Here is a 72,089-nt window from a genome sequence, read left to right on the forward strand (position 1 = left end):
ATAAAACTTAGATCCAAAGCTATTAGGGTTGTATGTGCACCATAGGAGTGTTACAGTACACAAAACCCAACAATGGAATCAGAGCCATGGGTAGTTTTTGTTGGATAAGGTGCCTAAGTCCATAACTATATTTGGTATGTACTTGACCCGACCCGACATGGCATCATGTATTTGGATAAACTAAAATGAGAGAAATAACACTTATGGTTTAATAATATATTATAAGTTTAATATATTAATAATATTATTTAATTAGTATTGATCATGAATTAATCTAGAATTAATTAAGTGATCAAAAGGAGACTAATTAAATGTTGGGTTTTGAGCATTCTAACACTCCTATGGTGTACATGCAACCCTATAAACCTTGGATCTATGTTTTCTCTATTATACATGCAAATAAGAACTTCCCAAGGCTTTAATCCTAACTAGTATATTATGAAGCTCTTATACCGCAAAGTACTAGTTAGATGACATACCTTTTGATGTAGCTTGATGTCTTCAAGTATTAAGAGCTTAGCCCCAATAGTGTGGAAGCCTCAAGTGGAATCACAAATCACCATAACACCTTGGAAGACTTTAGAGAATATGGATACTTGGTTCTCTCTAGTGAAATCGGCTAGCCCTCTTAGTGTACCCACACTAGTGCCAATTTCACCAACCAATGACATCTTTATATAGTATGGAGACTAGGGTTAAACCCATGACCTTTCATTTCATATGATCCATGGGTTAAACACTCCATGGACTATCCATGAAAGCTTAGCCCAACCTAAATGAACTTGGCCCATTCCATATATATAAGAGTCCATATTTAATTAGTTCATTTTGATCACTTAATTAATTATAAATTAATTCTTGATCAATACTAATTAAATAATATGATTATATATTAATATATTAGAACTTATAATATATTAATATAAATCATAAATATACTATTCTCAAAAGACTATCCATATAAATTGTGCAGGTGAAGTGCAACCCAAATGGACCATGCCGGGTCGGGTCAAGTACATACCAAATGTAACAGCCCGAATTTCCAGGTATCTTTATTGTTTATGATTTTGGTGTTTTGAGAGGGGACTCGGCGAGTTGGAGCTCAGACTCGCCGAGTAGGGATGCGATTCTGGACGCGGGATTCGCCTGGACTCGGCGAGTCCAGGATATGGACTCGGCGAGTCCGCGCTGTTTAATGAAACCCTAATTTCTCGGGTTTGGGACCTATTTAAAGGGCCTTATGGCCGTCATTTGTGCTCAACAGTCCATAGAGAGAAACCCTAGAGTGCTTGTATGTTTTGAGAGAGAAAGGAAGCATTTCTTGACCTTTGTGTGTTGTTTAGCAAAGGAGAGGGAGGTTCTAGCCAAGAGGAAGCAAAGGAGGTTGCTATACTGTGGATTTGAAGCTTAGATCATCGATCTAAAGGTATGATTTCGGCTCATCTTTTGTTTTGTGAAGTATATTTGGATTTAGGGCTTCTTGTGGCCTTTGTTGGGTTGATTTGATGGTCAAATAGTCCCTTGCTAGTGATGAGGCTTTGGATATGGATCCATAGAGGTCCAGAGAGCCTCATTCATCAAGCTTTATGAAGAACAATGGAGGTTATGACCTTGAGTTGTGATATTTGTTGATAATTCTTCATATATGGACATTTAGAGGTTGTATGTACACCAAGTTTGGGGCTTTACGTGATGAATCAGTCTAGGAAGGCCAGATCTATGAATTGTTGGAGCAGATCTGACCTTAGAAGCGAGTTTGAGTGATTGCATGGTATGGACTCGCCGAGTCCGATGAGCAGACTCGGCGAGTAGCTTGAAGATTGCCTTGAGTTCGCTCAGTGAGTGGTCCAGACGAGTCATAGGTTGACTCAGTGAGTCAAGGTGAGTTAGAGAGGGTTGACAGGTGGATTGAGTCGAGCTGGGACTCGCCGAGTTGTTCTTGAGACTCGGCGAGTTGAGTCGGGGTGGCCCCGCGATTCTTCCAGGTGGAACTCGTCGAGTCAAGTCTAGACTCGACGTGTAAGAAGGGAATCCTAGAGAGTTGGTGAAAACGTCTAGACTCGCCGAGTTGCCCTTGTGCACTCGCCGAGTCCGGTCAAAGTTGACCGTTGACCAGAGTTGACATGTGTTGACTTCTTAGGGATAGTCAACCTTAGAGATAAAAAGTGTTAATAAGAGATGTATGATGTTATAGGGAGATTGTAGCTCGGAGGATCGAGCACGAGTGATTTCGGGATTTGCTAGCTATCGATATCCACGAGGTGAGTCTTCTCACTATACTGTACCCGGAAGGGTTTGATTGGGTGACCGGAAGGTCGGATATGATATGCGACATATGTGTTATATGTGATAAGTTAATTGTTATATGTGCTATGTATGATATGTTTAATGTGGGCCGGAAGGCGAATATGTTATGGGCCGGAAGGCGTTGTAATGTGGACCAAAGGGTCGGCGTGGGTAGGACCGGAAGGTTTACCCAGCAGGGACGGAAGTCCCCTGAGACACATGGACCGGAAGGTCAGGGCCTGGAAAGGCGTATGTGCGTAAGTTGTATTTTGGGGAACTCACTAAGCGTTTATGCTTACAGTTGTTGTGTATGTGTTTCAGGTACTAGCGAGGACCGTGGGGAGGCGCCGGCGTGATCTATACACACTGATAGATGATTTATGATCTTGGGATTCATATGATTTGTATTATGATATGACACGTTGAATGTCCATGCCTTGTTTTGGATGAAAATACTTCCTTTTGAAATGAAAAAAATTTGTTTAAAAATTTCCGTTGTTACAAATTGGTATCAGAGCCTAGGTTTGAGGGATTCGGGTACACCTTCAGGCGTAACTGAACTCAAACCGAGGACTTGAGGAAAACTTTTAAAATAAAGGCATAAAATCTTTATAAAGTATTTGTGGTAAACAAGAATGAAGCAGTGTGTACGATCAGCCAGCGCCTGAACGGTAAAGATCCCCAAAATACTCTTACAATGTTGTGTTAAGAGATATGGTATGATATGAATTGTTATGCATGCTAGAAGACTAGGTATTCATGATAGGACTAGAGTGGCCTAATTTGTGATGCCTTAGTCTAGGGAAGTCTGTTGCTATGAGATGCTGCGATAGCGAGCGGGTAGTTAGTGCATAACAAGAGTAGAGTACTCACGATTCGGGGTTTGGGGAGGAGAACTTGGGATGAATGCTGATGCAGTGTGGTCGGTAGTATTGGGCCCGTACTACCGAAGACACCGGGTCAATGGGCAACCCAAGTAGGAATCCCTAGGTATCGGAGACTGGGTAGGGTTGCGTTATCGAGTACGATTATGCTCGATAGAGTCTCTGATAAGTTCTATGTTGTATTTTAGAGGCATCATGGTTGGACCGTGCCACAGACCGAGTACGAGCAGTGTGAGTGACGAGGAGATTCGTCAGATGATTCATGAGGAGGTGGCTGCGGTGATCCGGGCCGAGATTCCGGAGATGTTTGGGTCTATTAAGACCACTTTGATGGAGACCTTTGATGAGCGGTACGCCGCGTTGACTGAGGCTGCAGCCGCTGCAGCTACCGCAGCTGTGGCCGCTGCCAGGCCACAGGGAGGTGACTCGTTGTTGTTTCGGGAGTTCAGCAACACGAAGCCACCTGAGTTTGACGGGACGCAGGATCCGATCGCTGCTATGAGGTGGATTGCTGATATCGAGGGATGCTTCTACACTTGTTCATGTCCGGAGCATCTGAGGGTACGGTTCGCCTTGAACCAGCTCCGTCTGGGAGCGAAGGATTGGTGGAAGTTCATGACGGCGAACTTCACTTTGGCAGAGATTTCAGCTGTGACGTGGGAGAGGTTTACCTCTATGTTCAGAGACGAGTACGTTCCACCGGTGGAGAGGGAACGGTTGGTTCAGGAGTTCTTGACCCTCAAGCAGGGTACTGATTCGGTTACGGTGATTACGCGGAAGTTTCATGAGAGGGCGATGTTCTGCCCCGAGCAGGTGTCCACAGAGCAGGCTCGGATGAGCCGGTATTTGGGTGTGTTGAGGAGGGATATCCGGGAGTTCGTGTCGAACTCCACATATCATACCTTTGCTGAGCTTCAGGCGAATGCCAGGAAGCGCGAGATCGAGTTGGAGACCCAGGCCAGGGAGGAGGCCGAGTCTCAACGGGTGGATCGGCGGCCGGCTCAGTCTCAGCCGGCAACCAAGCGGACTAAGTCCGCCGATTCAGGGACGGGAGGTCCGAAGGGCCGCACTTGCGGAAAGTGCGGCAAGGGTCACGAGGGGACATGTCGGTCTGGTGCTTGCTACAAGTGTGGCAATGAGGGGCACATCGTTAGGGATTGCCCCAAGGGGTTTATGGTTTGCTTTCATTGCAACCAGACCGGCCATCGGAAGGCCGAGTGCCCTCAGCTTCTTCAGGGATCTGCACCTGCTGCCAGGGCTACTGAGACTCGACCAGTGAAGGCCGAGGCCCTGAGGGCTCGTGGGAGAGCCTTTCAGCTGACTGCGGAGGAGGTCCGCGCTGCGCCCGATGTTGTGGCAGGTATGCTTTATTTCATGTATTTATTTTGATGTTGAGATATTATGCTTATGCTATGATATGCGTAGGTACTTTCCTTGTGAACTCTGTACCTGCTTTAGTGTTATTTGACTCGGGTGCGAGTCGGTCTTTCGTGTCTTTGGCCTTTAGTCAGCAGATCGGTGTTAGTCGTGAGCCGTTGAGTCGGCCTCTGAGAGTTTCTATAGCAGATGAGAGAGTGATATGTGCCACGGAGGTTCTCCAGAGATGTGTGTTAGAGATTTTCGGGGTTGAGTTTCCGATTGATCTGATTCCTATTGCGATGGGTGATGTCTGTGTCATTGTGGGCATGGACTGGTTGAGCCGATTTGGTGCAGTCATCGACTATGAGCGTCAGCTGGTGACCATACGAGACCCTAGTGGGGGAGTTCTTTCAGTGTACGGCAAGGGTACACGTTCTAGATCAGCTTTTTGTTCGGCCGCTAGGGCGTGGCAGTGTCTACAGCAGGGGTGTAAGGGTTTTGTGGCGTATGTGATGGATACGCGGGTGGCTTCCGAGAGACCGAGTTCAGTTGAGGAGGTTCCGGTGGTGCGTGAGTTTCTAGATGTTTTTCCCGAGGAGTTGCCGGGTGTACCTCCTGTGAGGCAAGTGGAGTTTGGTATTGATTTGGTTCCGGGGGCCGCGCCTATCGCTAAGGTGCCTTATCGTCTTGCACCTCCAGAGATGCAAGAGTTATCCTCGCAGCTTCAGGAGTTGCTGGGGAAGGGATTCATTCGGCCGAGCAGCTCGCCGTGGGGAGCACCTATTCTGTTCGTCAAAAAGAAGGATGGTTCACACCGGATGTGCATTGATTACCGGGAGTTGAACAAGCTGACGGTCAAGAACCGTTACCCGTTACCGAGGATCGACGATTTATTTGATCAGTTGCAGGGAGCATCTTGGTTTTCCAAGATCGATTTGAGGTCGGGATATCATCAGGTGAGAGTGCGGGATGAGGACGTCCAAAAGACAGCGTTCAGGACGCGATATGGGCATTATGAGTTTGTGGTGATACCTTTTGGGCTCACCAATGCCCCGGCTGTGTTCATGGATCTCATGAACAGGATATGCAGGCCGATGTTGGATCGGTCGGTGATTGTATTTATCGATGATATTATGGTGTATTCGAGATCTAGAGAGCAGTATGTGGAGCATTTGAGGGAGGTCCTTGGGGTTTTGAGATCGGAGAAGCTTTATGCAAAGTTCTCCAAGTGTGATTTCTGGTTGCGGGAGGTTCAGTTCCTAGGACATCTCGTTAACCAGGAAGGGATTCTGGTCGATCCGGCCAAGGTTGAGGCAGTGATGAGTTGGGAGGTGCTGAAGTCACCATCTGAGATCAGGAGCTTCCTTGGGTTGGCAGGGTATTATCGGAGATTTATCAAGGATTTCTCCAAGATCGCAGTGCCGCTCACCAGATTGACTCGGAAGGGTGTTGCATTCTCGTGGGGTCCCGAGCAGCAGACCTCCTTTGAGACACTTCGCCAAAGGTTGTGCGAAGCCCCGATATTAGCTCTCCTGGAAGGGATGGATGATTTTGTAGTATATTGTGATGCATCGATTTTGGGGCTGGGTGTGGTGTTGATGCAGAGGGGACATGTGATAACATATGCATCGAGGCAGCTGAAGCCTCATGAGACGAGATATCCCACGCATGATCTAGAGTTGGGGGCAGTAGTGTTCGCCCTCAAGATTTGGCGTCACTACTTGTATGGGGTTCGGTGTACGATATACACGGACCATAAGAGTTTGAAGTACTTGATGGATCAGCCCAACCTAAATATGCGTCAGAGGAGGTGGTTGGATGTGGTCAAGGATTATGATTGTGAGATCCTGTACCACCCAGGCAAGGCTAATGTGGTAGCCGATGCGTTGAGCCGCAGGGCGGAGAGCACTCCACTGCGAGATGTATGTTTGAGATTGACCGTGATAGCACCGGTACTGGATGCCATTCGGGGGGCACAGGCCGGGGCTGTGCAACCGGAGATGCAGAAGAAGGAGTGGGTCGTTGGTTTGGTTTCGGAGTTCGTTACGGATGGGCGAGGGCTTATGACCTTTCAGGGTCGGATTTGGGTACCGTTTGTGGGCGGTACCGGTATTACTTTGATGGAAGAGGCTCATCGATCGAAATTTTCGATCCATCCGGGGGCCACGAAGATGTATTTGGATTTGAGGAAAGAGTATTGGTGGCCCTGTATGAAGAGGGACGTCGCCTAGTTTGTTGAGAGGTGCTTGACCTGCCGTAGGGTCAAGGCCGAGAACCAGAGACCGCATGGCAAGTTGCAGCCATTGGAGGTTCCCGAGTGGAAGTGGGAACAGATCACCATGGATTTCATCACCAAATTGCCGAGGACTGCCAGAGGAGTTGATGCAATTTGGGTGATTGTGGATAGGTTGACGAAGAGCGCTCACTTCCTTGCCATCAGTGAGAGTTCTTCAGCGGAGAAGTTGGCGGAGATATATGTGAGGGAAGTGGTATCTCGGCATGGGGTGCCGATCTCGATTGTTTCGGACCGTGATGTGCATTTCATTTCCAGATTCTGGAAGAAATTTCATGAGGAGTTGGGTACTAGATTGCATTTTAGTACCGCGTATCATCCCCAGACAGACGGCCAGAGCGAGCGGACGATTCAGATGCTTGAGGACATGCTTCGAGCGTGTGTATTAGATTTCGGGGGTAGCTGGGATGCGTATTTACCCTTGGCAGAGTTTTCCTACAACAACAGCCATCATTCGAGCATTGGTATGCCACCCTTTGAGCTGTTGTATGGTAGGAGGTGTCGGACCCCCATTTGTTGGGGAGAGGTTGGGCAGTACAGAGATCGTGCTTCAGAAGACAGAGCAGATTCAGCAGGTCAGACAGAGGTTATTGACCGCCCAGAGCCGACAGAAGTGTTATGCAGACAGACGCCGGTCCGAGCTTGAGTTTCAGGTCGGCGACTTCGTTCTCCTGAAGGTCTCTCCTTGGAAAGGAGTGATTCAATTCAGGAAGAGGGGCAAGTTGGGGCCCCGGTATATTGGGCCATTTCGTGTGATTGCGAAGGTAGGCCGGGTAGCCTATCGTTTGGAGTTGCCAGCAGAGTTGGGGCAGATCCACGACACTTTTCATGTGTCGCAATTGAGGAAGTGTATAGCCGATGAGTCGGCAGTGGTTCCATTAGAGGATATTCAGGTGGATGCGAGCCTGAATTATGCCGAGAGGCCAGTGGCCATCAGGGATCGGAAGATCAAGGTTCTGGGGAACAAGGAGGTACCTCTGGTGTTGGTTCAGTGGCAACACCGGAAGGGATCGGAGATGACCTGGGAGCCGGAGCGCGAGATGCGGGAGCAGCATCCGAAGCTGTTTTCAGAGCGAGACTTCGAGGGCGAAGTCTAGTTCTAGTGGGGGAGAATTGTAACAGCCCGAATTTCCAGGTATCTTTATTGTTTATGATTTTGGTGTTTTGAGAGGGGACTCGGCGAGTTGGAGCTCAGACTCGCCGAGTAGGGACGCGATTCTGGACTCGGGATTCGCCTGGACTCGGCGAGTCCAGGATATGGACTCGGCGAGTCCGCGCTGTTTAATGAAACCCTAATTTCTCGGGTTTGGGACCTATTTAAAGGGCCTTATGGCCGTCATTTGTGCTCAACAGTCCATAGAGAGAAACCCTAGAGTGCTTGTACGTTTTGAGAGAGAAAGGAAGCATTTCTTGACCTTTGTGTGTTGTTTAGCAAAGGAGAGGGAGGTTCTAGCCAAGAGGAAGCAAAGGAGGTTGCTATACTGTGGATTTGAAGCTTAGATCATCGATCTAAAGGTATGATTTCGGCTCATCTTTTGTTTTGTGAAGTATATTTGGATTTAGGGCTTCTTGTGGCCTTTGTTGGGTTGATTTGATGGTCAAATAGTCCCTTGCTAGTGATGAGGCTTTGGATCTGGATCCATAGAGGTCCAGAGAGCCTCATTCATCAAGCTTTATGAAGAACAATGGAGGTTATGACCTTGAGTTGTGATATTTGTTGATAATTCTTCATATATGGACATTTAGAGGTTGTATGTACACCAAGTTTGGGGCTTTACGTGATGAATCAGTCTAGGAAGGCCAAATCTATGAATTGTTGGAGCAGATCTGACCTTAGAAGCGAGTTTGAGTGATTGCATGGTATGGACTCGCCGAGTCCGATGAGCAGACTCGGCGAGTAGCTTGAAGATTGCCTTGAGTTCGCTCAATGAGTGGTCCAGACGAGTCATAGGTTGACTCAGTGAGTCAGGGTAAGTTAGAGAGGGTTGACAGGTGGATTGAGTCGAGCTGGGACTCGCCGAGTTGTTCTTGAGACTCGGCGAGTTGAGTCGGGGTGGCCCCGCGATTCTTCCAGGTGGAACTCGTCGAGTCAAGGGGAGTACTCGACGTGTAAGAAGGGAATCCTAGAGAGTTGGTGAAAACGTCTAGACTCGCCGAGTTGCCCTTGTGCACTCGCCGAGTCCGGTCAAAGTTGACCGTTGACCAGAGTTGACCTGTGTTGACTTCTTAGGGATAGTCAACCTTAGAGATAAAAAGTGTTAATAAGAGATGTATGATGTTATAGGGAGATTGTAGCTCGGAGGATCGAGCACGAGTGATTTCGGGATTTGCTAGCTATCGATATTCACGAGGTGAGTCTTCTCACTATACTGTACCCGGAAGGGTTTGATTGGGTGACCGGAAGGTCGGATATGATATGCGACATATGTGTTATATGTGATAAGTTAATTGTTATATGTGCTATGTATGATATGTTTAATGTGGGCCGGAAGGCATTATGTTATGGGTCGGAAGGCGAATATGTTATGGGCCGGAAGGCGTTGTAATGTGGACCGAAGGGTCGGCGTGGGTAGGACCGGAAGGTTTACCCAGCAGGGACGGAAGTCCCCTGAGACACATGGACCGGAAGGCCAGGGCCTGGAAAGGCGTATGTGCGTAAGTTGTATTTTGGGGAACTCACTAAGCGTTTATGCTTACAGTTGTTGTGTATGTGTTTCAGGTACTAACGAGGACCGTGGGAAGGCGCCGGTGTGATCTGTACACACTGATAGATGATTTATGATCTTGGGATTCATATGATTTGTATTATGATATGACACGTTGAATGTCCATGCCTTGTTTTGAATGAAAATACTTCCTTTTGAAATGAAAAAAATTTGTTTAAAAATTTCCGTTGTTACAAATATAGTTATGGACTTAGACATTAATCCAACAGTCTCCCACTTGGATAAGTCTAAAACTATTATTGAGTATGACTTCAAAACCCAAATGGCAATCATAGCTCTTAAAGCCGCTGTCGAACTCTGATCGTTGTCAATGACTTGTCCATTAGATAAGGGATCATATATTCCTCCATTCTAGATATCATATGGAATGAGACATGGATTATAATCATTCTCTCAGTCCATTTGTTGTTTCCCGATTTCCGATTCATGACGACTGACTGATTGAACAGATCAAATCAGTCCTGGCTTGGCCAAGCACTCACATGTGTCATCATTAAATCATCGAGGGCCCCACAGATATCGCTTTTATCCCGAAGGTAAAAGGCATGGGTAAACTTCGAATCATATGGCTTGTTCTGCTACTTGTTGAATCATATACAAAGGCACGTTTTATAACATCGAGTTACCAATGCGTTTTCGTGCAATCAATGTACTATCAACTCATAGTAACAACTCATATCTCTAGGTTTGAAGAATATAAGATATTATCGTCTCATGATCACTCGTGATAAAATCCATGAAGTGATTCAAATGAGCGCGGGTTGAATCCAATACTCAAAACTTATGAGCACTCATGAGTGTTGTAGCACAACTTTGTCCACCAACTTGGACCTCTACAAGCCAAACCATGACAGTCTTGATTCATATCTACTTCCAACATATGACCGACTGTGGATGGTTTGAACAACTTTGTCATTCCGAAAGAATAACCTAGTTATTATAGAAGTCAAAACATGCAAAGTGAAACACAGGAATAAATGAATCTAATATGGTATCAAAACCTATGAATATAAATAGAACACTTTCTATTTATCACCATACTGATTACTCATTATTCATTGTTTCGGTTTTATCAACTTTATACTTGAATTAAAACACTAGTTATCGCATGCTCCAAGCATGTACACTATGTTTTCTAAACAATAGTTTTGCCATACACCAAGTATGCACTCTATGTTTGTCTATGATCCTTACTTTTGTGAAATAAACCAATTGACCAAACTTTCAATGATTCTAATTTCACACTCCAAAATCAAAATATGTTAGAATTTAAACTTAAATGCACTACCCTCTTGCAATGAATGTGTACAAAGTCACAAAAACTTGTCAACAACCATTACATGGTATTCCAATGAAGACCTACTCCACGGACACAAAGCCTTATGTTCAAAGTATGCATTGCTTTAAACATGCTTCTTGCACTAAGTTTTTTCTAATCTTACACAGATTGCTTCCATTTATGGAGACAACTCTATATTTCCATTTTGACTACCACTTCTGAACAAGAGTTGCCTCTTTTCAGACTATGTCAATATGGTCCTTCCAGTATTAACAGTATACTTCTAACTGTCCTTGAGCAACCAATCTTTGGTAAACCTTAGATTGTTCTCGGCAATTGCTTAATCACTTTAGTCATATCCAATTCTAGAAATTTTCCTCCTTAATTCCCCAAGGCATTTGGAAAATTCAGAAAGGATAAATATTATAGCACATGTAATCGATCTTGTATCCGAAGCATATGGGACACGATTCATGATGTCTCACATAAAGACTAAACCAGTCTTTTGCTATAATATTTCCATTTCTATTTGCCAAGTTCTCATAATTCAGATTATGAAAAGGGATGTCGTAATCATAATCGAATTTTAGAACGCAAATAATGAACCCATATATAGAATTTCCTTATGTTGAGCCATTCCAACATGAAATTCATATATATTCTTGACTAAATACGATTAAAACCTCAATCTAGGCTTTTAGATTTGAGATGCAGTATAATTTCCTCTCCCTTAATTATAGAAAAACAACTTTTTCCCAATTGAGACCTTTCGTTTTCTATAATTAACATTGCTAACTTGCAACCTTTATCATAATTATCATGCTCCCACTAACATGATGATTATTAGCATAACACTTATGCTCCCACTAGCTTTGACATGTATCCAGAAATTACAGGACTTCTAGAAATCTATACTTTATTGACTTTCTTACCAGAGTTTAGATTTCTAATACTAGATTGCTTTGATAAGACTTAATCAAAATCACACACCTCTCTTAGATAACTTACAGGTGTGTCAAAACAATTATAAAGAGGGATGCCGTAATCATAATGTTTAGACCTTTTGTCATTCCCACAATTGCTATCTACTCAAAATTTACTTAGTGAAAGAGTTTCCTTACCATCATTTTCATGAATCGAAGAGAAACCTTATGACACTTAGATTTTATGGTGTAAGTGTTCCTATCCATGTGAGTTTGTCAAAACCATAACCACATGACTAGGTTAGTGACAAATCCTAACTCATATGGATTGAACTTGTGTAATCTTAACTTCTTGCCACCTAGCAGCTCAAGGGCCTGTCATTGCTTCCAAGTAGTTATGCAAACAATTGAGAACATGTAGAACTCAAATGTATAGCCAACTTAACTGGAATGGGCACAAAAGTGTCAACACGATAGATTATAAACCTCTAGTTGCGTGCTAGTGATGAAATACATGTTTTATGCTTGATTACTTCTTGAGACCCTTTCAGGATCTTTTAGACTCCCACTGTCTCCTTGACATATAAGACTATCTTGCCAAATATTCAAGAGAAAGTGCAGATTCTTTATCAAGAGAAACACTTAGCACAATTAGCCTTAGTTGGTCTTTGTTTTATCCAAAGCATCACAACTTACCAATTTCAAATGTACAAGAGTAGAAAACTTTTACTCTTACATTTGACAAGTGTTTTAAACCTTTCTTTAAGATATGTCACTCAACTTACAGTCTTGGAGTATGACTCTAAGAATTGTTTTGAAACGAAGTATGACTCATCTTCTTGATTTGACCACTTCAACAATTCATAGCTCCTCTTCTTAGCTATCAGAATACACTTAGAGGATGAATTGTGATAAGGTCTCTTAATCATTAAGATGATCATATAACATGATACTAAAGTACTCTCTCATCTTTTCAGATTTGAGAAACTTTTATCCTTCTGCCTAATTTGATTATTCTTATTCGTTCTGTCATACATCAAAAAAATTTCAATGCTTCAGAATTATACTTAAGCCTGTAAGTATAACCATATTTACTAAACTTTAGTAAATCATGACGTATAGTCTTATCAATCTTTTGTGGTGGACTTAATCAGTGCACAAGAATGTGTACTCGATCCCTTAGTCCTCTACTTGACTCACAAATCCATGTGAACAAGTAATTAGTCTTAATTTTCCAATGCTTGAAAGTTCTCATTCATCATACTATACAACTTGCATGATTCTAAGTTTCTGTCCAATTGAAACTTGGGTGATGAGAAACTTTCCTTAATTTGTAAATTTAGACACTACCACAAATGAAAGAATCAAATTCATATTTCCAATATTGCTATAAACATACAAACATCAAGTTTTCATGAATGTCATTGTAAGGAGATAAAAAATAAAGTAAAACAAAATTTTATTTATTTTTAAAATGCAGAACAAACTTTTTCCTTACAATGTAACTTGAAATGAAAACTATTTTATTACATGTTTCCTAGCAATCCATCATAACTCCTAAGAAGTGGCTCAAGAATCTGATCTTCAATCAAGCGATAAAAATCCATCTTCGCGGTCAGATTCAGCATACTCTTTGTTTAAGTTTCCTTCATTTTTCCTTTGATTCTTAAAACATCAACATGTGACCCAACCACATCATGTAATAAGAATCTCATAATAGAAACTTAATAGAGTTTGATAGTAGACTTTACCTGAGTAGAGTCAAACTTATTGACTTTAACATCCTTATGATTTCAGGTAAATTTGGCAGCTTCGCAACCAATGCCCTTTCCTTTTGGTAATAGAACCATATGGATCCTTTGGGAATGGTACATGGGATAATCTCAGACCTAGCCTTTCTCTTTACCATTTGGTCAACCGAGTTGACTATGGCCGATCCCTTTCCATTGGGAAGAGAATGCTTTCTCTGGATTTCCAGTGTCACCATTTTCAATGTCCATAAAGTTTTGGGGAGTCGATCTTCTAATCAAATTTGCTTTACTAGCCTTTCAAATCATTGTTGATTCAGCAACACCAAGCAAATAGATAAGATCATTAAGGGTCTTGTCATAGTCTGTTTCATAGGAGTCCCAAGGAACTCACTATGTGACTTAGAAAGTGATTGAACCTCTAACTTTCTCAAGACTTTGACACCCAACTCTCCCGGCTTGTCAATATGTGACTTCATCTCTAAGATGTGATCACACCTAGACCTTGCCTTGCCAATACGGCTTGAGTGACCTTGAACTTGTGGGTTAGGGAGAATAATTGTAGGAGGTGGAGGGATTAAAGTTCCAAGAGATTTGGGAAGATCATAGATGTCTGAACTAGACATCTTTAGGGAGATATTCAAGATAGTTGATTTAAAGTCCTTAATATAACACCCAATATGAAATATTAAGGCTAGGATCCAACAAACTATTTTATAACTTGGAAGAGGGATGCCGTAATCCAAGCTATAGAATATTTGAAGGTAGGTGAATGACGATTCACCAATTTTCACCATGAAAAACGAAATAAATTATTAGGTTTTAATTGGTTTTTGAAACTCCTAGATCTTTGAGATTCATTGAACTTTCAATGACATGTTTCAATCTCGAGTGTGCCCTTCAGGTTTTATGACTGGGATGCCGAGGATCACAAAAGAAGGTGTGAAGTAACCATGCAAATTACTTGGTACCCTAAAGTGTTTTCCCCTCAATCGATGTGTTGGTTAACCACACACGCTCCATCGATACTATGATAAACATTAAGTTACCCTTTGCCTACCTTGTTAAATACGAGTTAGTGTGTCGGTTAACCACACACGCTCCACTAACTGACTTAAACAAAGTGCAAAGTGTAATTTCATGGATTAGCACCTTATTCACATTTTCCTAAGTAACTAAGATTGGGTATTTATAAAAGGTTTAGTTACTTAGTATTTATCATTAATACATTTAATGAAGGGAGAATTTATAGTCTTTGTCCTACCCGTTTGGCTAACGACCCTCCACCAGTCAAGGAAGCGGTGGGAGAGAGTGGACACCCATTAAACTGCCATTTTATAGGCAGTAACCTTATACCCCCCTTATAGACCGGCTTCGTGAATGAGGCCTACTAACGGTAAAATTGACTTGCTCTTATACATATATATAAATATTATTAACTTATAATATTATAAAGTATAAGGGTTGAATTTTAACTTTTAAAATTCTAAGGGCTAACTTGGAATTAAAGTATTCATAAGAGAAAACTTTTCAAATTCCAAAACTTGAGGGCAAGTTTTGAAACTATTCAAAACTAATTAACTCCATAACTTATGTGTTTAAAGTAGTTTTAATTAAAAAACTCTTCAAGTTCCATAACTTGAGGACAAGTTATGGAAGACTTTAAACTAATAAAAGAATTAACTTTTCTTTATTTTATAACTTATGGAATTAATTAAGGTTACACATTTTATTACTTAATGAAGTGACTCTTGAACTTCCATAACTTGAGGACAAGTTATGGAGTCACAAAACCATTCAATGAGACAAGACTCTTCATTTTTGTAATAATTGCCAACTTTTATGAGTTTTATGAAACTTAAATGTGACCTTTCATGTAACTTGAGGACAAGTTACACAAACACATTTTAGAATCAACTTTTAGATTAAAATGGATTGAAAATAATTATTCAATTAACTTATCTATTAATCTAAGCAACTCATATGAACAAGATAATTCAATCAAACTTTTTCCATGTAATTAGAATAACACTTAAACTAATACAAAACATGAATCTATTGATAATTATCTTTGAAATTGGATTAGTATGAACATTACCACATCAAAAATAAGTTTATAAGTCCAAAAACAACTTAGGGTAATGTTCCTAGTCCATTTCTAGCCAAAAAACTCGAAAATATGATGTCCGAGGCTCCTACTCGTCGAGTGCGTGAATATACTCGACGAGTAGGATGAATTTCTTCATGGACTCGGCGAGTTCATCAGTGGACTCGGCGAGTCTAGTGCCCAGAAAGCCATAAAATCGATTTTTTCAGCATGTTTCAGCAATTTGCATCAAGTATAATTGAAAGCAAGCCTAGGTTCGGATACCACTGTTGGGTTTCTAACACTCCTATGGTGTACATGCAACCCTATAAACCTTGGATCTATGTTTTCTCTATTATACATGCAAATAAGAACATTCCAAGGCTTTAATCCTAACTAGTATATTATGAAGCTCTTGTACCGCAAAATACTAGTTAGATGACATACCTTTTGATGTAGCTTGATGTCTTCAAGCATTAAGAGCTTAGTCCCAATAGTGTGGAGGCCTCAAGTGGAATCACAAATCACCAAAATACCTTGGAAGACTTTAGAGAATATGGATACTTGGTTCTCTCTAGTGAAATCGGCTAGACCTCTTAGTGTACCCACACCGGTGCCAATTTCACCAACCAATGACATCTTTATATAGTATGGAGACTAGGGTTAAACCTATGACCTTTCATTTCATATGATCCATGGGTTAAACACTCCATGGACTATCCATGAAAGCTTAGCCCAACCTAAATGAACTTGGCCCATTCCATATTTATAAGAGTCCATATTTAATTAGTTCATTTTGATCACTTAATTAATTATAAATTAATTCTTGATTAATACTAATTAAATAATATGATTATATATTAATATATTAGAACTTATAATATATTAATATAAATCATAAATATACTATTCTCAAAAGACTATCCATATAAATTGTGCAGGTGAAGTGCAACCCAAATGGACCATGTCGGGTCGGGTCAAGTACATACCAAATATAGTTATGGACTTAGACATTAATCCAACATTAAATATATGGGTTGATTGTGTAAATCAACCATACTTGTATAGTGGACTAGATGCTCCATGGATTCTCAAGTTGGGCTAAGGTCCATAGGATGCTCCATGGGAGTTACAAATCCATGGGTCATGGAAATGAAGAGTCATGTCATATTAGGGTTTACATGGTGTAACCCTAGATGTAACACACTATATAAAGGATATGAAGCTCACCAAAATTGGTCACTAGAAGCAACATAGAGGGCAATTCGATTTCTAAGTGTGACATTCTCTCTCAAAGTTTATTCCACGAGCATTTGGTGTTGTGTGAAACATTCGAGGCATCACACCTGGGGTGCTAGGCTCTCAAGGTTTTCAAAGATTCAAGTCAACTACAAGGTATGTAATTCTAGCCATATTTTATGTTAAAAGTTCCCTATGTATGATAGATAGGTTTATGAACCTTAGAAATCATATTTTGCATGTATTTTAGAAAAACATAGATCCAAGGTTTTCTAGGGTTGCATGTACACTTAGGGGTCTTTAAATGCTCATAACCCATCAGTGGTATCAGAGCCTAGGCTTGTTTGTTGATACTTGATGCAAAATAGTGTAAAAATTGAATTTTTTAAGTTTTCTGCACAGGGGACTTGACGAGTCCAAGTGAAACTGCAACCAACTCGGCGAGTCAGTTCATGCACTCGACGAGTTGGCCAGGAAGAGTGCAGAATTTCGATTTTTGTTGCTGGAAATGGACTAGAAACATTACACTAAACTATTTTGGTGTTATAAAACTTGTTTTAGATGGTGTGATGGTTGTTCTAATCCACTTTCAATGGCTAATATCGAAATTACATGATTATATGTGTTCATATGTTCTTGAAATTTTGATATGAATATTCTTGCTCTTATGAGTTCTTGATAGAGTCCATAACTTTATGTGTTTTAATGGAGTCCATAACTTGTTCTCAAGTTATGGATAACCAAAAGTCACTTTGTATTAAATCCATTAAAAGAACACATAAGTTACAAAAATTAAGAGTCTTCATTTTAATAACTCCTAAGTTATAAATTGAAGAGTTTTGTAAAGTTACAAAACTTGCCCTCAAGTTTTGGAACATGTAAAGTTATCTTAATAAACTTTAGTTCCAACCCTTATATTTTTAATTGTTAAAAATCAACCCTTATACTTTATAATATTATAAGTTCATAATATATATATATATATATATATATATATATATATATATATATATATATATATATATATATATATATATATATAAGATCAAGTCGTCTTACCGTTAGTAGGCCTCATTCACGAAGCCGGTCTATAAAGGGGGTATAAGGTTGCTGCCTATAAAATGACAGCTTAATGGGTGTCCATTCTCACCCACCGCTTTCTTGATCGATGGAGGGTCGTTAGCCGGACGGGTAGGACAAGGACTTATAAAATTCTCATTAAAAGTATAATGATTATTATAAAGTAACTAAATATTTTATTAAATTCCCAATCTTAGTTACTTTAGGAAAATGTGAATAAGGTGCTAGTCTATGAAATAATACTTTATACTTTGTTTAAGTCGTTAGTGGAGTGTGTGTGGTTAACCAACACACTAACTTGGACTTAACAAAGTAGGTAAAGGGTGACTTAAGGTTTATTATAGGTCGATGGAGCGCGTGTGGTTAACCGGCACATCGATTGAGTGATAAAAATTTGTAACACCCAGAATCAGAAAGACTAAGAAAGGAAAGGAAACCCTAAGTCAAAAGGTCAACTCGTCGAGTCCAGGGAGGATCTCGACGAGTCGGAGCGGGATCTGGGGGATCAATTAAGTAACCGACTCGGCGAGTCGGCAAAGAGGACTCGGCGAGTATGGTCTAAAGAGGGAAACCCTAAATCCGGGTCTTTGTGCACTATTTAAGCATCTCATTCTCTCCCTTAGGGTTCCTTATAGCATCTCTTATCCAGAATACGAAACCCTAAGCCTCCATTGTTGCACATTCAATCTTTGTTGCCATTTTGGGTAATTTGAAGGAAGAAGGAAGAAGGGAACCATTGGGGATTCAAGGATTGGTAGTAGATCCAGAGTTTGTGGGATTTTCCAGAGCATTTGAAGGTAATGAGTCGCTACCTTCACTCTTTTGCATATAGATCAACCTTTAGCATGGGATTTGAGGCTTTTAGGGCAAGTTTAAGAACCATTTCGAGTTATAAGCCCAGATCTGAAGTTGCTACTTCAGATCTAAGTGTATATTGGCCTAGAGAATCATAAAGCATCAGTCTATGGGTTGATTGTAAAGCCTTTGTGTCTTAAACCCTAGTTTATAGTGTTTTGAGCCTAGATCTCCTTAGCTACACGTAAAGTTTGCCACTTTACGTGAGGAATAGGCTTTAGAAGAATGGATCTACAGTTTGGAGTTCATGCATGACTCAAAAGCCTCTGAATATATGAAGGATTGAATAGACTCGACAAGTCCTTCGAGTGGACTCGGCAAGTAGTATGAAGATGGAGATGAACTCGACGAGTTGGATGAACAACTCGGCGAGTCTGTGGAAGTTTGCCTTGACTCGGCGAGTCGGTTCTTGGACTCGGTGAGTCAAGTCGCGAAACCCCAAACCCTTCGAGTTAAGACTCGGATCAGTGAGTTGAGTGAGGACTTAGTGAGTTGGACAGGACAGGACGCGGTAATCGGTAGACTCGGCGAGTCAGGGGCTGACTGGGCGAGTCGAGTTGTGAATGAAAGGATTCTGAGCGTATGAACTCGGCGAGTCAGTAGGTATACTCGACGAGTAGGTTTGACCTGGAAGGTTGACTTTGACCAAGGTGGACTTAGTTGACTTTCGGAGGGCGGTAGACTAAGTGTTATATTGATATTGGTAGCTCAGGGAGCTAGTGGAGCAGCAGTTCAGAGAGAGTTGTCAGACAGTGGCCAGAGGGATTACCAGCAAGTTCAGCAGTACCAGGTGAGTTTCCCTTTATGTGGATGGGTCTAAGGCCACAATGCCGGCCCATGTAGTTACGAGTAGGAAGACCCGGGGGATAGCCCTAGGCACTGTATGCTAGTATGATATTTGGGACCAAGGTCCATTGATAGCGGGTGGGTGCCCAGAAATGGTTTGCATGATAGAGTATACTTATTGTCTGTGTGATACTTGTATGAGCCTGGTAGGGAGCTGAGTACGGGAGAGGTTTCGTATCTCACCAACAGCAGAGTGTGGACAGGGTTCCATATCTCATTAGTAGCAAAGCAGGGGCGAGGCCCAAGTTAGGAAAAGAGTGAGTGTGGGTCAGGCCCGTATCTCACTATCAGTAGGAGCGTGGACGGGGTTCCATGACTCAACAGTAGCAGGACAGGGGAGAGGCCCAAGATAGGCGAGGCCTTAGAACCGAATTCAGTAGTATTGTTTAGCTTATGTGTTGTGATATGTTTATGTGTTAGTATATGTTAGTGGACGAGGCCCAGTGACAGACGAGGCCTAAGTGAAATAGATCTGTACCCGAGCGAGGCTCGAAGTCAGGCGGGGCCTGTTGTTGCGGGCGAGGCCAGAGGTAGAGGGCGAGGCCCGAGGTAGAGGGCGCGACCCAATACTTGTGGTTTGCGATTATGTGTTTGGTATGTGGTAGGTTGGGGAACTCACTAAGCTTCGTGCTTACGGTTTTCAGTTTTGGTTTCTGGTACTTCCGGTAGCGAAGGGAAGAGCTCGGGGTGATCGCATGGCACACACCATAGATTAGACAGCCTGGGAATGTTTTACTCTGATAATGAAAATATGTTTTGGAATTAATACTCTGATTAAGTTATTGATTGATAAATGTGTTTTAAGTAATGTTTTATAAAAGAATTTTTTAGTCTTGAAAATTAGGACGTTACAACATTAAGGGAACCAAGTGATTTGCATGGTTACTTCATACCTCGTTTTGTGATCCTCGGTATCCCAGTCACAAAACTTGGAGGGCACACTTGAGATTGAAACATGCCTTTGAAAAGTTCATTGAATCTCAAAAGAATCTAGGAATTTCTAAAAACCAATGAAAACCTAATATTTATATTTCGTTTTTCATGGTAGAAATTGGTGAATCGTCATTCACCTACCTTTCAAATAAGCTATAGCTTAGATTACGACATCCCTCTTCTAAGTTATGATATATTGTGATTGGATCCTAGCCTTAATATTACATTTGGGTGTTTTATTAAGGACTATCTTTATATATAAACTGAACGTGTTCTCTTCTTTTCAGACGTCTTCCAACAACACTTCTTCTGGCTTAAACCCTACTGGCTCCTTTTCCCTCATGAACCTATGTGGGAGGGTCATCTTCGATGGTTCCAACTTTATGGATTGGATCCGGAACATCAAGATGGTGACTCGCTACGATGACAAGGAATATATCCTCGATTAGGAGCTAAAGGAGATCGATGAGTCCACTGCTACTCCCCAGGAGATCGCTGACTTCTGGACTCATGAAAGAGATGCAACCAAAGTGACATGCATCATGATAGCCACCATGACAGCTGAACTCCAGAAGTCCTATGAGGACTACTACCCTTTTGAGATGCACCAAGATATGATGGAAAGATACCATCAGAGTGCTCGTCAAGAGCGGTATGAAATAATCTCTTTCATGATAACAACCAGGATGAAGTATGGAGAATCCGTCACGAGCCACACACAGAAAATGCAAAGGTATGTGGATCGTTTGCTAAAGATTAATGTGAACTTTCCCGAGGAGCTAGCAATAGATATCATTTTGCACACCTTACCCTCTGTTATGATCAATTCCGCAGGACATACCACACGAATAAGGAAGAAGTCACACTCAAAAAACTTCAAGGACTCCTAAAGACCACAGAAACAGGTCTTAAAGGTAAGTCGGTTGTTACCACTCCTACTCCTACTCCAAACTCTGCCCCTGTCTTGGCAATCGGGAAAGGTAGAGGGAAGAAGAGGAAGAGCCCTTCAAAGGGTACCAAGGGTAATACCCTTGATGGCTCTTCTTCAAGTGGAACCAAGAAAGGTTTCGTCACTCCTTCTTCTGGCCGAAAAGAGGCTGAATGCTTCTATTACCATGAAAAGTCGCATTGGAAGCGGAACTGCCCAAAGTACCAGCAAGATGTGAAGGATGGGAAAGTCAAACCTAACCATGCAGATATTTACACTATTCTATCTAATAAATCACCCTATTCTAACTCTTGGGTCCTTGATACCGGTTGTGGTATTCATATCTGTTCTGATTTGCAGGGACTAAGAAGAATTGAGAATGTGGAGCATGGAAAGATAAACTTGATCATGGGGAATAGGAAAGCTTCACCTGTCACCAAGATTGGAGTTTATTCTTTGTTCCTAAGTAGTGGGTTTACTTTATATTTGAATAAATGTTGTTATTCGTCGGAAATGGAAAGAAATATTATTTCCTTTCATGCTTTGTACAAACAAGGGTTTACCTTTTCTTTTGTTAATGAAATTGGTGCAATAAATGCTTTCTGTAATAATGTTCTTTATTTTAAAGCATTACCTTGTGATAGTGTGTATGAAGCTGTGTTTGTTGTAAATAACCAAGGAAATAATGTGTTGTGTATTGATTCTTCTAGTAATAATAACTTGGATAAAGCATCATTATGTCACTATCGTCTTGGACATGTGAGCAAGAAACACATAGGCTAGCTCCAAAAGGATGGAGTCTTGGAGTCATTTGACCTAAAGTCAGATGATAGTTGTGAATCATGCTTACATGGAAAAATGACAAAGTCACCCTTCACTGGTTCTTGTGCTATGGGTGAAGGTTTGTTGGATCTGGTACACACATATGTGTGTGGACCCTACAAATCTGCCATAAGGGATGCTAATCGTTATTATTTGACTTTTATTGATGATTAATGTAGATATGGATATGTCTATTTAATCAAGCATAAGTCAGAGACTTTTGAAAGGTTTAAAGAGTTTAAACAGGAAGTTGAGAATCAATTGGGCAGGAACATTAAGATGCTTCGATCCGATCATGGTGGTGAGTATCTTAGTATACAGTTCCTCGACTATCTTAAGTAATCTGGGATTATCTTACAATTGACACCTCCCAGGACACCACAACTTAATGGTGTACCTGAGAGGCGTAATCGTAACCTGTTTGATATGGTTCGTTCCATGATGAGTCGAGCTTCGCTACCAATCTTATTTTGGGGGTATGCCTTAGAGACTGCCGCCCATATCCTTAATCTGGTCCCTACAAAAAATTTGCCAAAACTCCTCATGAGATGTGGACTGGTAAAGTTCCCAAACTAGACCACATCAAGATTTGGGGTTGCGAGGCTTTCGTGAGGCGCGACACTCATGATAAGCTGGAACCTCAAAGTGAGAGGTGTATTTTCATCGGCTACCCACAAAAATCCTTTGGTTACCTCTTCTACAGACCTAGTGAGAATGTGGTCTTTGTAGCAAGGAGGGGTGTCTTTCGAGAGAGAGAGAGAGTTCATAAGCCAAGGAAACAGTGGGAGTCAAATTGAACTTGAAGAAATTCAAGAGTCAAGTGGTGAAGGAACTTCAAACCCTAGCACTCAACTTGAGGAGGAAACTCATGTTGAGCCAATTGACGAGTCTGTACCTCTGAGGCGTTCCACAAGGGTTAAGAATGCACCTGAGCACTACCATGGTTTCCATATTACTGCGAAAGGTAAGACACTTATCAGTGATGAGACATTGGTAAGTCTTGATGAACCTAAAAACTATGCGGAAGCCATGGCAGGGCCTGAGTCTGCTAAATGGAAAGAGGCAATGGACAGCGAGATACAGTCCATGTATGAAAATCAAGTTTGGAACTTGGTTGACAATGTACCAGGTCGTAAGACAGTTGGGTGCAAATGTATCTTCAAGAAGAAGACCGACATGGATGGTAATGTACATACGTATAAGGCGCGACTAGTTGCAAAGGGCTTTTCTCAAACTCCGGGAGTTGATTATGATGAGACCTTTTCACCAGTAGCAAAGATTAAGTCCATTAGGGCCCTGTTAGTTATTGCTGCATTTCATGATTATGAGATATGGAAAATGGATGTCAAAACCACCTTCGTTAATGGAAGTTTGGCCGAGGATGTTTACATGAGTCAGACAGAGGGTTTTGTTAGTATAGAATACCCTAATAGAGTGTGTAAGCTAGAGAAATCCATTTATGGGTTGAAACAGGCACCTCGCAGATGGAATCTTTGCTTTGATGAGAAAGTCAAAGAGTTTGGCTTTTCGAGGAGTGAAGATGAATCTTGTGTCTATATCAAGGCTAGTGGGAGGATAGTTAGCATTTTGGTACTGTATGTGGATGATATACTGCTCATAGGAAATGACATCCCAACCTTATAGGAAGTGAAGTCCTGGCTTGGGAAGTGTTTCTCTATGAAAGAACTAGGAGAACCTGCCTATATTCTAGGGATAAGGATTCCGAGAGACCGGAGTAAAAGACTAATTGGACTTAGTTAGAGTACCTACTTGGATAAGGTGCTGAAGAGGTTCAGTATGCAAGATTCCAAGAAAGAAGAGTTACCCATCCAGAGTAACGCCAGACTGAGTAAAACTCAGAGCCCCAAGTACAGAGGCTGAGATAGCAGAAATGAGTTGAGTACCTTATGCTTTTGCAGTAGGCTTGATCATGTATGCTATGACCTGCACTCGTCCTGATGTGCCCTTCTCTTTGAGCATGGTTAGCAGATATCAGGGGAACCCTGACAAGGCTCACTGGACTGCGGTAAAGAATATCCTCAAGTACCTGCGGAGGACTAAGGATTGGGTACTTACCCTCGGTGGAGTGATTACTTGAGAGTTGTAGGGTGTAGTGTTGCTAGCTTCCACAATGATAGGGATAATTTCCGCTCTCAGTCAGGCTAGGTCTTTACCTTAAATGGAAGAGCAATCACTTGGAAGAGTTCCAAGTAGGAAATAATGGCTGATTCAACTTGCGAATCAGATTATATATCAGCAAGCGAGGCAGCAAAGGAGGTGATATGACTGAAGAACTTCATTGGAGACCTTGGAGTTGTACCAGCTATAAAGGAGCCAATGGAAATTTTCTGTGATTGTGAAAGTGTAGTTGCCTTAGCCAAGGAACCAAGGGATCACAGGAGATCCAGAAACATCGATAGAAAATACCATTTCACCAGACATCGAATAGAAGAAGAACTCCTTGTGGAAAAGAGGGTATCATCGGATGAGAACCCATCAGATCCCCTCATGATATTAGTTTTAGTAGTTAGATAATTTTGAAATTTGTAAAGTGTAATTGACATTTGATGATGAATAAAAGATGTGTTTATTTATGAGTAAAGTGTTGTTGTCTTTTGTCAATCGCTTACTATATTTCTTTTGCATGTTTTGACTTCCAGAATAATTATGTTTGGTGTATCATATTATTCGAATTCTCCACAGTCGGTCATATGTTGGAAGTAGGTATGAATCAAGACTGTCATGAGTTGGTTGCAGAGGTCTAAGTTGTTGGACATGGCTACAACACTCATGAGTATTCATAAGTTCTGAGCATTGGATTCAACCCACGCTCACTGGTATCACTTCATGGAATTTATCTCGAGTGATCGTGAGATAGTAATATAATATAAGTCTTCAAACCTAGAGATATGACTTGTTGCCTATGAGTTGGTTATCCATTGATCATACAAAAGCGCATTGGTAACTCGATGTTATAAAACGTGCTTTTGTGTGTGATTCAACAAGTAGTAGAACAAGCATATGAGTCAAAGTTTATCTGTTCCTTCTTGGATTAGAAGCGATATATGGGCCTCTCGATGATTTTGTTTTGACCTATGTACCGGGCCCGGTCAGAACTAAGTTGACGTGTTCAATTAAGTTCTTTGTCAAACAAATCGGAAATCGGGAAACAAATAACTGGACAATAAGTAAGACATTGTTCCATGCATATGTCCGACTGATATCTAGAATAGAGGATTATATGATCACTTATCTTAAATGGCGTATCATCATCTTCTCAGTTCCAAGAGACCTTGAAAGAGCTACGATTGCTGCTTGGTTCATGAAGTCATGTAAACCCTAAAGCTTTTGATCTAGTTTGTCTAATGAACCCTAAAGCTTTGGATCTAGTTTGTCTGATGAACATGCAATAATCATCCAAAGCTCATAGACCCTAGATCTAGCATACAATAAACGAATTAACATATGAATTAGGGTTTAGATCTTACCTTGATTGTTATGTAGCAATAAAAATCTCAATTCCTCTTGATCTTGACCTTTGAAAGCTTAGTGCCTCAAATGTTGCACCTCTAATGGAGTCACAAACACCATGAGCAACAAGATGAATAAGGAGAGAGGTAGGAGGCACCAAAAACGTCCTAGAACCCTTAGGGATTACTTCACCACGTTTTTGGGGCCTTAGGGGTTCCTTATATAGGTAGGCTATTAGGGTTTTCAACCAGGAAACCCTAATCTGACTACTTAGACCCTAAACAGCCCATGGACTCCTTCCTTAGAATAATATGATTTTTCTTTTAATATATTAATCATATAATATATTAATAAATCATAATTAGTCCTCTTTCTCCTTAGTTCATCCTATCAGTTGCTATCGTGAAGGCAACCCAAAAGGACCATGCTCACAATCGGGTCAAGTACATACCAAAATAGTTATGGGCTTAGACACCTAATCCAATAGAATCGCACTTGGATAAGTCTAATAACTATATTGCGTATGACTTCGGAACCTGATCAACAATCGTAGGTTTCAAAAGCCGTTGTCGAACTCTGATCATATCAGAAACGTGTCCTTTAGATAAGGGATCATATATTCCTCCATTCTAGTATCGTATAGACATGAAACATCGATTATAATCATTCTCTCAGTCTATTTGTTGTTTCCTGATTTCCGATTTATAAATCACTTTTTTCACTCAAAACCTACATGCTTAAGCAGGGGTGCTTAACTTCAACCTTTATTGGTTAAGACATAGGTTTCCTGGATACATTTCAGGTTTAGGCTGCTAAACATATCGTATCCCTCAAACTAAATGGGGTTATGTTTTTGTTCCATGATTTCACTAAAATAAGGGAAGCCACAAATGCACTATAACGTGTATTGGCTCAACTAAACATTTGAGCTCTTATCGGATCATCCCATGCAACACTAGCAACTACAGTTCAAATTATTAATACTAGATTCAATTATTAGAAATTTCAATTTTCAAATTTTACCATTATCTAGCAGTTTACTTTTTCTACCCCCTACCCCACATTTATTTCATACAATGCCCTCATTGTATGCCTAGGATAAATCAAAATTAAGAAAAGGGAGAAAAAGGAACAGCCTCCCCTGGGATAGCGGCGTAAGCATCTCCAAAAGTGTGGAAAACGTGCATCTCGAATATGGAATCTGAGAAATAGAAACTTGGATCTTGAACACGCGAGATGAGGAATGTACCGGCAAAACATGAAATCGAGCCTTCAATCTTCTATAATAATCTTCCGAATATTCCTACATTGTATGGTAGTGAAAATGAACCATAATAATCTTCTGAATATTCCCCAAACTCATCTAAATTGCAGTCCTTGGTCAAGTGTGGACCATTACACCTCTTGCAACCAACTCTTATGGCATGAATTGAGTGGTCCATTTGTGTCAACCTCCGGTCCATATTATTTAGCATAGCTATCATGGCTGCTATTTCTACAGTTTGTGCACCTCCACCGCCTTTGATTCCATCTTGCCTAGGGTTATGGTACTCACGAGAGTGCTTTGCGAATTCTTCAATTAACTCCTTGACCTCCCTTGAAATTTTCTTTGTCAAAGATCCTTGAGAATCAAGGAGTTGTCTTGTTATAACGTTGACCCATCATAGAAAATTGACATCTCTTGTTGCACATTAAGATCATGTTGAGGGCAGTTTCTGAGTAAGCCCTTGTACCGCTCCCATGCTTCGTATAATGACTCCCCCGGCTGTTGTTCAAAGTTGGCTATTGCCTTCTTGAGTTTAGCTATCTTGGATGGTGGGAAAAACTGGTCCAGAAATTGCTCACGCATTTGAGCCCAAGTGGTGATTGTACCCGGTGGAAGTGATTTTAACCACTCTTTAGCAGCTCCCTTGAAAGTAATGGGAAGCATCCTAAGCAAGACGGTGTTTCTGTTGACATTTGGGACATTAAAGTAATCTGCAATGTCATTGACTTCATCTAGATGCTTAAAAGCATCCTCATGATCTTTCCCATATGATGGGATATCCTTAAGTGCAGTCAAGATGTGCCCCTTCAGCTCAAATGTGGCAGTGGCAGGTATTGCGGGTTGGACTAAACTGAGACCCACATCTTCTCGGATCCGCTTCTTGTAAGCTCCCATGGACATCTCCTCAATGTCTGCCATCTCGTTCCTCGGCTCGTTTTCGGGTTCGCTCATATGTTCTTCAAATTCAGGCTCGGTATCGTATTCGGATTCGGTTTGGACGGGTATTTGATCCAAGTGTTCAAGCTTGCTCTTGTTCTTTGAGGATGAACTTGTCTCTCCTTTCTTCTTTCCCGACTTCCTTGAAAATGCTGACTTTAGTTCTTGCAATGGCGTCTTCTTATCAGTCTTTTTGTGAAGTGCAGCTTCTGGATCTTCAATCGGTGGCACCAAAGGCGTGTTAAAACCTCTGGTCATGAACTCCTGCAAATCGACAAAATAAAAACGTAAAACTGAACTAAAATAGGAAAATACTAAAAACTAAAAATCACAGCTCTCACGTCATGAGTATATATAACTCGCGTCTTGAGTTCTGTGTCAGAAAATAAAATCAAAATATTTGTTGGATAATTAAAATGCTAATAAACTAATCTAATTAACTCAAAACTAATTAACTTTTTGCAGGTTTTATCCCATAAAAAGGATCGCTTAATCTAATGCAAATAAATAAACTAATAAACTGGCCGTTCCCCGGCAACGGCGCCAAAAACTTGATGTGCACGAAAGTACCCATTAATTTTAATATTTATAACCTAACAAACTTAGACTAACTATGCACTTATAGGCAGTGTACCTAGTCAAATTACAGTATAGCTTGGGTAAGTCGGGTGTCGATCACAGGGAACGGTGTTATTAATTTATATATTCACTACTAAATTAATCTAATTATTAATAAGCTAAAAGGGTTTGTATCTAATTTTGCAAGTTTAGATGAACTTAATTCTTTATCAAAAACTCAATCAATAAACAAAATACTTCTGTTAGTTCGAATCCACTTTCACTCAATGGTTATACATTAGTTAAGATTATTACCGTTGGTTACCAATTTAAGAAGTATTAGCAGTTTAGTTCTAAACCTACTAATTATTAATCAATTCATGTAAATCTATGTATAGTCACATAATAGTTAACACAGAATCAATTATCAAATAAGATTGGAGCTATGAAGATTGATTAATCAAAACACAATTACAGTCATAATATGAGTTCTCTAACACATCTTAATTCAATGATTCAATTACTTATCTAAGATTGGTTTGATCTTAGCTCTAATAAACTAGTGTTCACTTTGTTATTAGGTATTCATATTCATGCAGATTTGTACTCACTAACTACACAAAACAAGAATTTAAAGCAATTAAATCATTAACTAAACATGCTAGGTAAAATCAATCAACACAAGCATATAACCAACAAATAAAGTCTAATCTAATGCATTCAAACCATGAGTTCCAGCTTCATCTAGCTAACAGAAGCAGCTAGATTTAGCTGGACATATTAACAACTAAATAATCAAAAGCTATAATCAAACACATGTTTAATGTACCAAGTTTATAAAGCAAATTATGAACTTCTTCTTCTTTGGTGTTGAAAACCACTTCCAGATCTCTTTTTCTTCTGAATTTCGCCTTCTGGAATCTCTTTCTTCTGCCAAAAGTCTATTCAATTCGTAATGGTCAAGGACACATATAGTTTCCCAATTTTAATAATTCACATCGTGAACAACAAAATATTCACGTCGTGAATACAAGATGACCGTGTTCGGCAAGGATTCCTTCACCCGCGTACATATCTTCTAGAACTTAAGCTCACGTCGTGAATCTTCCAGTTCTCACGACGTGAGAACGCTTTTCCCTGATTTTCTTGTCCTTTAATCTTTTAACTCCCAAAGTTTTTTCCTTTAACGTTTTTAGTCCCTTTTCTTCAAAATGTCTTCTTTTTGGCTGCAAATAACATTTAAACTCATAAGTACCATTATTCTAAACAAATTACCAACTTATATATAAAAATGTACTTAAATATTGCCTAAAAATAGGTATAAATATCGCAATATCAAAATACCCCACACTTGGGCTTTGCTTGCCCTCAAGCAAATTTAAACTTAACCTTTTATTACTAACATCACATAGAACAATCCGATTCCAGCTCAGCCATTATGCCAAGACCTCAACGCATGCATTTGTGTCTAAAATTTTCCTAAAATACCCCATACTTTAAATACTTACAATCTTCATAAACACCCGCCCACTTCTTTCGAACAATGCTCATTTTATGCAACCCTCCGAATCCATCCACAAAAATCTTACTTAACCTCAAAGTATTTTTGTAAAGCTACCCAAGCATACATAAACTAGAGAATTACAACTTTAAGATACCAATACTCGGGGCTCTTGAATTCTTCACTTCCTTGATAGTTTAATCTTGATTTCTTTGAATTCACTTCTTTCATGATTTCTGGCATCTTCAACTTTTGATTCCTTAGAACTTTGATCTTTGATCTTCATACTTTGATAGCTCCAAAATTCTTCAAGAATTCTTACTTTTCAGTAATTTCTCTCTCTTTTTTTTACATATATAACTCACTTTTTTCACTCAAAACCTACATGCTTAAGCAGAGGCGCTTAACTTCAACCTTTATTAGTTAAGACATAGCTTTCCTGGATACATTTCAGGTTTAGACTGCTAAACATATCGCATCCCTCAAACTAAGCAGGGTTATGTTTTTGTTCCATGATTTCACTAAAATAAGGGAGGCCACAAATGCAATATAACGTGTATTGGCTCAACTAAACATTTGAGCTTTTATCGGATCATCCCATGCAACACTAGCAATTACAGTTCAAATTATTAATACTAGATTCAATTATTAGAAATTTCAATTTTCAAATTTTACCATTATCTAGCAGTTTATTTTTTCTACCCCTACCCCACACTTATTTCATACAATGCCCTCATTGTATGCCCAGGATAAATCAAAATTAAGAAAATGGAGAAAAAGGAACAGACTCCCCTGGGATAGCGGCGTAAGCATCTCCAAAAGTTTGGAAAACGTGCATCTCGAATATGGACTCTGAGAAATAGAAACTTGGATCTTGAACACGCGGGGTGAGGAATGTACCGGCAAAACATGAAATCGAGCCTTCAATCTTCTACAAATGTGGTGGAAATCTTAAAAATAGAACGAACAATGTAGGAAAGCATACACCACATTGTATGGTAGTGAAAATGAACCATAATAATCTTCCGAATATTCCCCAAAATGAATAGTGGTAAACCACACAATGAATATGGAAAAATATAACTCCTTTTTGTGGAAAATAAAAATTCACGATGTGAATGCACTAAAACTCACGACGTGAACTCGTTGTAAAGCGGGTTCTGGAAGATCTTCATATGCGGACTCACGAGGTGAACTTTAACAAGTTCACGACGTGAAAACTAGAACATTAGAAATATTTTTCTTCCAACTTCACTTTTAATTCTTGAATTCCACCCATGTCTTAACATATTAAGACTCTTCTATCTAAATTTCTTCTCACTTGACTCACCCCACACTTAATTTAAAATATGGGTCTTGACTCTCGACTTTAAACACTCCCGGCAAAACACATACGCGCTCATATCTCGATATCCTTTTTATGAGCTCCTAGCAATTCTGAGAAATAACAACCAAAGAAGAATAAAAGTAACATAATATCTTAAATTTTTTTTTACAATCCCAACAAAATAAAACAAAACAAAACAAAATAAAAACAAAACAAAACAAACCAAACAAAATAAAAAATAAACAGACACTCAATCATCCTCCTCCTCATCGTTCGCTCCGCTCGTGCCCGCTCCGTCACCTCCACATCCGCCATACTCCGTCTACCTCGGGAAAATCGGGTAATGATACCCCAAATGAGGTGGCTACTCCACCCCAAGGTGTCGGACAACGTTCTCCATAGTACCTCCAATCCAATTGACACTCAACGATAACTGGTCAAAATATCCAGCCATATCACCCCCAAAAGGTGTACCGATCATGGAGGCGGGTGGATACATTGGCTGTCCTCTTTCTCCTCTTCCTCTTACGTTCCTACGCCTCGGCCGTGGTTGTGGTTCAGGTTGGTCGGCCGGATCCTCCTCCTCATCATCAGCTCGAAGAATTCCCCAATGTGTCCCATAATTTTTTACCACCCTCATTGTTTCCAGATACCCCATACTAAACTCATTCCCCTTAATACATGTTAGAGAACGAGTGATGTCAGGAACAAAGAGGCCATAAGATCAGGCCAATCATTTAACAAAATGCCCTCCACAAATGGGGCTTCCGGGACGAACACTTGTTGCATAGTCCGCCAAATACCGGGCCAAGAAATATGGAATATTGCAGCAAACACCCGGTTGTAAGATGCACCATAAAAAGAACAAGTTACTTTTAGTAACTTTATCACCGTGACGTTTATGACGAATGGAGAAGGTGATTAAGCGATGGATGAGGTGGTGTATCGGGTTTTTGATGCTACTCTGGGAGATACACCAGAATTAAACACACCAGCGGCAATGTTGCTCCAAAACTCCGGCCCCGAAACCCCATCCACATACACCCGCGTGGCGTCCCTCAAAAATAAAACAAACTCATGAGTGATGGTCTCATGAGCTTCATACAGCCCCATACAGCGAGAAAACTCCACTAAACTGCACTCCCGATACTCCCCTCCTAAACGAAAGACCAAAGCTCGGGGAAAAGTAGCATCTCTGACATTGTCATGGAATGCCACCGTGGAAAGGAACTCCACGCAAAGCTCCTTATAAACACGTTCCTGGATGTTAAACAAGTTGAACCACCCATTGCATGTAAATTGAAATCCGTCCCCCAAAAAGATTATTGTTAGGTATTGGGACATCCTATCAACCAAGCCAACCTCCCTCAACCTTGCTCACTGAATAGTGGGAGCAACAGCAAACTCCCAGTTGTAAAGCCATCCCAACCGAGTATTCCATCGCGTGTAAACATCCTGGGGTGTATTGGTTGGAAAGTTGTAAAATGGGTGTAAACTTGCAATCCCAAGAGGTATTTCCTTTCTAGGTGCCATCTCTGCAAAAACAAGGAACAAACACAGCCAAAACAAAAACCCAACAGTTTAGAAATAAAAGGAACAAAGAAACTGCATAGTCCAGAATTCACGTCGTGAATTCCTCAAAATTCACGGCGTGAGTTCGTAGTCAGATTCAATATTTGGTCTTGTTTCTGTACAAATCGGCCATGATAGTGATGGGGGTTTACTCCTATGACATTTTCAACCAATAATCAACTATATTCCAAGGGTAATTCACGAATCTTAGGACATATTTTATACAATTTAACAAATGAACAAACCCTAGCCCTAAATTCAACTATTAGAGCAAAAATTAAACATAGAATAGAAGAATCATTACCTTGTATGGATTTATTACGTAAGCAAGCACGAAAATTGAGTATTGTCAGCCTAACTCGGAGCAAAGGAGGACCAAATTGCTTGTTCACTTCATGAGGATTAAAGAAATGAGAGCCAACTGGTTTCAAGGTTTGTATTCTATGGTCCCGTGCAATTCAAAACTCACGTCGTGAGTTTATTACAATTCACGTCGTGAATTTCGTCCGGGCTTAATATTGGCCAAGCACTCACGGATTGGTCTTGGGCCACTTAGTCTAATATAAAATGGCTAAACTGTATTATTGACTTATTATCCGGTTTATTCACGATTCACAACGTGAATTCTGAAGAAGTCAGGTCGTGAATTTTGTCTGGAAGGAAAAATATATACTAAATCAAATTTGACTTTTAACTAAATTCTCAATTATTACTACTTCCATTTTAGGGTCCCCACATTTAGTGTTTAATTATGTTATAAGCGAGTTGGATGATATGATCTATGTTTTTAAGACTAAAACACAAAAACTAAAAAGAAAATAAAAAAAAAATTGCAAACCAAACTCGGGTTGCCTCCCGAGAAGCGCTTCTTTTTCTTGGAGTCTTGAGTTGGACTCCGTGCATCCTACGTTGAATCGTCTGAAGAGTCTACCACTAGGATCTTCTGTTCCTTGAAACGCCTCTTGTAAGCTTGAACTCGTCTTTTGTACGCCTTTTTCGAATTTTCCTTTTTGGCTTTGACCTCATCTTCCTCAAGCTTGCGTTTGGTCCCTTTAGTTTCCTCCTTGCACTCCATACCATCCTTCTCCTCTTTCACTATTGGCTTTGTCACCTTTGAAGTAACCTCCTATTCATCACTTGTTATCTCACCATCTTCCTTGCTTACCCAAGAAGGTGGACTCTTGTAAGCAACGACTTCAACCAAATATGGAACATATGCTCTTGGTTTTGTTCTTTTGACTTGATGAACTGTCTTGATCTCTTCTTCCATAAGCTTTTCTAATTCTTCTAATTCATTGTCTTCATTAATGGTGAACACCTCTTCTTGAACATGATTCCTTTGAAAGCCATCTTCTATCCCAAAAATTTCTTTTTCATCACCAACCCTCAAGGTGAGCTTAGACTTGCGAATATCAACAAGAGCTCCAGCAGTGTTAAGTAATGGACGACCAAGGATAATTGGAACATTGGGATCTTCTTTCATATCCAACACTACAAAATCTATTGGAAAAACAAATTTTCCAATTTTTACTAAAATATCCTCCACAATGCCCCGGGGCTGTGTCACTGAACGGTTCGCCATGTGAATAGTCATTCGTGTAGCCTTCAACTTTTGAATATTCAACTTCTGATAAAATGAATAAGGCATCAAATTAATGCTAGCCCCAGAATCGGCTAAAGCATCAACCTTCATATTGTTACCAAACTCACATGGAAGGGTGAGGCGTCCAGGATCTCCCATCTTCTTAGGTATCTCTCCCAACACAGCTTTTGAGCTTTGCTCACTTAGAATCACCTTAGAACTTTTCTTCAGTTGTTGCCGAGTGGCTCTCAAGTCTTGCAGTAATTTTTGATACTCGGGAATTTTGGATAAGTACTCGACACAGGGGGTATTAATCGGGATACCCTTCACATGCTTAACAAACTCTAGATGCTCTCTTTCCAGTGGACTAAGGGCAGCTCGGGAAGGAAACGGCAGATGTGGTTGATAAACCGAAACAACTACAAAAATTTTCTGTTCATGACGGGCCCACGTCGTGAGCTTATATGGCTCACGTCGTGAGTTCGTCAATTCAGCAGTATCATGATTCTAGAGCTTGGGCTTCTTTGACTTTGTATCGGGCTGCTGTTGTTCAAATTCTAAGGCTTCTAAGAACTCAGAGATGGCCTCTTCTTCAGTATCTATGGCCATTACATGAGATTGGGCCTTCGTTTCGGGATCTTTCGAGGACAGCTTCTCATGAACCAGAGTGGCTAGTTGACCAAGTTGTACTTCAAGACTATTAATGGAGGCTTGTTGATTTTTTATTAAAGCTTGATGTTCTACCATCAATGCGTGATGATTTTTTTACCAAAGTTCTTTGGTCATTAATAGCAGAATCAGTAGCCTCGTGTCTCTTTTCCGAGGCTTCCATAAACTTCATCAACATGGTCTCTAGATCGGGTTTCTTCTCAGCTGGCGGCTGCTCCTTTTGGTAGAAGCCTTGACCTGTCTGCCTATACTTCTCTTCTATTTGCTTCTTATATTCTTCATATGGCAGCCAATCCTTCTTTGGTTTCCTCCAGTCTTCATCATACTTGTCCCCACTCGAGTAGCACACTTGAGCTTTTTTGTTCCCAAACTCATCTAAATTGCAGTCCTTGGTCAAGTGTGGACCATTACACCTCTTGCAACCAACTCTTATGGCATGAATTGAGTGGTCCATTTGTGTCAACCTCCGGTCCATATTATTTAGCATAGCTATCATGGCTGCTATTTCTTCAGTTTGTGCCCTCCACCGCCTTTGATTCCATCTTGCCTAGGGTTATGGTACTCACGAGAGTGCTTTGCGAATTCTTCAATTAACTCCTTGACCTCCCTTGAAATTTTCTTTGTCAAAGATCCTTGAGAATCAAGGAGTTGTCTTGTCATAACGTTGACCCATCATAGAAAATTGACATCTCTTGTTGCACATTAAGATCATGCTGAGGGCAGTTTCTGAGTAAGCCCTTGTACCGCTCCCATGCTTCGTATAATGACTCCCCCGGCTGTTGTTCAAAGTTGGCTATTGCCTTCTTGAGTTTAGCTATCTTGGATGGTGGGAAAAACTGGTCCAGAAATTGCTCACGCATTTGAGCCCAAGTGGTGATTGTACCCGGTGGAAGTGATTTTAACCACTCTTTAGCAGCTCCCTTGAAAGTAATGGGAAGCATCCTAAGCAAGACGGTGTTTCTGTTGACATTTGGGACATTAAAGTAATCTGCAATGTCATTGACTTCATCTAGATGCTTAAAAGCATCCTCATGATCTTTCCCATATGATGGGATATCCTTAAGTGCAGTCAAGATGTGCCCCTTCAGCTCAAATGTGGCAGTGGCAGGTATTGCGGGTTGGACTAAACTGAGACCCACATCTTCTCGGATCCGCTTCTTGTAAGCTCCCATGGACATCTCCTCAATGTCTTCCATCTCGTTCCTCGGCTCGTTTTCGGGTTCGCTCATATGTTCTTCAAATTCAGGCTCGGTATCGTATTCGGATTCGGTTTGGACGGGTATTTGATCCAAGTGTTCAAGCTTGCTCTTGTTCTTTGAGGATGAACTTGTCTCTCCTTTCTTCTTTCCCGACTTCCTTGAAAATGCTGACTTTAGTTCTTGCAATGGCGTCTTCTTATCAGTCTTTTTGTGAAGTGCAGCTTCTGGATCTTCAATCGGTGGCACCAAAGGCGTGTTAGAACCTCTGGTCATGAACTCCTGCAACTCGACAAAATAAAAACGTAAAACTGAACTAAAATAGGAAAATACTAAAAACTAAAAATCACAGCTCTCACGTCATGAGTATATATAACTCGCGTCTTGAGTTCTGTGTCAGAAAATAAAATCAAAATATTTGTTGGATAATTAAAATGCTAATAAACTAATCTAATTAACTCAAAACTAATTAACTTTTTGCAGGTTTTATCCCATAAAAAGGATCGCTTAATCTAATGCAAATAAATAAACTAATAAACTGGCCGTTCCCCGGCAACGGCGCCAAAAACTTGATGTGCACGAAAGTACCCACTAATTTTAATATTTATAACCTAACAAACTTAGACTAACTATGCACTTATAGGCAGTGTACCTAGTCAAATTACAGTATAGCTTGGGTAAGTCGGGTGTCGATCACAGGGAACGGTGTTATTAATTTATATATTCACTACTAAATTAATCTAATTATTAATAAGCTAAAAGGGTTTGTATCTAATTTTGCAAGTTTAGATGAACTTAATTCTTTATCAAAAACTCAATCAATAAACAAAATACTTCTGTTAGTTCGAATCCACTTTCACTCAATGGTTATACATTAGTTAAGATTATTACCGTTGGTTACCAATTTAAGAAGTATTAGCAGTTTAGTTCTAAACCTACTAATTATTAATCAATTCATGTAAATCTATGTATAGTCACATAATAGTTAACACAGAATCAATTATCAAATAAGATTGGAGCTATGAAGATTGATTAATCAAAACACAATTACAGTCATAATATGAGTTCTCTAACACATCTTAATTCAATGATTCAATTACTTATCTAAGATTGGTTTGATCTTAGCTCTAATAAACTAGTGTTCACTTTGTTATTAGGTATTCATATTCATGCAGATTTGTACTCACTAACTACACAAAACAAGAATTTAAAGCAATTAAATCATTAACTAAACATGCTAGGTAAAATCAATCAACACAAGCATATAACCAACAAATAAAGTCTAATCTAATGCATTCAAACCATGAGTTCCAGCTTCATCTAGCTAACAGAAGCAGCTAGATTTAGCTGGACATATTAACAACTAAATAATCAAAAGCTATAATCAAACACATGTTTAATGTACCAAGTTTATAAAGCAAATTATGAACTTCTTCTTCTTTGGTGTTGAAAACCACTTCCAGATCTCTTTTTCTTCTGAATTTCGCCTTCTGGAATCTCTTTCTTCTGCCAAAAGTCTATTCAATTCGTAATGGTCAAGGACACATATAGTTTCCCAATTTTAATAATTCACATCGTGAACAACAAAATATTCACGTCGTGAATACAAGATGACCGTGTTCGGCAAGGATTCCTTCACCCGCGTACATATCTTCTAGAACTTAAGCTCACGTCGTGAATCTTCCAGTTCTCACGACGTGAGAACGCTTTTCCCTGATTTTCTTGTCCTTTAATCTTTTAACTCCCAAAGTTTTTTCCTTTAACGTTTTTAGTCCCTTTTCTTCAAAATGTCTTCTTTTTGGCTGCAAATAACATTTAAACTCATAAGTACCATTATTCTAAACAAATTACCAACTTATATATAAAAATGTACTTAAATATTGCCTAAAAATAGGTATAAATATCGCAATATCAAAATACCCCACACTTGGGCTTTGCTTGCCCTCAAGCAAATTTAAACTTAACCTTTTATTACTAACATCACATAGAACAATCCGATTCCAGCTCAGCCATTATGCCAAGACCTCAACGCATGCATTTGTGTCTAAAATTTTCCTAAAATACCCCATACTTTAAATACTTACAATCTTCATAAACACCCGCCCACTTCTTTCGAACAATGCTCATTTTATGCAACCCTCCGAATCCATCCACAAAAATCTTACTTAACCTCAAAGTATTTTTGTAAAGCTACCCAAGCATACATAAACTAGAGAATTACAACTTTAAGATACCAATACTCGGGGCTCTTGAATTCTTCACTTCCTTGATAGTTTAATCTTGATTTCTTTGAATTCACTTCTTTCATGATTTCTGGCATCTTCAACTTTTGATTCCTTAGAACTTTGATCTTTGATCTTCATACTTTGATAGCTCCAAAATTCTTCAAGAATTCTTACTTTTCAGTAATTTCTCTCTCTTTTTTTTACATATATAACTCACTTTTTTCACTCAAAACCTACATGCTTAAGCAGAGGCGCTTAACTTCAACCTTTATTAGTTAAGACATAGCTTTCCTGGATACATTTCAGGTTTAGACTGCTAAACATATCGCATCCCTCAAACTAAGCAGGGTTATGTTTTTGTTCCATGATTTCACTAAAATAAGGGAGGCCACAAATGCAATATAACGTGTATTGGCTCAACTAAACATTTGAGCTTTTATCGAATCATCCCATGCAACACTAGCAATTACAGTTCAAATTATTAATACTAGATTCAATTATTAGAAATTTCAATTTTCAAATTTTACCATTATCTAGCAGTTTATTTTTTCTACCCCTACCCCACACTTATTTCATACAATGCCCTCATTGTATGCCCAGGATAAATCAAAATTAAGAAAATGGAGAAAAAGGAACAGACTCCCCTGGGATAGCGGCGTAAGCATCTCCAAAAGTTTGGAAAACGTGCATCTCGAATATGGACTCTGAGAAATAGAAACTTGGATCTTGAACACGCGGGGTGAGGAATGTACCGGCAAAACATGAAATCGAGCCTTCAATCTTCTACAAATGTGGTGGAAATCTTAAAAATAGAACGAACAATGTAGGAAAGCATACACCACATTGTATGGTAGTGAAAATGAACCATAATAATCTTCCGAATATTCCCCAAAATGAATAGTGGTAAACCACACAATGAATATGGAAAAATATAACTCCTTTTTGTGGAAAATAAAAATTCACGATGTGAATGCACTAAAACTCACGACGTGAACTCGTTGTAAAGCGGGTTCTGGAAGATCTTCATATGCGGACTCACGAGGTGAACTTTAACAAGTTCACGACGTGAAAACTAGAACATTAGAAATATTTTTCTTCCAACTTCACTTTTAATTCTTGAATTCCACCCATGTCTTAACATATTAAGACTCTTCTATCTAAATTTCTTCTCACTTGACTCACCCCACACTTAATTTAAAATATGGGTCTTGACTCTCGACTTTAAACACTCCCGGCAAAACACATACGCGCTCATATCTCGATATCCTTTTTATGAGCTCCTAGCAATTCTGAGAAATAACAACCAAAGAAGAATAAAAGTAACATAATATCTTAAATTTTTTTTTACAATCCCAACAAAATAAAACAAAACAAAACAAAATAAAAACAAAACAAAACAAACCAAACAAAATAAAAAATAAACAGACACTCAATCATCCTCCTCCTCATCGTTCGCTCCGCTCGTGCCCGCTCCGTCACCTCCACATCCGCCATACTCCGTCTACCTCGGGAAAATCGGGTAATGATACCCCAAATGAGGTGGCTACTCCACCCCAAGGTGTCGGACAACGTTCTCCATAGTACCTCCAATCCAATTGACACTCAACGATAACTGGTCAAAATATCCAGCCATATCACCCCCAAAAGGTGTACCGATCATGGAGGCGGGTGGATACATTGGCTGTCCTCTTTCTCCTCTTCCTCTTACGTTCCTACGCCTCGGCCGTGGTTGTGGTTCAGGTTGGTCGGCCGGATCCTCCTCCTCATCATCAGCTCGAAGAATTCCCCAATGTGTCCCATAATTTTTTACCACCCTCATTGTTTCCAGATACCCCATACTAAACTCATTCCCCTTAATACATGTTAGAGAACGAGTGATGTCAGGAACAAAGAGGCCATAAGATCAGGCCAATCATTTAACAAAATGCCCTCCACAAATGGGGCTTCCGGGACGAACACTTGTTGCATAGTCCGCCAAATACCGGGCCAAGAAATATGGAATATTGCAGCAAACACCCGGTTGTAAGATGCACCATAAAAAGAACAAGTTACTTTTAGTAACTTTATCACCGTGACGTTTATGACGAATGGAGAAGGTGATTAAGCGATGGATGAGGTGGTGTATCGGGTTTTTGATGCTACTCTGGGAGATACACCAGAATTAAACACACCAGCGGCAATGTTGCTCCAAAACTCCGGCCCCGAAACCCCATCCACATACACCCGCGTGGCGTCCCTCAAAAATAAAACAAACTCATGAGTGATGGTCTCATGAGCTTCATACAGCCCCATACAGCGAGAAAACTCCACTAAACTGCACTCCCGATACTCCCCTCCTAAACGAAAGACCAAAGCTCGGGGAAAAGTAGCATCTCTGACATTGTCATGGAATGCCACCGTGGAAAGGAACTCCACGCAAAGCTCCTTATAAACACGTTCCTGGATGTTAAACAAGTTGAACCACCCATTGCATGTAAATTGAAATCCGTCCCCCAAAAAGATTATTGTTAGGTATTGGGACATCCTATCAACCAAGCCAACCTCCCTCAACCTTGCTCACTGAATAGTGGGAGCAACAGCAAACTCCCAGTTGTAAAGCCATCCCAACCGAGTATTCCATCGCGTGTAAACATCCTGGGGTGTATTGGTTGGAAAGTTGTAAAATGGGTGTAAACTTGCAATCCCAAGAGGTATTTCCTTTCTAGGTGCCATCTCTGCAAAAACAAGGAACAAACACAGCCAAAACAAAAACCCAACAGTTTAGAAATAAAAGGAACAAAGAAACTGCATAGTCCAGAATTCACGTCGTGAATTCCTCAAAATTCACGGCGTGAGTTCGTAGTCAGATTCAATATTTGGTCTTGTTTCTGTACAAATCGGCCATGATAGTGATGGGGGTTTACTCCTATGACATTTTCAACCAATAATCAACTATATTCCAAGGGTAATTCACGAATCTTAGGACATATTTTATACAATTTAACAAATGAACAAACCCTAGCCCTAAATTCAACTATTAGAGCAAAAATTAAACATAGAATAGAAGAATCATTACCTTGTATGGATTTATTACGTAAGCAAGCACGAAAATTGAGTATTGTCAGCCTAACTCGGAGCAAAGGAGGACCAAATTGCTTGTTCACTTCATGAGGATTAAAGAAATGAGAGCCAACTGGTTTCAAGGTTTGTATTCTATGGTCCCGTGCAATTCAAAACTCACGTCGTGAGTTTATTACAATTCACGTCGTGAATTTCGTCCGGGCTTAATATTGGCCAAGCACTCACGGATTGGTCTTGGGCCACTTAGTCTAATATAAAATGGCTAAACTGTATTATTGACTTATTATCCGGTTTATTCACGATTCACAACGTGAATTCTGAAGAAGTCAGGTCGTGAATTTTGTCTGGAAGGAAAAATATATACTAAATCAAATTTGACTTTTAACTAAATTCTCAATTATTACTACTTCCATTTTAGGGTCCCCACATTTAGTGTTTAATTATGTTATAAGCGAGTTGGATGATATGATCTATGTTTTTAAGACTAAAACACAAAAACTAAAAAGAAAATAAAAAAAAAATTGCAAACCAAACTCGGGTTGCCTCCCGAGAAGCGCTTCTTTTTCTTGGAGTCTTGAGTTGGACTCCGTGCATCCTACGTTGAATCGTCTGAAGAGTCTACCACTAGGATCTTCTGTTCCTTGAAACGCCTCTTGTAAGCTTGAACTCGTCTTTTGTACGCCTTTTTCGAATTTTCCTTTTTGGCTTTGACCTCATCTTCCTCAAGCTTGCGTTTGGTCCCTTTAGTTTCCTCCTTGCACTCCATACCATCCTTCTCCTCTTTCACTATTGGCTTTGTCACCTTTGAAGTAACCTCCTATTCATCACTTGTTATCTCACCATCTTCCTTGCTTACCCAAGAAGGTGGACTCTTGTAAGCAACGACTTCAACCAAATATGGAACATATGCTCTTGGTTTTGTTCTTTTGACTTGATGAACTGTCTTGATCTCTTCTTCCATAAGCTTTTCTAATTCTTCTAATTCATTGTCTTCATTAATGGTGAACACCTCTTCTTGAACATGATTCCTTTGAAAGCCATCTTCTATCCCAAAAATTTCTTTTTCATCACCAACCCTCAAGGTGAGCTTAGACTTGCGAATATCAACAAGAGCTCCAGCAGTGTTAAGTAATGGACGACCAAGGATAATTGGAACATTGGGATCTTCTTTCATATCCAACACTACAAAATCTATTGGAAAAACAAATTTTCCAATTTTTACTAAAATATCCTCCACAATGCCCCGGGGCTGTGTCACTGAACGGTTCGCCATGTGAATAGTCATTCGTGTAGCCTTCAACTTTTGAATATTCAACTTCTGATAAAATGAATAAGGCATCAAATTAATGCTAGCCCCAGAATCGGCTAAAGCATCAACCTTCATATTGTTACCAAACTCACATGGAAGGGTGAGGCGTCCAGGATCTCCCATCTTCTTAGGTATCTCTCCCAACACAGCTTTTGAGCTTTGCTCACTTAGAATCACCTTAGAACTTTTCTTCAGTTGTTGCCGAGTGGCTCTCAAGTCTTGCAGTAATTTTTGATACTCGGGAATTTTGGATAAGTACTCGACACAGGGGGTATTAATCGGGATACCCTTCACATGCTTAACAAACTCTAGATGCTCTCTTTCCAGTGGACTAAGGGCAGCTCGGGAAGGAAACGGCAGATGTGGTTGATAAACCGAAACAACTACAAAAATTTTCTGTTCATGACGGGCCCACGTCGTGAGCTTATATGGCTCACGTCGTGAGTTCGTCAATTCAGCAGTATCATGATTCTAGAGCTTGGGCTTCTTTGACTTTGTATCGGGCTGCTGTTGTTCAAATTCTAAGGCTTCTAAGAACTCAGAGATGGCCTCTTCTTCAGTATCTATGGCCATTACATGAGATTGGGCCTTCGTTTCGGGATCTTTCGAGGACAGCTTCTCATGAACCAGAGTGGCTAGTTGACCAAGTTGTACTTCAAGACTATTAATGGAGGCTTGTTGATTTTTTATTAAAGCTTGATGTTCTACCATCAATGCGTGATGATTTTTTTACCAAAGTTCTTTGGTCATTAATAGCAGAATCAGTAGCCTCGTGTCTCTTTTCCGAGGCTTCCATAAACTTCATCAACATGGTCTCTAGATCGGGTTTCTTCTCAGCTGGCGGCTGCTCCTTTTGGTAGAAGCCTTGACCTGTCTGCCTATACTTCTCTTCTATTTGCTTCTTATATTCTTCATATGGCAGCCAATCCTTCTTTGGTTTCCTCCAGTCTTCATCATACTTGTCCCCACTCGAGTAGCATACTTGAGCTTTTTTGTTCCCAAACTCATCTAAATTGCAGTCCTTGGTCAAGTGTGGACCATTACACCTCTTGCAACCAACTCTTATGGCATGAATTGAGTGGTCCATTTGTGTTAACCTCCGGTCCATATTATTTAGCATAGCTATCATGGCTGCTATTTCTTCAGTTTGTGCACCTCCACCGCCTTTGATTCCATCTTGCCTAGGGTTATGGTACTCACGAGAGTGCTTTGCGAATTCTTCAATTAACTCCTTGACCTCCCTTGAAATTTTCTTTGTCAAAGATCCTTGAGAATCAAGGAGTTGTCTTGTCATAACGTTGACCCATCATAGAAAATTGACATCTCTTGTTGCACATTAAGATCATGCTGAGGGCAGTTTCTGAGTAAGCCCTTGTACCGCTCCCATGCTTCGTATAATGACTCCCCCGGCTGTTGTTCAAAGTTGGCTATTGCCTTCTTGAGTTTAGCTATCTTGGATGGTGGGAAAAACTGGTCCAGAAATTGCTCACGCATTTGAGCCCAAGTGGTGATTGTACCCGGTGGAAGTGATTTTAACCACTCTTTAGCAGCTCCCTTGAAAGTAATGGGAAGCATCCTAAGCAAGACGGTGTTTCTGTTGACATTTGGGACATTAAAGTAATCTGCAATGTCATTGACTTCATCTAGATGCTTAAAAGCATCCTCATGATCTTTCCCATATGATGGGATATCCTTAAGTGCAGTCAAGATGTGCCCCTTCAGCTCAAATGTGGCAGTGGCAGGTATTGCGGGTTGGACTAAACTGAGACCCACATCTTCTCGGATCCGCTTCTTGTAAGCTCCCATGGACATCTCCTCAATGTCTTCCATCTCGTTCCTCGGCTCGTTTTCGGGTTCGCTCATATGTTCTTCAAATTCAGGCTCGGTATCGTATTCGGATTCGGTTTGGACGGGTATTTGATCCAAGTGTTCAAGCTTGCTCTTGTTCTTTGAGGATGAACTTGTCTCTCCTTTCTTCTTTCCCGACTTCCTTGAAAATGCTGACTTTAGTTCTTGCAATGGCGTCTTCTTATCAGTCTTTTTGTGAAGTGCAGCTTCTGGATCTTCAATCGGTGGCACCAAAGGCGTGTTAGAACCTCTGGTCATGAACTCCTGCAACTCGACAAAATAAAAACGTAAAACTGAACTAAAATAGGAAAATACTAAAAACTAAAAATCACAGCTCTCACGTCATGAGTATATATAACTCGCGTCTTGAGTTCTGTGTCAGAAAATAAAATCAAAATATTTGTTGGATAATTAAAATGCTAATAAACTAATCTAATTAACTCAAAACTAATTAACTTTTTGCAGGTTTTATCCCATAAAAAGGATCGCTTAATCTAATGCAAATAAATAAACTAATAAACTGGCCGTTCCCCGGCAACGGCGCCAAAAACTTGATGTGCACGAAAGTACCCACTAATTTTAATATTTATAACCTAACAAACTTAGACTAACTATGCACTTATAGGCAGTGTACCTAGTCAAATTACAGTATAGCTTGGGTAAGTCGGGTGTCGATCACAGGGAACGGTGTTATTAATTTATATATTCACTACTAAATTAATCTAATTATTAATAAGCTAAAAGGGTTTGTATCTAATTTTGCAAGTTTAGATGAACTTAATTCTTTATCAAAAACTCAATCAATAAACAAAATACTTCTGTTAGTTCGAATCCACTTTCACTCAATGGTTATACATTAGTTAAGATTATTACCGTTGGTTACCAATTTAAGAAGTATTAGCAGTTTAGTTCTAAACCTACTAATTATTAATCAATTCATGTAAATCTATGTATAGTCACATAATAGTTAACACAGAATCAATTATCAAATAAGATTGGAGCTATGAAGATTGATTAATCAAAACACAATTACAGTCATAATATGAGTTCTCTAACACATCTTAATTCAATGATTCAATTACTTATCTAAGATTGGTTTGATCTTAGCTCTAATAAACTAGTGTTCACTTTGTTATTAGGTATTCATATTCATGCAGATTTGTACTCACTAACTACACAAAACAAGAATTTAAAGCAATTAAATCATTAACTAAACATGCTAGGTAAAATCAATCAACACAAGCATATAACCAACAAATAAAGTCTAATCTAATGCATTCAAACCATGAGTTCCAGCTTCATCTAGCTAACAGAAGCAGCTAGATTTAGCTGGACATATTAACAACTAAATAATCAAAAGCTATAATCAAACACATGTTTAATGTACCAAGTTTATAAAGCAAATTATGAACTTCTTCTTCTTTGGTGTTGAAAACCACTTCCAGATCTCTTTTTCTTCTGAATTTCGCCTTCTGGAATCTCTTTCTTCTGCCAAAAGTCTATTCAATTCGTAATGGTCAAGGACACATATAGTTTCCCAATTTTAATAATTCACATCGTGAACAACAAAATATTCACGTCGTGAATACAAGATGACCGTGTTCGGCAAGGATTCCTTCACCCGCGTACATATCTTCTAGAACTTAAGCTCACGTCGTGAATCTTCCAGTTCTCACGACGTGAGAACGCTTTTCCCTGATTTTCTTGTCCTTTAATCTTTTAACTCCCAAAGTTTTTTCCTTTAACGTTTTTAGTCCCTTTTCTTCAAAATGTCTTCTTTTTGGCTGCAAATAACATTTAAACTCATAAGTACCATTATTCTAAACAAATTACCAACTTATATATAAAAATGTACTTAAATATTGCCTAAAAATAGGTATAAATATCGCAATATCAAAATACCCCACACTTGGGCTTTGCTTGCCCTCAAGCAAATTTAAACTTAACCTTTTATTACTAACATCACATAGAACAATCCGATTCCAGCTCAGCCATTATGCCAAGACCTCAACGCATGCATTTGTGTCTAAAATTTTCCTAAAATACCCCATACTTTAAATACTTACAATCTTCATAAACACCCGCCCACTTCTTTCGAACAATGCTCATTTTATGCAACCCTCCGAATCCATCCACAAAAATCTTACTTAACCTCAAAGTATTTTTGTAAAGCTACCCAAGCATACATAAACTAGAGAATTACAACTTTAAGATACCAATACTCGGGGCTCTTGAATTCTTCACTTCCTTGATAGTTTAATCTTGATTTCTTTGAATTCACTTCTTTCATGATTTCTGGCATCTTCAACTTTTGATTCCTTAGAACTTTGATCTTTGATCTTCATACTTTGATAGCTCCAAAATTCTTCAAGAATTCTTACTTTTCAGTAATTTCTCTCTCTTTTTTTTACATATATAACTCACTTTTTTCACTCAAAACCTACATGCTTAAGCAGAGGCGCTTAACTTCAACCTTTATTAGTTAAGACATAGCTTTCCTGGATACATTTCAGGTTTAGACTGCTAAACATATCGCATCCCTCAAACTAAGCAGGGTTATGTTTTTGTTCCATGATTTCACTAAAATAAGGGAGGCCACAAATGCAATATAACGTGTATTGGCTCAACTAAACATTTGAGCTTTTATCGGATCATCCCATGCAACACTAGCAATTACAGTTCAAATTATTAATACTAGATTCAATTATTAGAAATTTCAATTTTCAAATTTTACCATTATCTAGCAGTTTATTTTTTCTACCCCTACCCCACACTTATTTCATACAATGCCCTCATTGTATGCCCAGGATAAATCAAAATTAAGAAAATGGAGAAAAAGGAACAGACTCCCCTGGGATAGCGGCGTAAGCATCTCCAAAAGTTTGGAAAACGTGCATCTCGAATATGGACTCTGAGAAATAGAAACTTGGATCTTGAACACGCGGGGTGAGGAATGTACCGGCAAAACATGAAATCGAGCCTTCAATCTTCTACAAATGTGGTGGAAATCTTAAAAATAGAACGAACAATGTAGGAAAGCATACACCACATTGTATGGTAGTGAAAATGAACCATAATAATCTTCCGAATATTCCCCAAAATGAATAGTGGTAAACCACACAATGAATATGGAAAAATATAACTCCTTTTTGTGGAAAATAAAAATTCACGATGTGAATGCACTAAAACTCACGACGTGAACTCGTTGTAAAGCGGGTTCTGGAAGATCTTCATATGCGGACTCACGAGGTGAACTTTAACAAGTTCACGACGTGAAAACTAGAACATTAGAAATATTTTTCTTCCAACTTCACTTTTAATTCTTGAATTCCACCCATGTCTTAACATATTAAGACTCTTCTATCTAAATTTCTTCTCACTTGACTCACCCCACACTTAATTTAAAATATGGGTCTTGACTCTCGACTTTAAACACTCCCGGCAAAACACATACGCGCTCATATCTCGATATCCTTTTTATGAGCTCCTAGCAATTCTGAGAAATAACAACCAAAGAAGAATAAAAGTAACATAATATCTTAAATTTTTTTTTACAATCCCAACAAAATAAAACAAAACAAAACAAAATAAAAACAAAACAAAACAAACCAAACAAAATAAAAAATAAACAGACACTCAATCATCCTCCTCCTCATCGTTCGCTCCGCTCGTGCCCGCTCCGTCACCTCCACATCCGCCATACTCCGTCTACCTCGGGAAAATCGGGTAATGATACCCCAAATGAGGTGGCTACTCCACCCCAAGGTGTCGGACAACGTTCTCCATAGTACCTCCAATCCAATTGACACTCAACGATAACTGGTCAAAATATCCAGCCATATCACCCCCAAAAGGTGTACCGATCATGGAGGCGGGTGGATACATTGGCTGTCCTCTTTCTCCTCTTCCTCTTACGTTCCTACGCCTCGGCCGTGGTTGTGGTTCAGGTTGGTCGGCCGGATCCTCCTCCTCATCATCAGCTCGAAGAATTCCCCAATGTGTCCCATAATTTTTTACCACCCTCATTGTTTCCAGATACCCCATACTAAACTCATTCCCCTTAATACATGTTAGAGAACGAGTGATGTCAGGAACAAAGAGGCCATAAGATCAGGCCAATCATTTAACAAAATGCCCTCCACAAATGGGGCTTCCGGGACGAACACTTGTTGCATAGTCCGCCAAATACCGGGCCAAGAAATATGGAATATTGCAGCAAACACCCGGTTGTAAGATGCACCATAAAAAGAACAAGTTACTTTTAGTAACTTTATCACCGTGACGTTTATGACGAATGGAGAAGGTGATTAAGCGATGGATGAGGTGGTGTATCGGGTTTTTGATGCTACTCTGGGAGATACACCAGAATTAAACACACCAGCGGCAATGTTGCTCCAAAACTCCGGCCCCGAAACCCCATCCACATACACCCGCGTGGCGTCCCTCAAAAATAAAACAAACTCATGAGTGATGGTCTCATGAGCTTCATACAGCCCCATACAGCGAGAAAACTCCACTAAACTGCACTCCCGATACTCCCCTCCTAAACGAAAGACCAAAGCTCGGGGAAAAGTAGCATCTCTGACATTGTCATGGAATGCCACCGTGGAAAGGAACTCCACGCAAAGCTCCTTATAAACACGTTCCTGGATGTTAAACAAGTTGAACCACCCATTGCATGTAAATTGAAATCCGTCCCCCAAAAAGATTATTGTTAGGTATTGGGACATCCTATCAACCAAGCCAACCTCCCTCAACCTTGCTCACTGAATAGTGGGAGCAACAGCAAACTCCCAGTTGTAAAGCCATCCCAACCGAGTATTCCATCGCGTGTAAACATCCTGGGGTGTATTGGTTGGAAAGTTGTAAAATGGGTGTAAACTTGCAATCCCAAGAGGTATTTCCTTTCTAGGTGCCATCTCTGCAAAAACAAGGAACAAACACAGCCAAAACAAAAACCCAACAGTTTAGAAATAAAAGGAACAAAGAAACTGCATAGTCCAGAATTCACGTCGTGAATTCCTCAAAATTCACGGCGTGAGTTCGTAGTCAGATTCAATATTTGGTCTTGTTTCTGTACAAATCGGCCATGATAGTGATGGGGGTTTACTCCTATGACATTTTCAACCAATAATCAACTATATTCCAAGGGTAATTCACGAATCTTAGGACATATTTTATACAATTTAACAAATGAACAAACCCTAGCCCTAAATTCAACTATTAGAGCAAAAATTAAACATAGAATAGAAGAATCATTACCTTGTATGGATTTATTACGTAAGCAAGCACGAAAATTGAGTATTGTCAGCCTAACTCGGAGCAAAGGAGGACCAAATTGCTTGTTCACTTCATGAGGATTAAAGAAATGAGAGCCAACTGGTTTCAAGGTTTGTATTCTATGGTCCCGTGCAATTCAAAACTCACGTCGTGAGTTTATTACAATTCACGTCGTGAATTTCGTCCGGGCTTAATATTGGCCAAGCACTCACGGATTGGTCTTGGGCCACTTAGTCTAATATAAAATGGCTAAACTGTATTATTGACTTATTATCCGGTTTATTCACGATTCACAACGTGAATTCTGAAGAAGTCAGGTCGTGAATTTTGTCTGGAAGGAAAAATATATACTAAATCAAATTTGACTTTTAACTAAATTCTCAATTATTACTACTTCCATTTTAGGGTCCCCACATTTAGTGTTTAATTATGTTATAAGCGAGTTGGATGATATGATCTATGTTTTTAAGACTAAAACACAAAAACTAAAAAGAAAATAAAAAAAAAATTGCAAACCAAACTCGGGTTGCCTCCCGAGAAGCGCTTCTTTTTCTTGGAGTCTTGAGTTGGACTCCGTGCATCCTACGTTGAATCGTCTGAAGAGTCTACCACTAGGATCTTCTGTTCCTTGAAACGCCTCTTGTAAGCTTGAACTCGTCTTTTGTACGCCTTTTTCGAATTTTCCTTTTTGGCTTTGACCTCATCTTCCTCAAGCTTGCGTTTGGTCCCTTTAGTTTCCTCCTTGCACTCCATACCATCCTTCTCCTCTTTCACTATTGGCTTTGTCACCTTTGAAGTAACCTCCTATTCATCACTTGTTATCTCACCATCTTCCTTGCTTACCCAAGAAGGTGGACTCTTGTAAGCAACGACTTCAACCAAATATGGAACATATGCTCTTGGTTTTGTTCTTTTGACTTGATGAACTGTCTTGATCTCTTCTTCCATAAGCTTTTCTAATTCTTCTAATTCATTGTCTTCATTAATGGTGAACACCTCTTCTTGAACATGATTCCTTTGAAAGCCATCTTCTATCCCAAAAATTTCTTTTTCATCACCAACCCTCAAGGTGAGCTTAGACTTGCGAATATCAACAAGAGCTCCAGCAGTGTTAAGTAATGGACGACCAAGGATAATTGGAACATTGGGATCTTCTTTCATATCCAACACTACAAAATCTATTGGAAAAACAAATTTTCCAATTTTTACTAAAATATCCTCCACAATGCCCCGGGGCTGTGTCACTGAACGGTTCGCCATGTGAATAGTCATTCGTGTAGCCTTCAACTTTTGAATATTCAACTTCTGATAAAATGAATAAGGCATCAAATTAATGCTAGCCCCAGAATCGGCTAAAGCATCAACCTTCATATTGTTACCAAACTCACATGGAAGGGTGAGGCGTCCAGGATCTCCCATCTTCTTAGGTATCTCTCCCAACACAGCTTTTGAGCTTTGCTCACTTAGAATCACCTTAGAACTTTTCTTCAGTTGTTGCCGAGTGGCTCTCAAGTCTTGCAGTAATTTTTGATACTCGGGAATTTTGGATAAGTACTCGACACAGGAGGTATTAATCGGGATACCCTTCACATGCTTAACAAACTCTAGATGCTCTCTTTCCAGTGGACTAAGGGCAGCTCGGGAAGGAAACGGCAGATGTGGTTGATAAACCGAAACAACTACAAAAATTTTCTGTTCATGACGGGCCCACGTCGTGAGCTTATATGGCTCACGTCGTGAGTTCGTCAATTCAGCAGTATCATGATTCTAGAGCTTGGGCTTCTTTGACTTTGTATCGGGCTGCTGTTGTTCAAATTCTAAGGCTTCTAAGAACTCAGAGATGGCCTCTTCTTCAGTATCTATGGCCATTACATGAGATTGGGCCTTCGTTTCGGGATCTTTCGAGGACAGCTTCTCATGAACCAGAGTGGCTAGTTGACCAAGTTGTACTTCAAGACTATTAATGGAGGCTTGTTGATTTTTTATTAAAGCTTGATGTTCTACCATCAATGCGTGATGATTTTTTTACCAAAGTTCTTTGGTCATTAATAGCAGAATCAGTAGCCTCGTGTCTCTTTTCCGAGGCTTCCATAAACTTCATCAACATGGTCTCTAGATCGGGTTTCTTCTCAGCTGGCGGCTGCTCCTTTTGGTAGAAGCCTTGACCTGTCTGCCTATACTTCTCTTCTATTTGCTTCTTATATTCTTCATATGGCAGCCAATCCTTCTTTGGTTTCCTCCAGTCTTCATCATACTTGTCCCCACTCGAGTAGCACACTTGAGCTTTTTTGTTCCCAAACTCATCTAAATTGCAGTCCTTGGTCAAGTGTGGACCATTACACCTCTTGCAACCAACTCTTATGGCATGAATTGAGTGGTCCATTTGTGTTAACCTCCGGTCCATATTATTTAGCATAGCTATCATGGCTGCTATTTCTTCAGTTTGTGCACCTCCACCGCCTTTGATTCCATCTTGCCTAGGGTTATGGTACTCACGAGAGTGCTTTGCGAATTCTTCAATTAACTCCTTGACCTCCCTTGAAATTTTCTTTGTCAAAGATCCTTGAGAATCAAGGAGTTGTCTTGTCATAACGTTGACCCATCATAGAAAATTGACATCTCTTGTTGCACATTAAGATCATGCTGAGGGCAGTTTCTGAGTAAGCCCTTGTACCGCTCCCATGCTTCGTATAATGACTCCCCCGGCTGTTGTTCAAAGTTGGCTATTGCCTTCTTGAGTTTAGCTATCTTGGATGGTGGGAAAAACTGGTCCAGAAATTGCTCACGCATTTGAGCCCAAGTGGTGATTGTACCCGGTGGAAGTGATTTTAACCACTCTTTAGCAGCTCCCTTGAAAGTAATGGGAAGCATCCTAAGCAAGACGGTGTTTCTGTTGACATTTGGGACATTAAAGTAATCTGCAATGTCATTGACTTCATCTAGATGCTTAAAAGCATCCTCATGATCTTTCCCATATGATGGGATATCCTTAAGTGCAGTCAAGATGTGCCCCTTCAGCTCAAATGTGGCAGTGGCAGGTATTGCGGGTTGGACTAAACTGAGACCCACATCTTCTCGGATCCGCTTCTTGTAAGCTCCCATGGACATCTCCTCAATGTCTTCCATCTCGTTCCTCGGCTCGTTTTCGGGTTCGCTCATATGTTCTTCAAATTCAGGCTCGGTATCGTATTCGGATTCGGTTTGGACGGGTATTTGATCCAAGTGTTCAAGCTTGCTCTTGTTCTTTGAGGATGAACTTGTCTCTCCTTTCTTCTTTCCCGACTTCCTTGAAAATGCTGACTTTAGTTCTTGCAATGGCGTCTTCTTATCAGTCTTTTTGTGAAGTGCAGCTTCTGGATCTTCAATCGGTGGCACCAAAGGCGTGTTAGAACCTCTGGTCATGAACTCCTGCAACTCGACAAAATAAAAACGTAAAACTGAACTAAAATAGGAAAATACTAAAAACTAAAAATCACAGCTCTCACGTCATGAGTATATATAACTCGCGTCTTGAGTTCTGTGTCAGAAAATAAAATCAAAATATTTGTTGGATAATTAAAATGCTAATAAACTAATCTAATTAACTCAAAACTAATTAACTTTTTGCAGGTTTTATCCCATAAAAAGGATCGCTTAATCTAATGCAAATAAATAAACTAATAAACTGGCCGTTCCCCGGCAACGGCGCCAAAAACTTGATGTGCACGAAAGTACCCACTAATTTTAATATTTATAACCTAACAAACTTAGACTAACTATGCACTTATAGGCAGTGTACCTAGTCAAATTACAGTATAGCTTGGGTAAGTCGGGTGTCGATCACAGGGAACGGTGTTATTAATTTATATATTCACTACTAAATTAATCTAATTATTAATAAGCTAAAAGGGTTTGTATCTAATTTTGCAAGTTTAGATGAACTTAATTCTTTATCAAAAACTCAATCAATAAACAAAATACTTCTGTTAGTTCGAATCCACTTTCACTCAATGGTTATACATTAGTTAAGATTATTACCGTTGGTTACCAATTTAAGAAGTATTAGCAGTTTAGTTCTAAACCTACTAATTATTAATCAATTCATGTAAATCTATGTATAGTCACATAATAGTTAACACAGAATCAATTATCAAATAAGATTGGAGCTATGAAGATTGATTAATCAAAACACAATTACAGTCATAATATGAGTTCTCTAACACATCTTAATTCAATGATTCAATTACTTATCTAAGATTGGTTTGATCTTAGCTCTAATAAACTAGTGTTCACTTTGTTATTAGGTATTCATATTCATGCAGATTTGTACTCACTAACTACACAAAACAAGAATTTAAAGCAATTAAATCATTAACTAAACATGCTAGGTAAAATCAATCAACACAAGCATATAACCAACAAATAAAGTCTAATCTAATGCATTCAAACCATGAGTTCCAGCTTCATCTAGCTAACAGAAGCAGCTAGATTTAGCTGGACATATTAACAACTAAATAATCAAAAGCTATAATCAAACACATGTTTAATGTACCAAGTTTATAAAGCAAATTATGAACTTCTTCTTCTTTGGTGTTGAAAACCACTTCCAGATCTCTTTTTCTTCTGAATTTCGCCTTCTGGAATCTCTTTCTTCTGCCAAAAGTCTATTCAATTCGTAATGGTCAAGGACACATATAGTTTCCCAATTTTAATAATTCACATCGTGAACAACAAAATATTCACGTCGTGAATACAAGATGACCGTGTTCGGCAAGGATTCCTTCACCCGCGTACATATCTTCTAGAACTTAAGCTCACGTCGTGAATCTTCCAGTTCTCACGACGTGAGAACGCTTTTCCCTGATTTTCTTGTCCTTTAATCTTTTAACTCCCAAAGTTTTTTCCTTTAACGTTTTTAGTCCCTTTTCTTCAAAATGTCTTCTTTTTGGCTGCAAATAACATTTAAACTCATAAGTACCATTATTCTAAACAAATTACCAACTTATATATAAAAATGTACTTAAATATTGCCTAAAAATAGGTATAAATATCGCAATATCAAAATACCCCACACTTGGGCTTTGCTTGCCCTCAAGCAAATTTAAACTTAACCTTTTATTACTAACATCACATAGAACAATCCGATTCCAGCTCAGCCATTATGCCAAGACCTCAACGCATGCATTTGTGTCTAAAATTTTCCTAAAATACCCCATACTTTAAATACTTACAATCTTCATAAACACCCGCCCACTTCTTTCTAACAATGCTCATTTTATGCAACCCTCCGAATCCATCCACAAAAATCTTACTTAACCTCAAAGTATTTTTGTAAAGCTACCCAAGCATACATAAACTAGAGAATTACAACTTTAAGATACCAATACTCGGGGCTCTTGAATTCTTCACTTCCTTGATAGTTTAATCTTGATTTCTTTGAATTCACTTCTTTCATGATTTCTGGCATCTTCAACTTTTGATTCCTTAGAACTTTGATCTTTGATCTTCATACTTTGATAGCTCCAAAATTCTTCAAGAATTCTTACTTTTCAGTAATTTCTCTCTCTTTTTTTTACATATATAACTCACTTTTTTCACTCAAAACCTACATGCTTAAGCAGAGGCGCTTAACTTCAACCTTTATTAGTTAAGACATAGCTTTCCTGGATACATTTCAGGTTTAGACTGCTAAACATATCGCATCCCTCAAACTAAGCAGGGTTATGTTTTTGTTCCATGATTTCACTAAAATAAGGGAGGCCACAAATGCAATATAACGTGTATTGGCTCAACTAAACATTTGAGCTTTTATCGGATCATCCCATGCAACACTAGCAATTACAGTTCAAATTATTAATACTAGATTCAATTATTAGAAATTTCAATTTTCAAATTTTACCATTATCTAGCAGTTTACTTTTTCTACCCCTACCCCACACTTATTTCATACAATGCCCTCATTGTATGCCCAGGATAAATCAAAATTAAGAAAATGGAGAAAAAGGAACAGACTCCCCTGGGATAGCGGCGTAAGCATCTCCAAAAGTTTGGAAAACGTGCATCTCGAATATGGACTCTGAGAAATAGAAACTTGGATCTTGAACACGCGGGGTGAGGAATGTACCGGCAAAACATGAAATCGAGCCTTCAATCTTCTACAAATGTGGTGGAAATCTTAAAAATAGAACGAACAATGTAGGAAAGCATACACCACATTGTATGGTAGTGAAAATGAACCATAATAATCTTCCGAATATTCCCTAAAATGAATAGTGGTAAACCACACAATGAATATGGAAAAATATAACTCCTTTTTGTGGAAAATAAAAATTCACGATGTGAATGCACTAAAACTCACGACGTGAACTCGTTGTAAAGCGGGTTCTGGAAGATCTTCATATGCGGACTCACGAGGTGAACTTTAACAAGTTCACGACGTGAAAACTAGAACATTAGAAATATTTTTCTTCCAACTTCACTTTTAATTCTTGAATTCCACCCATGTCTTAACATATTAAGACTCTTCTATCTAAATTTCTTCTCACTTGACTCACCCCACACTTAATTTAAAATATGGGTCTTGACTCTCGACTTTAAACACTCCCGGCAAAACACATACGCGCTCATATCTCGATATCCTTTTTATGAGCTCCTAGCAATTCTGAGAAATAACAACCAAAGAAGAATAAAAGTAACATAATATCTTAAAAGTTTTTACAATCCCAACAAAACAAAACAAAACAAAACAAAATAAAAACAAACCAAACAAAATAAAAAATAAACAGACACTCAATCATCCTCCTCCTGATCGTTCGCTCCGCTCATGCCCGCTCCGTCACCTCCATGTCCGCCATACTTCGTCCACCTTGGGAAAATTGGGTAATGATACCCCAAATGAGGTGGCTGCTCCACCCCAAGGTGTCAGACAACGTTCTCCATAGTACCTCCAATCCAATTGACACTCAACAATAACTGGTAAAAATATCCAGCCATATCACCCCAAAAGGTGTACCGATCATGGAGGCGGGTGGATACATTGGCTGTCCTCTTTCTCCTCTTCCTCTTACGTTCTTGCACCTCGGCCGTGGTTGTGGTTCAGGTTGGTCGGCGGGCTCCTCCTCATCATCATCATCTCGAAGAATTCCCCAATGTGTCCCATAATTTCTCATTCATCATTCAATACAAGTTGTATGATTCCAAGCTTCTGTCCAATTGAAACTTGGGAGACAAAAATCTTTCCTTATTTGGTAAATTCTCGACATTACCACAAATAACATAACTAAGAATCACATCCATTTCAATATTGCTAAAAATAGAAATACACAAACATCAATTTTCATACATGTCATTGCAAGGAATTATAAATCAGACAAAAACTAAAATTTATTTTATTTATAAAAGGTGCGGAAAAACTTGTCCTTACAATGCAATTTCAAATGAAAATTATGCTATTTCATATTCTTAAACAATCTATCATACCTCTAAGAGTAGCAACTCCAAAAATCCGATCATCGAATCATGTGATCGAAATCCATTTCTTCGCGATCAGACTCATCTCACTTCTTCCTTTAAGCTTCCTCTCTTAGCTTCGATCCTACAAGACATCAAAATGGAATCTTATCACATCATGTATTAAGAATCTCCAAATGGGAACTTAATAGAGTTAGATAGTGGATTTTACCTGAAGCAGAGTCATACATCTTGACTCTCCCATCTCTCAGATCTCTCAGGTAGTCAGGGCAGTTTCGTAACTAATGCCCCCTCTTTTGGCAGTAGAAACATATGGATTCTTATGGAATGGAACATGGGACTATCTTAGACTCAGCTTTTCTCTTGCGTAGTGAAAACTTTTCTGGACTTCCAATGTTGCCATTTCCCATAGAAGGACGGGACATTGATTTACTAGACAAATTTGCTTGACCAGTGCACCAAATTATCGTTGATTCAGCAGCAATAAGCAAATAAGTCAAATCAATGAGGGTTACATCGTGGTCCATCATATAGTACTCTCTAATGAACTCACTATATGATTCAGGAAGTAACTGAAGAGCCAAGTCAACAACTAACTTCCTTGAGACATCGACGCCCAACATTTCCAATCTGTCAATATGGAACTTCATATCCAAGACATGAGCACATACTGACTTTCCATCTTCGTGTCTTTTCGCCAATAAGGCTTGAGTGACCTTGAACTTTTCAAGTCTTCGAACACGTGGGTCAGGGAGAATTATCGTAGGAGGTGGAGGAAGTGAAGCATGATTTCCATTTCCACAATCCAATCGTGGAACATCATCTTCATGTGGAAAACTTTTTCCAATGGATTCAGGAAGACCATAGTTGTCAGACTTTGACATCTACAAAATGGGAGAAATTTAAGTTAGTTGATTGGAATCCTTGATATAACACCTAAATGAAATATAAGGCTAGGATCCAACACAATATCCTACAATATGGAAGAGGGATGTCGTAATCCAAATTGCAGAACATTTGAAGGTAGGTAAATGACGATTTACCAATTTCCACCATGAAAAACGAAAATTGAAAATTAAGTTTTAAATGAATTGAAACTCCTAGATCTTTTGAGATTCATTGAACTTTTCAATGACATGTTTAAATCTCGAGTGTGCCCTTCGTTAGTGATTGGGATGCCGAGGATCACAAACAAGTTGTGGATATCCATGCAAATATACATGGTGCCGCCAATGTTACAGTCACCTAATCGATGTGCTGGTTAACCACACACACTCCATCGATCTATGAAAAACATCGAGTCACCCTTTACCACCTTTTCTTAGAGCCCAATTAGTGTTCCGGTTAACCACACACGCTCCACTAACGTATTAGCAAGGGTAAAAAGTGTAATTTCATGGAATAGCACCAACTCCACATTTTTCCTAAAGTAACTAAGATTTGGGAATTTATAAAATATTTAGTTACTTTGTATTTCATTATACTTATAATGGAAGATTGTGTCCTATCCTACCCGTTCAGCTAACGACCCTCCATTAGTCAAGAGTGCGGTGGGTAAAAGTGGATACCCAATGGCGGTCATTTTACAGTCCACTTCCTTAAACACCCCTTATAGACCAGCTTTGTGAATGAGGCCTACTAACGGTAAGACTGACTCTTTACTTATACGTATATAATATTAGACTTTTAATTTTATATATAGTATAAGGGTGTATTTTAACCTTTTAAAATACTAAGTGGTGTAATTTAACAAAATTATACTTTTAATTTAATTAAATATAAACCATGTCATTATGGATTTATTAACTTTCTTTTAATTATACATTTAATTAACTTAATAAAACCATAAGGTGTAATTTGAACTTTTCAAACAACTAGGGTTTTAGAATTTAATATTTCAAAATTAAACTTTTTAATTAAATTTTAAATTCCAAAACATGAGGGTAAATTTTGAAACTTTTCAAAATATCTTTTAGATCAAATTTCAAAAATTATTAAATAGCATATAATTAATAATTATCACATAATTTGACCTAATCTATTTTCTTACGAGATAATTCAAATCAATTTACAAATAATTAATCTTTATGTTATAAAACAAGTAATTATCTTAAATTGAAAATTATCCATTAATTTGATTAGGATATCAATTACCATAATATAAAAATCTGATTTTAATTGGAAAAAACAATTTAAGGTAATTATCCAAAGCAAATTAAGGCAAAAATCTTGAAATTGAGCTGTCAGACTAAATTCACGAGGTGAACACACTATGTTCACAACATGAGTCTGGTTTAATTCGAAAATCTGCTCTCAGACTGAATTCACGAGGTGAACACACTGTGTTCACGACGTGAATCATGTTAGATTCGAAATTCGCATTTTTTCAGCTTTGAAGACTTAATTTTGCATCAAATACAATAGACAAACACCCTAGGCTCTGATACCACTGATGGGTTTTGAGCAAAACATCAATCATATGGTGTACATGCAAACCCTAAAGCTTTGGATCTAGTTTGTCTAATGAACATGCAATAATCATCCAAAGCTCATAAACCCTAGATCTAGCATACAATAAATGAATTAACATATGAATTAGGGTTTAGATCTTACCTTGATTGTTATGTAGCAACAATAATCTCAATTCCTCTTGATGTTGACCTTTTAAAGCTTAGTGCCTCGAATGTTGCACCTCTAATGGAGTCACAAACACCATGAGCAACAAGATGAACAAGGAGAGAGGGAGCAGGCACCAAAAACGTACTAGAACCCTTAGGGATTACTTCACCACGTTTTTGGGGCCTTAGGGGTTCCTTATATAGGTAGGCTATTAGGGTTTTCAACCAGGAAACCCTAATCTGACTACTTAGGCCCTAAGCAGCCCATTGACTCCCTAGGCTTGGACGAATTCTAATGGGTTTCCCCATAGATTTCGTCCACTCCAACTTCTATGGAGTCCATTAGCCCATTTATGCAACTATCTTATAATTACAATATCAGTCCCCTTTATTTAATTAATCTCTTTTAGCCACAAAATTAATTCTTATTAAGTCTTGACTAATATTAATTAAATAATATGATTTTTCTTTTAATATATTAATCATACAATATATTAATAAATCATAATTAATCCTCTTTCTCCTTAGTTCATCCTATCAGTTACTATGGTAAAGGCAACCCAAAAGGACCATGCTCACAATCGGGTCAAGTACATAACAAAATAGTTATGGGCTTAGACACCTAATCCAACAATTGTATGGTTCTACTTCAAGTAAGCTCATTATCTAACTCTATTAAGTTCCCATTTATTGATTCTTATTACATGATGTAAAGTTACATTTTGATTTTCTACAAAATCAAAGATAACTAAGGAAATAACATGCTGAGTCTAATCATGAAGAAATGGATTTCATTCGCATGGTTCGATGATCAGAATTGTGAGTTGTTTAGGAGTTATGATAGATTGCTTACAAATATGTAGTAACATAGTTTTCATATGTATTTGTATTGTAAGGACAAGTTTTCCGCATTTTTATAAATATAGAATAAAATTTTTATTTTATCTTATTTATATTTCCTTGCAATGACATTTATGAAAATTAGTGTTTATATATTGTTAGCAATATAGAAAATGGATTTGATTCTTTCGTTTGTGGTAGTGTCATAATTTACCAAATAAGGGAAAGATTCTCAAGTTTCAATTAGACAGAAATTTGGGATCATGCAACTTGTATTGCATGATGAATGAGAATTTTTCATCTTTGGGAAATTAAGACTAATTCCTTGTTCACATACAGAGGTGAGTCAAGAGAAGGACTAGGGGTTCTAGTATAAATTGTTGTGTACTGGTTTAGGTCCACCACAAAGAACGATAAGGCTATTCAACGTGATTTACTAAAAGTTTAGTAAATATGGTTGTGCTTACAAGATTAAGTATAATTCTGAATCATTGGAAAAGTTTCAATGTATATCAGATCGAATAAGAAGAATCAATTAGGCAGAAAGATAAAAGTTTCTCCAATCTGAAAGGAAAGGTGAAGTACTTTAGTATCATGTTTTATGATCATCCTTATGATTATGGAACCATGTCACAATTGATCCTCTAAGGACACCTTAGTGTATTTTTATGACTAAGAAGAGGAATCATGAATTGATGAAATGGTTAAATCAATTAAGGTGAATCATACTTCGTTCCAAAATCAAGTCTTAGAGTCATATTCCAAGATTGTGCTTTGAGTAACATAATCTTAAGAAAGGTTTATAACACTTATCAAATGTATAGTAAAATGTTTTCTACTCTTGTACATTTGAAAGTGGTAAGTTGTGATGTTTTGGATAAAACAAAGATCATCTAAGACCGATTGTCAGAAGTGTCTGTCTTGATAAGAAACCGCACTAACTCTTGAATATTTGTTTGCCAAGTAATGTTTATTGACAAAGAGAATCTTATATGTCAAGAGGTCAGTGGGAGTCTTAAAGATCTTGAAAAGTCTCAAGAACTAATCAAGAGTAAACTTATTGTTTATCACTAGCTCATGACTTGAGGTTTGTAACCTATCGTGTTGACATATTCTTGTTTTTGTGCCCATTCCAATTAATTTGATTATGCATGTGAGTTCTTTGAGTTCTCAATTGTTTGCATAAGCTCTTGGAAGAAATGGTAGGCCCTTGAGCTGCCAGGTGGCAAGAGGTTAAGATTGAACAAGTTCAGTCCATATGAGTTTGGATTTATCACTAATCTTGTCTTGTGATTATGATTATGATAATTTCACATGGAAAGGAACACAGACACCATAAAGTCTAAGTGTCATAAGGCTTCTCTCCGCTTCATGAAAATGATTGTAAGGAAACACTTTCACTAAGTAGATTTTAAAGAGTTAGCAATTGTGATATTTGCATTCTCAAATTCGATTATGATTACAGATCCCTCTTCATAGTTTGAATTGTGAGAAATGGCAAAATGTTCAAACATTTGAGACTTATTTCTGTAAGTTCTAAAATTGTTTAGACACACATGTGAGCTATATAAGGAAAGATGTATGATTTTGAGAAGCCTAGATAAAGTCTTATTGAAGCGTCTTGTATCAGAAATCTAAACTTTGGTAAGAAAGCAACAAGTATTGATTTCTAGAAGTCCAACTTATTTCTGGATACATGTCAAAGCTAGTGGGAGTATAAGTGTTATGATAGTAAGATAATAATTATCATGCTAATGGGAACATAATTATTATGGTAAGTGTTGCGAGTTAGCAATGTTAATTAGAGAAAAAAAAAACGTTTTAATTCGCAAAGTTGCAGAGTTTGAAAAGTTGTTTTTGCTATAAATAAGGGAGAGGAACTTATATTTCATTTCAATTTTAAAAGTTTAGATTGAAATTTTAATCAAATTTAGTCAAGGATATATATGAATGTTAATTTGGAATAGTTCAACATAAGGAAATTCTATGTATGAAAATATTATAGCAAGAGAATGGTAACGTATCATGTCTTTATGTAAGACACTATTGTTATATATATATATATATATATATATATATATATATATACTACTGAATTTATTTTTTGAATATAGTATATTAGATTAATTCGTCAATAAATAATAAAATATTAAATATAAAATATAATTAAGAGTAACAAAATGATACAGTTATAAAATGATGGGTTATAGCTAATCTGCAATATATATATATATATATATATATATATATATATATATATATATATATATATATATATATATATATATGAAAATGATTTTTTTTATATTTTATATTAGGAAAAATAGCATAAAAGGCACTAAGGTTATACTAAATTTCTAATTTGAAACTATATTTTTTGTCTCAAATTTAACACCATATTTCTAGATTGTTATAATTCTGACTACTTCACCGGTCAACATGGTTACCTGTTGATGTGACATGATGACGTGTCAGTCTTGATGACATGACATGCTGACGTGTCAAAATTGAATTTTTTTTCCCACAAAAGACACTAAGTTTTTAGTTCTTTCGATTTTGTCACTAAGTTTATTTTTTTTTTCAATTTTGACACTCTATTTTGTGTTCCAAATCAAATATCATTTTTTTTTTCCAATTTTGTTTAATGTTCACAGTTTTCCATTTGAAATCATATAAATATTTTTTTTTTAATACATTTTAAATTGTTTAGATACTTTTTTTTTCATTTAAAAACCATATTTTTATATAAATACAAGTTTTTTAACATTCAAACTATAATGTTATGTGTGTCTATATAGTTAGTTTGGTTATCATGATATAACTAATACAATATTTATACATAACATTATACGTTGAATGTAAAAAAACCTTGTATTTATATAAAAATGTGGTTATTATATGAAAAAAATGCATTAATAAGGTTTAAAATGTAATAAAACAATATTTATAAGGTTTCAAACAGAAAATGGTTATATTGAACAAAAATAGAAAAAATGATGTTTGATTTGAAACAAAATAATTGAGTGTCAAAGTTGGAAAAAAAAATTAAAAATAGCTTCAAAATTGAAATTAATGAAAACTTAATGTCTTTTGTGGGAAAAAATTTCACCATGTCATGTCTGTATGCCACGTCATCATGTCACGTCACCAGGTAATTAGGTTGACCTGTCATAATTATAACAAATTGAAAAACACAGTGTCAAACTTGATATAAAAAAAAAACATTGTGTCAAATTAGAATTTTAGTCTAAACTTATTATCATTTGTGATATTAACCATTTATTTTACTTAATATTTATAAAAAAAATATTCAAGAGCCATTTATTATAAATGTTTTAAAATAAGTTTTGTAAATATTTAACCATAACAATAGCTAAAATTTATACTTAATCTAATAAATAAATTTTAAATTAATTAATCATAAAAATATCTAACAATAACATTAAATCAATAATTATATTTAATTTTATTAATGTGTACATTGCATATAGAGACCAGTGCAAAATTTGATTACAATATATATTTATTTTATCATATTATTCTCTATATACAAATTTAACATCATAGTAATAGTCGGTTTAATCTATTTTATGTTAATTAGGCTAAATGGAGTCGATTCAATGAGGCTCAACACTTGCCGACGTGGAATCGGTGAACACCGTTCCACCAACTCGACATGCCGAGTTCGGTGGGCAAATTTGGTACGATTGTGCCGATGAGAGAGAGAGAGAGAGAGAGAATATCTGAATTTGAAATGTTATTTTTTTAAAATAATACCGATTTTATATAAAATAGTCAATTTTTTTACCTACTTTTCAGCCTATATATCCATTTTTCACTCAGTAATTCATCATATTTGTGAAAAAGTGGCTTCCCCTTCCAACCCAAGAACTTAAAAAACTTGCAAGAAAAATAGCCAAATCACAAACCCAATCTCACACTCATCACCTATCTTCATCAACATCAAAGTTGTTGTCCTATTTATTCACCTCCTAATTTCCATTATCCCGGTGATACTACCCATATCCTATCCAAACCCGACCGCAATTCCAAACTTAATCACAATTCCAAACTCATTCTCAATTCCACCCTCAAATGCAATTCCAATCTCAAGTCCAATCCAAAATGGAAAATGAGTTCAATCCATATGACTATTTTCTTGACTCGTCATTCCAATTCCAATTCCAAACCCAAACCTAATTCCAAAATCACTCAAAACTCGAAGTCGTACCCAAAATGGATTTCAAGCCGGAAGCGATTCAATTGGAACCGAAGAAAAAAGTAAAGGCACCACTCAAGCAATGGACAACAAAGGAAGAAATGATGTTGGGTCGTGCGTGAGTAGATGTTACGAATCCAAAGGTCTGGAAAAACCAAGATTCACCAACTTTTTTTCAGAAATTAGTAGGTGTTTTCTCGCGAAAATGAATCATGGAGACTACAAAAATAAAGATCAAATTTACTCGAAGTGGAGGAACATTAACAAACTTGTTATGGAATTTAATGCAATATTTTCAACTATGAAGTGACAATGACAAAGTGGTGCAAACGATGAAACAATGTTGCAAAAAGCTTTTGCACTTTACCAAAGTCAGAAAATGTCACCTTTCAAATTTCTTCATGTTTGGAATGTTGTCAAGATGCCGAAAAAATGGCAAGATATCAAAAGTTCGGAAACATTCATGGGTGGTTCTTCTAAAAGAATCAAAACTTTCGAAACCACTCATAGTCAATCGTCGAATACACATGTCAGGATTGACCTCAATGATGAGGAGCCATTGAGGTTCCAAGAGACATTCGTCTCATGGGAAGAGACCAAACTAAGTGAAAGGGTAAATGGATGACAAGTGGATCGGGTGACATCGAACATTTAACAAGCAAAATGGACAACTTGAAGTCAACGTTGGAGCAATACTTCAGTGTCGCAAAAGAGAAGGAAAAAATTATGCCATGACGATCTTAACAAAAAAAATATTAGTAACCTTATCGCACACGACAAAAGAAATGACGTTAAAGACCAAAGAGAAGATTGCGAAAAAAATATAATATGTAGGTTTCATGATATAAATTTCTAAGTTTCGTAATTTTAAATTCTATGTTGTATTTTTTTAGGTGTGTTGTAATTTTCTTTTTAATTTAATGAAATTTTAGTTTTTATAAAAATAATTTGTCTAATTTGTTTATTTTTTATAGTAATTAATTTAAAAAAAAATTAACATGACAAACGTGATAGCCTATGCTTTCTTATTGACAAATTTAAAAAACAGTATAACAAATCATATGTGACTCTATGTGTACTATGACAATTATCACGCCTCTCTCTAGCCTTAAGTATTTATTTCCATAAGTCATTCAACATTAGAGCATGTACAACAAATATTCATATCTCATTTGAGACGTTATTGTCAAAGATAATTATTTAAATAAAACTCGAAGTTGATGTGAGACATAATTTCTTTAGGAGTGTCATCATTCAAGTTTTAGAAGAATCTTATTCGGCGACAGATGATAAACCATTGTTCTATGTAGTTTGGTCCCCATAATTAGAATTTAAGGTATGAAATGGGAAATGGCATTTCGCTTTCTAAAGACAAATGGTTGAATCACATCCCCATTTCATCAACGCCTATCCAAGTGTATAATTTCAACAAATAAAATGAGTATAATAATTGAATTAGACACACTTTGATAGAAATGTGACCACTATGAAAAAAGATATTGATTTTGATCTGAACTCAAATTAAGTTTATTAACTATTTGTTTTGTCGTAAGATGAGGTAAAACTACTTTGGAAAACCAAAAAATAGATTGGGTTAATATTATAAAAGTAGTCAACGAATATATAGATAAATTTTACTGTCTACAAAACTAATGTATAAATTTTAAAGATGATAAAAGATGACTACTTTTCACAACAGTTTTAATCGGTATTGATTTAAGTATTAATGTTGAAATCGGTCCTTAATTTAATGTTCTAAGTATTTATCTAATCATTAATTCTTTTGATTTTTTATTAAACTTATAAAGCCCTTTGTTTGTTTGTTTTTTTTTTTTCTTTTTTTTTTTTGAAACATCAAACTATCATATTAGAATTCTAATGTAATCCTAAACAATATTTATATCTCCTAGTGAGACTTGAAACCATTACCTCTTACTTGAAAGAGTCATTCTTTACCATTAGATCAAAAACCATTTGATGTTTGTTTATCATGTTTGCATTATATTTTATAATATGTTATAACAAATATTTAGTAATCCATTTTGACATTTTAAAATATTTTAAGTTGTTTACAATTTCATTGTTTACTTTGTTCGTATATGTTTTTAAAAATTTTATATTTATTTCATTTTATATGTTTTTCACAATTTATACATATTTTTACATGTTTTTCACTTTGTGGAACTGTTCATAATGTTTGGTCAATCACACAAAATATTTTAAATATTTTGACAAGAAAATCGGTGAAACATTTTGTTAAAAACAAATTTTTTTTTGACATTTTAGTAATGTGATATTTACTATTTTGTTTAATAAAAAATTCTCGGATTCTATGAAAGGAGATAGAGTTTAATACTATACTAACTTGTTTCAAGTTATTCATTTCCATATTACAATTATGGACCTTAAGATTGTTGGATTAAGGTATCCAAACTGATAACTAAATTGGTATATACTTGTAATTAGAAACAAAATCTTCTTTTAAGTTTCCCTCATAACTAGTAACCGAATAGAATGACATTTGGACATAGAGGATAGTTTGTTACTTTATTATATGAATAATAAATTAACTGGAAATGATTTATTAATATATTATATGATTAATATATTAATTATAAATAGTAATAATTAATTAAAAATTAATCAGAATTCATCTGGATTTAATTATAAGTTAATTAGAATTAATTAAATGTGCGAGGACTTAAGTTGTAACTGTTCAAAAGTTGAACACCTGAGAGGTTCCAGAACCTTCCCCAGGCGGACGGTTTTGGCTAGCCCCTATTAGGATTTCTGGAAGCCTCCTCAAGATAAGGAAACTGGATAACCACCCATTTGAAATAACATTATTTTATTCAGGATTACGGTTTTTAGTGTTTTTCTATCATCTATAAATAGGACCCCTTGAGTGCTATATTTTCATCAATCACTCTTAGTAAAAGGATAGTCAGATTTTTTGTTCTCTCATTCTCTGCCATCTTGTCTTCTAGTTGCTAAGGTTTGACTGCAAACCATTAGACTGAAAGGAGTGGGAGGGAAGCTTCCCTCACTTTTGGTGAGCCATACCTTTATTTCCCTCACTCTCCTTTCCCTCACTTAAAAGCCAAGGAGTGGGAGGGAAGCCCTTCCCTCACTTTTTTTTATTTTTTTTATTTTAAATAAAATTAATTTTTTTGTTATGAATTATAACTTTTAAATTAATACTAAACATAAAACTTAATTAAAAATAAAAAGCATTTCATTAATTTAAATAAAACTTACATTAAACCTAAATTATAAAAAAGTAGAAAATTAAAAAAAAAACACACACATAAACTAAAAATCAAACAAACCACCAACGACCTATGGAAAATATTTTTTCAGAATTTTTTCCCTCTTCTTCATTACGAGCTTGAGAGCCGGTCCCGAGAGATGATCGATGTTTTCCATCAAAAACTTCATGTCTTCCATTTCTTGTCTCTCCGCCCGCTCCTTTTCCTTGTTTCTTCTTTTTCTTTGTCGAAAGTCAAACGTTCGGAGAAATTTATATTATATCAATCAAACGACGATGTTATCTTCCGCATTTCGTCAATGTCCACGCTGAAATCAGATGCACTCGAAGAAGTCCCTTTTCCCTTTCTCTTCGCTTTGTCCCTACCCATTGGGCGTTCAATTTCTTCTAGCTCGAGTTCGTCGTCCTGATTTAAATCTAGATCGACCCGAGCATCGGAGGAGGTTGTGTAACCACTAGAGCCCGTTTTCGTTCGCTTTGATTGTTGGACTCCAAAAATAAATTCCCACTCGTATTTTTTCCACCTAGGACTTCGGACCAATAATTTCTAACAATCGTGCCACTTGAATGGTTTTCCGACTTCCTCAAGGTAAAACTGCAACGCTTCTTGAAGTATTTCTTCGTCGCCCTGGCCGCTTTTTCGTTGGGTTTTTAGGTTGTTGTACAACCCGTTAATTTTTGAAACCCCCTTTGCTATTTCGCGAAACTTCGAGTTAAGTTGATGTTTCGTACGGTAGTCGTCACATTTTCCTAGCTCCTCTCGAAATCGTTCTAAAATGTGAAACCAAAAATGTTCTCCCGGTTGTGCGTTTCTCTGAATCAAATCTTCAGAAATATCAACCCAAGCTTTGACCAAAACTAGCTCTTCGTGTGGAACCCATAGTGTCGGCTTTTGTCTTCCCGGTTGTGCGACACCCTCGCGCACTTGTTTTTTCCCTTTACGTCTTTGTGGTGGTGGTGTTGGTTGAGTTTCGGGAACCATGTCTTCTTCTTCCGCGTCATCCGATTCATCGACAAGTTGGTGGTGGTGTTGGGTTTGGGTTTGAGTTTGGGGTTGAGGTTGATTTGGCGATTGTTGATCCGGAAACACAACAAAGTTTGAAAACATTTGCGACGGAACATTTGGAACTTGCATCAGGTAATATTGGCCAACATTTTGGTATTGGAATTGTAGTGGGGATTGAATGGGAGCATCGAGTTGGGGGCGATAAACTCCTTGTTATGATGAATCGATAGCAAAAATGTTGCGATGAGGGATGTTTATACTCAAACCATGGCTTTTTTTCCGTCGATCGGAACTTGGGGTTTGCTTGTCGGGATTCATTTTTTTTGTTGATATAAAGTAGAGAGAATAGAGAATAGTGTGATATGTTTAAGAGTTATGTGTTTATATTTATAGTAGTTGTAAAAGGATAATAATAAAAAAAAGAAATAAAAAGAAAGTAGCCGTTACAGCCACAAAAAAAAAGTCACTTTTTACCGTTAATCAACGGTATTTTTTCAAAAAAAAACAAGAAAATCGGCCAATCACAGCAAGAGAGAGAGAGCGGGAGAGGCTCCCATCTCCGTTTCCCGCACACACCTTCCCCGCGCCGACGGTGCGGTGTTCCACCGGGCAGGAAGACTCCCGCTTCCTTTCCCCGCACCCGCTGCGTCCGACCTTAGAGACACTAAACTTTTAGTGCTATATTTCTGAAGTGCAAAGGAAGGAATCAAGAGATCTATTTACTACATTAAACCGAAAGATATATAAACTCTAATTTCTTATTTTCAAAATTGATAGGTTTCATGTTAGATTTTGTTATTCAAATTATGTTGCATTTAAAGTGTAAGATATAGATTCTTTTAGGTTACATGTGACATTCTTAATTGTTAAGTGATTTTTCGTATTGTGCATATTGTTGTAGCCTAATAAACCCATCAGTGGTATCAGAACTACTTGATGCGTCTAACATTGAAAGCACATTAGTTGAATCAAACCAAATTTTTCCGAAATACTGCTTTCACGATGTGACAGAGCCTCTGTTACGACGTGAACTCAACTCAAAACTGAAATTTGGGATTTTCTGCCTAATTTGATTTGTGTGGTTTTCTTTGGTAGTTATCTGTTTTGACTTCTGCCAAAATCCGATTTTGCTTGCCTTAGATAGTTAGAATAAAAAACCCTAAATATTATGAGATAATCTTAGATGAGATAACATTTAATTATAAGATTAATTAAGATTATCCTTATGGATTTAATAATTAATTTAATCGTAAGACTAATTAAAAGATAATTATGAATCCATGATAGGTTTAAATTGATTAATTGATTATATGATTAGTTCAGATAATTAATACTTAAACCTTGTGTTTTAAAAAGTTTTAAAATACACCCTTATATATATATATATATATATATATATATATATATATATATATATATATATATATATATATATATATATAAAATACTATATGTATAAGAAAAGTTAATTAAATATCTAGTACGCATTATTCACGAAGCCATGCTATAAAGGAGGTATAAGGAAATGACTTATAAAATGATCGTTGAATGAATTTCCTTTTCATCCACCGCTCCCTTGTTTGGTGGAGGGTCGTTAGCCGAACTGATTTGACAGGACATAATCTCAATAAAAGTATAATGCTATAAAAGTATTAGAACCTTCTTTTAAAATCCCACTCTAGTTACTTTAGAAAAAATGTGAAAATGTATGTGAATCCATGAAAACACACATCATTCTTTATAAGTCGTTAGTGGAGAGTGCGTGGCCACCCGACACACTAATTTGGGACTATAAAGTTGAGATGATGGAATAACTCGAAAATTATCCTTATTGATGGAGTGTGTGTGGTTTACCGACACATCAATTTGAGATGATAAATGACATCAGGCTTGTCAAACGGGTTTTCATGCTTATTCATATCTTGCTTGTGATCCTCAAAATTGAAGAGCGTAATCCGCGATTAAACATGTTATTGATATGATTCAATGAATCTCAAATGATCTAGGAGTTTCATAAGATTGAAATTGGCAAATCGTCTTACCTACCTTAATAAATTAGCAATTAGATTACCGTATTCCTCTTCTTAATTGTGAATTGTATTTTGGATCCTAGGCTTGAATATTAAATTGGGTTAAAATATTAAGGATTTATGTCAACTAACTAAAACTATCTCTCTTATTATATATGTATGGAAACTATGGAGCTTCATCTACTCAAACCTCCACTCAAAACGCCAACTTCGCTCTTTTGTCGATTTTGTTAAAAGAGAAGTCGACCGGTCCAAACTACATATATTGGATGAGAAATCTAAAGATTGCTCTTTGATACGAGAATAAAGAGTATGTTCTCGAGAAGCCTCTTTTTGAAATCGTTGAAATGACCGCTACTCCTGATGAAATATCTTTCTATACCAAACATCATGACGACACCACTAAGGCCGCTTGCATCATGGTTACTACCATGGTGTAATCGCTACAGAAGTTCTATGAGGACTAATGTCCATATGAAATATTCCTTGATCTTATTGAAAAGTTTCACAAGAAAGCAAGACAAAAACATTGTAAAGTGGTAAAGTCTCTAATTGCATGCATGTTGAAGGA

At 38.0% G+C, this 72,089-nt stretch overlaps 4 non-coding genes across 4 annotated transcripts; all 4 read left to right on the forward strand.

Annotated features, from left to right (window-relative positions):
- The first annotated feature begins 27,452 nt into the window (after positions 1–27,452).
- On the forward strand, positions 27,453–27,559 carry LOC111889913 (small nucleolar RNA R71). The gene has a single exon (XR_002849665.2). It is a non-coding gene; the product is annotated as a small nucleolar RNA R71 (small nucleolar RNA).
- An 8,316-nt stretch (positions 27,560–35,875) lies between these two features.
- On the forward strand, positions 35,876–35,982 carry LOC111889914 (small nucleolar RNA R71). Its single transcript, XR_002849666.1, has one exon. It is a non-coding gene; the product is annotated as a small nucleolar RNA R71 (small nucleolar RNA).
- An 8,317-nt stretch (positions 35,983–44,299) lies between these two features.
- LOC128133978 (small nucleolar RNA R71) lies at positions 44,300–44,406 on the forward strand. Its single transcript, XR_008232302.1, has one exon. It is a non-coding gene; the product is annotated as a small nucleolar RNA R71 (small nucleolar RNA).
- Positions 44,407–52,723: 8,317 nt separating this feature from the next.
- On the forward strand, positions 52,724–52,830 carry LOC128133979 (small nucleolar RNA R71). The gene has a single exon (XR_008232303.1). It is a non-coding gene; the product is annotated as a small nucleolar RNA R71 (small nucleolar RNA).
- The last annotated feature ends 19,259 nt before the right edge of the window (positions 52,831–72,089 follow it).

The sequence above is a fragment of the Lactuca sativa genome, chromosome 4 (genome assembly GCF_002870075.4).
Source record: "Lactuca sativa cultivar Salinas chromosome 4, Lsat_Salinas_v11, whole genome shotgun sequence".
Taxonomy (NCBI): Eukaryota; Viridiplantae; Streptophyta; class Magnoliopsida; order Asterales; family Asteraceae; genus Lactuca; species Lactuca sativa.